At 36.3% G+C, this 72,089-nt stretch overlaps 2 protein-coding genes and 2 long non-coding RNA genes across 5 annotated transcripts; 3 read left to right on the forward strand and 1 right to left on the reverse strand.

Moving 5' to 3' along the window:
• Positions 1–3,201: 3,201 nt before the first annotated feature.
• Positions 3,202–4,040, forward strand: LOC141612607 (ribosome-inactivating protein PD-L3/PD-L4-like). Its single transcript, XM_074431419.1, has one exon. It carries the CDS (start codon positions 3,204–3,206, stop codon positions 4,038–4,040), a length of 837 nt encoding a protein of 278 aa, XP_074287520.1. The 5' UTR covers positions 3,202–3,203.
• A 9,710-nt stretch (positions 4,041–13,750) lies between these two features.
• LOC141610693 (uncharacterized) lies at positions 13,751–17,131 on the reverse strand. Of its 2 annotated transcripts, none has more exons than XR_012528382.1 (3): positions 16,796–17,131; positions 14,158–14,317; positions 13,751–14,043 (listed from the first exon to the last, which is right to left on the reverse strand). It is a non-coding gene; the product is annotated as an uncharacterized LOC141610693 (long non-coding RNA). The 2 variants fall into 2 exon arrangements; XR_012528381.1 differs by lacking the exon at positions 16,796–17,131 and adding an exon at positions 15,131–16,300 and having other exon boundaries at positions 14,158–14,534.
• A 6,666-nt stretch (positions 17,132–23,797) lies between these two features.
• LOC141610692 (protein disulfide isomerase-like 1-4) lies at positions 23,798–27,700 on the forward strand. Its single transcript, XM_074428911.1, has 12 exons — positions 23,798–24,339; positions 24,922–25,051; positions 25,296–25,461; positions 25,541–25,659; positions 26,093–26,173; positions 26,278–26,364; positions 26,444–26,518; positions 26,600–26,668; positions 26,756–26,836; positions 26,909–27,043; positions 27,251–27,307; positions 27,393–27,700. The coding sequence occupies exons 1-12, from the start codon at positions 23,960–23,962 to the stop codon at positions 27,525–27,527; spliced, it is 1,515 nt and encodes a 504-aa protein (XP_074285012.1). The 5' UTR covers positions 23,798–23,959; the 3' UTR covers positions 27,528–27,700.
• A 4,416-nt stretch (positions 27,701–32,116) lies between these two features.
• Positions 32,117–33,335, forward strand: LOC141612638 (uncharacterized). Its single transcript, XR_012529124.1, has 2 exons — positions 32,117–32,287; positions 33,039–33,335. It is a non-coding gene; the product is annotated as an uncharacterized LOC141612638 (long non-coding RNA).
• Positions 33,336–72,089: the final 38,754 nt, after the last annotated feature.

Raw genomic sequence — 72,089 nt, forward strand, 5'->3', positions numbered from 1 at the left:
ATATTCTTATCTTTATAAATACCAAAACATTTAAAGCATCCTCATGCATCCACCTCATCATACACAATTATATATTTTTTAATTTTTTTTTTCCAAAAAAAGCAATGATGGTGGACCCCACTACTTCACATCTCAATTAATTTCTTTGTGATTTATGTTGTTTATTCTTTGCTCACCTTAGGGGGTGTTTGGTTTGAGCTTTTGGAATGGATTCAGGCCATTCCAATGTTTGGTTGGAGCATTTTGGAATGGAGTTAGATACTTGATGGATTCTAACTCCATTCCAACCTCTTAAAATCCCATACCCATCTCTCTCCCCAAGTTTCCAACTCCATTCCACCAAACACATTATTATTCCCATACGCGGATTGAACCAAACAACTTTAAACATGTATGGGGTTCTAACTCCATACCTCCTTGGAGTTAGAATTCATTCCATTCCATACCTAATGTTTGAACCAAACGCCCCCTTAGTTTTTATAAACAAAAAATTTGTACCTAAATAATACGATTATGAAATTATGCAATACAAAATAATATACAGTCCAAAGTTTAATTACAACAATTGACAAAATTAAATATAATTACAACAAATTACAACAATTGGTTAAAGTAAGTAATATTACAACAATTCTTAAAAATCATATTTTTATTAATAAACATTATTAAATATGAAATACTAAATACAACTATCAATTTACTAATAAATAAAAATATTAAAGATAAAAAATTCAGATCAACTCTGATAATTATAGGTGATTCGAGTAAACAAACAAGACGGGTGATTGGTGATATAATGTAAACACGATCATTTAACAACACAGTTTAAATGATAGTATGATGTTTAAGAAGTGAGTATCCATCTAGAGTACAAGACATATTAATAATAAGAGCTACATCAGAAATTAGCGGTTTAAATTTTCTATTTTATTCTTGGAAAAAAGTAATCCAAACATCCTATAATCAATTAAATATATAAATTATAAACATGACATTTAAAATTACAAATTCTCATTATAGACGGGGAATATCCCTCTATATAAACGGGCCAAACATGACATATATAACGTACATTACATATATTTTTAACGATTTTTATAATAACAATGTTTTAAAAGCAACCCCGCGCAAAATTACGCGGGTTAAAAACTAGTATGCCCTTTATTTACACATGATTTTACAAACTATTTATACTAAAAGTAATCTACCGATTATCAAACACGACCTTAATGTAAAGAAATAAGTCGCACCCGTCTTTGATTGACCAGTTTACTAGGTCAATTAAGTTTTTGTTTGCCAAATTATTTAGATGGTTTATCTGGCCAAAGTAAATTATTTGAATCGACCAAAAGCTACCTTGTTTTTTTTTGCTAGTGTTTGACATATATCTTCTTTTGTTAGGTAAAGTAGCATTTAAAAAATAACCTATCTAATTCTATCTTATCTTCCTTTTTTGCCCTACAATTTATTATATTAAATAATTATTTCAATTTACTTCATTTTTTTAAAAATCAGCTACCTCTATTACTTTTAATTTTCAGCAACATTATCATCCACCTTTTCAGGTTTCAGTTAATTTTATCAAATAGAGCCTAAATGTAAAATAGTGATACCAAAAGTAATTATATACCTATTATGCTTAGAGCTGTTCATGGGCTAGGATAGAGCTAGGCTGGGGGCGGACTGGGTTGGAGGGTTGCAGCAGATACACGTTTGGAAGTTGTGACCGGGCTGGGTCCCCATTATTTGGCTCGGCCCCGGCTCACATAGTGTCTACTTTTTATTGCAGGCTGGGCCGAAAACCTATCATTGGCCTGGCCCAGATAGGGAGGGGGCCTGTGCTGGGCTAGGCTGGCCCCCAGACCGGAAAAAAGTGTCCAAGAGGTGCAAGGTGGGCCATGCTGAGCCGAGTTAGCCCGTACCGTTGGACAACTCTAATTATGCTTTCCACCATTAATTAATAACAATAAAAATAAAATACTACTTGGGATTTAATAAAGCTTTATTGACTTTATTCCTTAGTATTTTAAGGAGCACTAGATTAACTTTGCTTTCTCGATCCATTTTCTAAGCATATCAACTGCGCAAGTGGTAGGCGGCGAATCGAGACCTTAACAAGTTGGAATTATAGATGTATAATCCACTTACTGTATTCTCATCTACTGTTTCCTTATCATATGTCCTTAATTCCATATTATCAGTAGGTCTTGTTTAAGACGGAATATATGTTTTATGTCTAAAACGAATCTAAATACTAGGGAGTATCACATAATCTAACAAGAACATAACCTTTGGCATTTTTTAAACAACTTATCATGTGATTTAATATGAATTTGCCCCGTCTTAAGGTTTACGACGAATACCTCTATCTTAATAAAAAAATGTCTTATTTATAGCTGCTGGCCGTTTTCATACTTCTCCAATTCTCCCTCTTAAGATCTTTACTCAAGCAAGTTTCACACTCACAACAGGTAAACTTGATATATGTCGTATTTTGTTGTATGCTATATTGCTATTGGTTTTATATTTAAGGTGGACTGAGGGACGGTTTCACAATAAATTTATTGTAAAATCGTCTTTCAACAAGTACCCTTTTACGTAAATGCTATGTATTTTTTAGCTAGAAATTATATTATTTAGTTTGAGCTATTCTTCACCGGATTTTCATCATGAACCATGCGAAAATAACCCATCGACAGTTCTTACACGGTTTATCGCGAGACTTACTTACAATCGATATATACTCCGATTTGTTTTACTCACCATTTACGGTAACCTTAAAAATATCACAATAGCCCAATTCATGTGACAATTTTGGTATTATTTTGACGGTTTGTCTTGCTGACCATTTTAATTTTCACAAATATAGTAGCATTGTATAAACAATGTTATTGAGCTATTTTATAAGTTGTTGAGCTATTTTATGAAGTTATTGAGTTTAATAATTATTCTGTTAAGCTCAATAACTTTGTGTCATAACTCGATTATTTTGTTAGTAGAGCTCGATAACTTTATACGGAGTAATAAAGCTCAATTATATTAAATAAGTTATATATATAACCAGTTGTATAATACATTAACCGATTAATTTTAAAACCTCTTATACCTCTTGTTACATTTTATCCTAATATTGGTTGTGACTGCAAGTTAAGTTAAAGACAGTCTTAAACAAGAATTTGTGTTATTTTGAAGGTGGTCGAAACATGAAGGCCTTATTACGGATATCGATACGGGCTTGGACTATATGGTGGTGTCTTATGCAAGTTTCAAGCTACCCTACCTTAACCTTAGACCTTGACGATCCAACCACGGAAAATTATTTAGCGTTGGTGGTTGCCCTTCGAGCTGCCCTAAGAGGGAACCAAGTCACTTGCGGTTTACCCGTGCTAGGGGAAACCGCAAGAGCAGAGGATCGGTTCGTGTTAGTAGAACTCGAAATCACTTCTACAATCAAAGTAACACTCGCAATAGACGTTCTTAACGTCTACGTAGTTGGTTACCTTGACAAACACGGTACATCATATCGCGCTAATTTACTTAAAGGGATACCGGAAATAGCTATGACGGACTTATTCGAAGAAGCGAATATTCGGCGACATATTCCATTTTCAGGGGATTACCCTCAATTGGAAAAACAAGGTGTCGATCGAGATACGCTTCCTTTAGGACTATTTAGGCTTAAGGCCGCGGCTAAGTCCGTGTATGGGGTAGAGAAGCCGAAACCAAAAGATGAGGCGGGTTTTTTAATCATTGCGGTACAGATGATTTCTGAAGCAGCGCGATTTAAGTACATTGCTAAACAGATACGGGCTATTCAACCGTATGAGTCTGTTTTACCGAATCCTAAGGTTTCGAGGTTGGAGAATAAGTGGGGTCCACTCTCGGAGGCTATTATAGGCTCGGATCACTGTGGCGAGTTGATGAAGCCGGTGGAGTTGTTTGATGAATATAATATTAAATGGATTGTTAGACGAGTTGATGAGATTTCTGCTGATATGGGCATACTTAAACACAGTTCCCCTAGAGTGCAAGTTTCTTAAGCTTTCTTAAGAAACAACCAACAGTATTGTATCTTTGTATTTTTTTACTTGTGAAATACTCACTCGTTTCGATCATTTGTTGTTTTTTGGTTTTGACATAAATACCAAGGAAAGGCGAATGTGACAATTACTAAATGACAAGTGGAATAAATTGGGTATGAATGATCAAATTACTCATTAAACTCATTCTTAAAATAGAAAGAACAACAAATGACTGAGACACCTAAAAATGGAAAAGGACAACAAATGACCGGGACAAAGGAAGTAGTATGAATAAATGTATTTGAAAAAGTAAAAGATTTCTATTTTACGATAAGTGGGATGATTGGTAAACGGCGGATTGGTAATTTTTCAGCATATTTAAGGCGTTTACCATGTTTGATTCACCAATCTACTATTTTGATGTTTGGTAAATGACATATTGAAAGAGTAGATTGTAGCTAAATCTACTCTTTTCCAATATGCTGCACCACCGAGCATATTCACATTAGTAGATTGTGATATATGAATCTGTCAACCTTTATACATAGATACAACTATCTATTAACCAGAATCCGTTAACTACCAAACACATTTAGTAAATCCGTTAATTGAAATATACTAGCTAGTCAAATATGTCAATCTAATCTGTTATTTACAATCTACTTGACCATGTGCTGAGTACCAAATATGGTCATAGCCTATCCATATATATATGTTGAGAATTGATAAACTAACCCATCTTGTCCCAATACTCACAATTCGTTTTACACAGACTTGTTAAAATCGATTGTTTTACTTAACTACCCTTGTATGAGTGTATACCAATTAACTTTATATGGCTATATAGAAAATATAAATGCACTTTTACAATAAAGTAAAATTGCTTTATTTAAAATATTAGATTATTAAAATAAAAATATTATTTTATATTTTTATTAAGTAATTTTATTGGGTCTAATGTTATCGGGTTCAGCAACTCTCCTATAAGACCGTCTTATACCATAAGACTGGCCCAATAGGAGAATAGCCCACACTCAATATGTAATTTTGTTTACATTTGAACTTTATTTTGATAACCCGACATTTTAAGATGGATACGGACATGTTAAAATGTGTAAGTTATCAAGTTATAATATTATGTTATTAAAATAAAAAAATTTGTACAATTGTATTAACTATTTTAATTGGGTTTTGGGGTATTTAGCTGGTCTTATTGATAAATTAGTCCTATAGAACAATTTGTGTATCGGGTTAGTTTTACACAAAAATAGGTCTTATAAAACTATTTGTGCTTGATTTATATGAGTTGATCATGGGCTAGGCCCCAACTAATTACAATTGGGCTTGATGTGCTACTAAGCCCAAGGTTAATATACAGCCTTCCATGCTTCTTCAGCTCTTCGGGCCGTAGTTGGTCTTTATTATTTGAAACGCAAAATGTCTTGTGATTTGTGAAGTTATATTTGCAATAACACAAATTCCAACATGTCGTTTATCAAACAATAATTTTGCATGTCAGCTGACAAATTTGTGTTTCTTATAACATATCCGTCTCATCTCTTTTGTCTTTGTATCAAATTTCGTGTACAGTATTGTTTGATAAACGACATGTTGGAAGATTTTTGCGGTAAGTAGATTATACATTTGATGTACTACCAGTCTACCACCAGTTGTATAATTTTTGAGTATTAAAATAAAATTTATGAGTTTTGTTTTAAAAATTATGAGTTTTAATATAAAGTTTCTGAGTTCATTCATTTAAACATTAAGCTCAATTTTTTTTAATAAAACTCAAAAGCATTACATATAAGCTTAGTTAAATTTGAGTTTTAACAGGAAAAAAAAATTGAAATCTAACTTATAAATTTGAATAAGCTCAGAAAAAATACACATATGCTTAAAAACAAATAAAGTTTGAGGTAATAAGCTAAAAAAAAAACACAAATACTCAAAAACAAATAAAATCCGAGGTAATACATCTAATGTATGATCTTTTTTCCCAGATTTTCGGCATAAATGCATAATCAAGATTTTTGACATGTTTGACTGACTAATTAATACTGAGTATGTCATTTTGGTTGTTTGGTAATTTACATAATGAAAGAACATATTTTGAAGTCAATATGCTATTTACAACATGTTGCTTTATCAACATATTTGTTGATATATTCTATAAATTAAAATTTACGTAATTTTACAAATAAAGAGAATGAATCGATCAGCTGATTATCAAACACTCTAATAAATTCAACTGACTATAGTATGCTGGTCAAATATGTCGTCATCTTATATCATTTACAATAAGCTTTTATAAGCTGCTTACGTTAAAAGTAATCCGCCGATTATCAAATACTCCCTCCTATTCTATATATTCTTCCCTATTTCCTAAAACGGATTATTCAGGTTTTCTTCCCCTTTCTTATTTTGGAAATTTGTACTCTTATTTTATTCATTTCTCTCTCCTATCACCAAACCCCACCCAACTCTTTTACTCATATTTTATTACTTTCCTTAATATTTTGGCCCCACAATTTCTTATTTAACTCATAATTATTCATCCCTCTCTCCTACTACCAAACCCCACCCAACTTTTTACTCTTATTTTATTCTTCTCCTTAATTCTCGTGCCCACAAACAAAGGGAAGAATACATAGAATTGGAGGGAGTACGACCTAAATGCAAATAAATGATAAGAATGAAGGAGTAAGGTATATTATTAAGGGATGAGGTTTTTGTTTTTGTTGACAAAATTAATACTCCATTAACCCAATGCAACTCAAGATGGAAAGAACATGAATACATGATAAGTAATTGTACCCACGTCCTTGGAATAAGACTGCAATGAGGTAGGTCATCAAAATTAGTAAAGCTTAAAATTAATTCCAATCAAATTAGGTAGCAAATAATAATTAGAGATAATAATTTGGAGCACAAATTGAGCACTACTCCAACTAATTTAACAACTAATCTAATTTAAAAAAAAAAACAAACATATTTAAAGTGTATATATACACATGAACGTACAAGGTAAGTGTCTGCATAAATCATAAATACAAGCTAAAATAAAACGAAAACGAAAACAAAAACAAAAGCGAAGAAGATGACGAGAACAACAAAGGGTGCAGTATTGGCAACAATGCTAATACTTGCTTTTGCAACTGCTCCTTCCGAATGCTTTATCGGAGGTATTTTCGACGCTATTTTTGGGAGACGTGACCCAGCGCCCGTAATAGTTCAGCAGCAGCCCCAAGTTGCCTATTCTGCAGCCGTTTACCCTTACTATCCTGGAGGCGTCGTCTATCCTGGAGGCTATCCTGGAGTCGTTGACCCTTACTATCCTGGAGGCGTTGTTGTCAACCCCTAATATCCTGGAGCCGTTTGTCGTCGACCCCTACTATCAACATGGCGGTGTAGCTGTTGACCCCGCTTCTTCTAAACCCTAAACCCTAAACTAATACGTACGTACCAAAGTACGACGTACCTTACCCTAGCTACTACTGCTCTTTATAATTTGATTTCACTTTTCCAGCTATTTACTTCGTTTTCAAGATGTTTTTTTTCCAGTTGTTGCCTTAATGTGTGCGCCCAAACTAAAGGCCATAATAATTGGTGTTTATTATTATGTGAAATGTACGTAAAATGTCTACTGTGAATTTATATTGTTAATTGATGATGTTAGTTGTTGCTTGGTACATTAAAAAATATTCGAAATTTTGCATCAGCTAATATTAGAAGCTAACAAATTTGAGTTTCTTATAGCATCTCTCTCTCATCTTTTTTGCCTTGGTAAAACGAGACGTAAGGTGTTGTTTGGTAAACAACATGTTATGGAGAATGTTTTGGGTGGATTCTGCGCAACGCTGAATCAGGTCAGGGTAGAGTTTATTGCAGGGTTAACTAGCTCGGCTACCTTGTTTAAAACTGTAGGGCAGGATAAACATTAAAATGTACGTAAAATAAAGTAAATAAAATAAGCAAGTAAGACAATAGATTTTGTACGTGGAAAACCCTTTAATTGGGAAAAAACCACGGACACCAAGTCAGAAGAGGTTTCACTATGTGTATGGAGAATAGTAACGTAAGTAGATACAATATAGAGTATTTTGTCTAAGTATTGTAGTTGTGTTGCTTGTAAAGTGATAGCATGTCTGTTGGAATGATCTTGGCTCCTCCTTATATAGTAGTTTTCGTATTTGTTGAATAATCCTCCACAATTAATGCGTAATATTTCCTCTTAATAACCAAGTGGTGTTAGTCTAGTGGTAGCCGGGTTAAACCTTGAAGCTTGCAGAAATGCAGGACTTGAGAGGTCTCGGGTTCGACTACCAGCTGGGGCGATGATCACTTGGCCACTGCAGCCCCCGAAGGGGGTGGCTTACATGGTCCATGTGGTGGTGCGGGAATGCATGGGCCCGGGGGATTCAACCCCCTCGTCATCAAAAAAAAAAAAAAAAAATATTTCCTCTTAATGACGCCATTAATTTCACCTTCAATGCTCTTCATTACCCGGATTAATGTTTGGCCTTTATGACATAATCTCTATAATTGTCTCTTAATTGGTGTAATAAAGCCGGAATATTCTCCATAATTATCTTGGTCAAATAATATCTTCTTACTTGATCGTTACCCTCTCCTGCATGGTGCCAGCCTAGAGCTACCCTGACACTTTCGTCTCAATTGTCAGGTCAGGGTAGAAGTGCATCCTGAACATAGTGCAGAAATATCAGGCCCAACAAATAATTTTTGGCATACAAGATTTTCGACATGTTTGACTAATTAATACGAATTATTACATTTTGACTGATTGGTAAACTGGATAATGAAACAACATATTTCAGGTCAATATATTATTTACAGCAACCATATTATTCTTTGACATTGGCATATTATAAAAAGGAAAATTTACTTCATTTTACAAACCAAGAGAATGATCGATCAATCTTCTCTACTGATTATCAAAAACCTAAAAAAAAATCCAGCTGGCCGCTAAAATATGCTGGTTAAATTTATCGTTATAATTTTGCCCTTTACTATATATATATATATACAGGGGCGGATTCAGGAATCAAATGTATGGTGGGCTAAAAAAAATATACCGGAGAAATCGTACGGGATAAGAAAAGAGGGAAAAAAGTTATAAATTTTGCGAAAAGAGCACATAGTATGTATTGAACCATGACTATAAAATCATGAACCATTTTATTGTTTTTGGTAGATATATCATGAGGCCATGAGCCATTCTATTAGAATCTAGCAAACCAACTCCGACAAATATTTTGAATAGTACTCATCGCATAATTAAACATATACTCTCTCCGTCTTCATTAATTATATACATTTGATTAAGTAATACATTTGATTTTGTGATAAAAAAAAAAGAGGTAAATAAATGATTGATACGAAGGGAGTGCAAAATACGGAGTACTTATATAGTGATAACCGTAAACAATAAACAAGTAATTGAGACGGAGAAAGATAAGTACGTAAATAGTGGTTGTTAAACAGCAATAAAAAATTTTGGGGAAAAAATGTTAATATGGAGACTCGATCCCGCGACATCCAAGTTCTAACAAGTTTCTAACATCAACTTCACCCACTTGTGCTACTAGGAGATACAGAAGATAACTATAACTAAAACTTATTTATCAAATTTCACATTGGGCTTGAGCCCACATAGCCCTAGGCGTAAATCCGCCCCTGTATATATATATATATATATATATATATATATATATGCACTAAATATAGGTCGCGAAATGATACGGGATGGGATTTTTATCGTCAAATTTATCGTTATAAATTTATCGTTTTACAAACTGTTTATGCTAAAAATAGTCTGTCGATTAATGATCAAACGCGCGCGACCTTAATGTAAGGAAATGATAAGAATGAAGGAATGTATATTTCATCATAAAGTGCCAAGTAGGTCGCAAGATGATACGGGATGGGAATTTTGTTTTCCGTCCTTTGTTTGACAAAACTTATAGCTGTTCATGGGCTATCCCACCCATTAGGCCCGCCCGTCCGGCCCGCTTATTCCGTGGGCTTGGACAAGTATTTTTTACCCGAAAAATTAAGAGGGCGGGCCAAGCCCAGCCCACCAAGTTAATTGGGCGGGTATGGACAACAAGAAAATCCCGTGGGTCGGCCCATTAGGCCCGTTTACTATTTAAAGCCTTTACTTTACACTTATAAAAAGACATTTTCAAAGAAAATTGTATCAATTTTATATGTATGTGAAACACTAAAATAATACGTAAACTATAAAGATTAAAATATAACGAAAATATTTATATATTGGGTACCCTTATTTATTTTAATTAATAAAACATTTAAATTGGAGTTTCGTGTTACGGCCCATTAGCCCATGGGCCGTCCGACTTTTGACTAAAGGGCGGGTAAGGGCAAGGATAATTGGCCCATAAATAAAGCCCGGCCCGCCCGCTAAAGTCTTAAAGGGTAGCTTTTTCCTTCACAGCCCGACCCATGTCCGGCCCAAGCCCGCCTTTGAACAGCTCTAAGTCAAAACTACTAAAACCCAATTCAATGCAATTCAAAATGAAAAGAACATGATAAGTAGTTGTATTCACGTCCTAACAATAAGATTGCAATAATGAGGTATGTCATCAAATAATTAATAAGGCTTAAATAAAATCAATTCAGATCAAACTAGTTTTAAACCCGTGCAAAATTGCACGGGTATGTATTTGGGCCGGTATTAATGTTTTTAGATGTATTTTTTTTTTTTTTTGTATTTCTATTGTACTTATCTAGTTGGTCTAAATCAGCGATCTACATAATTAATGTTTAAACTTGTTACAAATACTTGTTCACATGTAATGGTTTAAGAGGAAATAACAAATGATATTTTTTTAAAAAATATATCGTACTATCTAGTTTTTAAAAATTATGCATGTAATTTATTCGCATTATATGTAATTCAATCCCGTAATTAAATGTAATTCCTTCTCGTAATTATGTAATTTTATTATAATTTTTTTTTTTAAAATTATGTAATTCATTTATTTGTAATTAGTTTCATTTATTCCGATTTGTAATTCATTCCGCTTGTATGCCATTAATTTTATTTATTCGGAATGTATAAAATTATTTCATAGTATTATTTCATAGTATTTGTTCTAAGAAGGAATTTGTCGCATGTTTGTATAGCCGAAATTATGAAGAAATAAATACATTGCACACTAACGAGTCCCACCCTAACATGTATTTCCAAAAAAAAAAAGCTGAATTAATGACGTGACACGCCCTGGATTGAATATTGTCTTCTGAATTAATAAAGATAAGATTGGGTGGCAAATATTAATTCGAGATAATAATAATCTATTTTTTTTTTAAAAAGGAACATAATAAAAATGTCCGTAGAGTTGGTCGAAAGGGTATATTTGTAGTATATATACACACATGAACATATAAACAATAAACACAACCTAAAACAAAACAAAAACAAAAGCGAAGAAGCAGGGCCGTCTCGGGGTTTTGGGGGCCCCTGTGCGAACTCTAGAGACCTTATGTATAGAAACTCAATTACTAACCACCAAGACACTATCATTCATTGAATATTTAGTGTACTGCATTTATTTATTCTTTCTTTTACCTTGATTTCTGACCCAAAAAATTGGAGGCCCTGTGCAGCCGCACGGCCCGCACGGGTCCAAAGACGGCCCTGCGAAGAAGAAGAAGACGATGATGATGATGATGATGGGAACAACAAAGGGTGCAGTATTGGCAACAATGCTAATTCTTGCTTTCGCAACTGCTCCTTCCGAATGCTTTATCGGAGGTATTTTAGACTCCATTGGGAAAGCTAATCTATTTGCGTCACGTGATCATCAATTAGAGTTTGAAGCAGTTAATCAAAATAACCACAACTATCCTGCAAGCGTTGCTGTCCAGCCCAACTATGCTGTCGTCATCCCCCAGCCCCGCTATCCTACCGTTGTCTATCCCTACTATCAACAAGGCGTAGTCGTTGACCCTGCTTCTTCAAAACCCTAAACCCTAAACCCTAAACTACGTACCAAAGTACTAAAAGTACCTTGCCGTAGCTACTACTGATCGTTATACTTTCACTTCACTTTTCCAGCTATTTACTTTCGTTTTCTAGTTTTTTTTTTTTTTTTTTTTTTTTTTTTGTCTTAATGTGTGCGCCTAAATTAAAGGCGATAAATCGTGTTCAGAATTGAGAATAAACATCGTTATCAGTACTCCCTCCATTCAATTTCTCAACTCTTTGACAGTATGGATTTAGAACCTCATACCATCATATTATCAAACTCCATTTCATTCCATTCCGACTTGTTGAACCAAACGATCCCTTAATAATCAACTGAATATCAAACACCCTAACAAATTCAGCTGACTAAAATATGACAGTTAAATCTGTTGTTATAAATGTGTCATTTATAGTTTACTAAATGCTTTTACAAACTGTTTATGTTAAAAGTAATTTGATGATTACCAAACACGATCTAAATGTAAAGAAATGATAAAAATGGAGGAACGTATATTTCATCAGCAAGTGCATGATTGTAATTAGGTAGGTCATCAAATAATTAATTAGGCTTAAAATTAATTCAGAACAAATTTGGTGGCAAATAATTAAAGATAATATTGTGGAGCACATATTGAGCACTACTCCAAAAGTATTTCTAATCTATTTTTTTTTTTTAAAAACGTAATTAAATTGTACTCGTATATATATACATGAATGTACGAGGTAAGTGTATCCAAACCATAAATTAAATACAACATAAAACAAAACAAAAACAAAAGCGAAGAAAAATGTGTTTCACGAATTCAGTTAGTCTTCCTTGATACCGTTCGTCTTAACTTAACGAAGAAAAATGTCCCAATTTTATAATAAAAAATTACTCCCATTATTACTTTATCCGTCTTAGTTTCATACGAATTAATTCGTTTGAAATCAATAATATATTTTTTTGGTGTAAACTCGAAATGACCTGACCTGTACTTCACTCAACCGGCCCCGTTTGTCCAATCTAGGTACCTCTATGAAAATCCTACGTAAAATAATCATGCTTTCGTTGTATGGTTGAATAACAATTTCCATTGCATAAAAGTAATTAATTTAATTGTATGGACGACACAATTACACAAAGATTAGCATGTTTTTTTTTTTTTTTTTTTGGTTAAAATGGACACAGTAACATTAAAAAAGAGAGTTCAAGTACATCAAGGCGGAGGGTCGGGGGGAAGAGGCGCACATGCCGAAATGTAATCAATGTTTCCCAAGATTAGCATGTTGATCCATTTAAAAGTCAGTGATGAGCTTCCAACACTACTACAAATAGAAGCAACAGCAACACCGCTAAAGTATTGCAAAATGTTCTAATAATGTTGCCCTAAGCTTTTGGCAACACTTTTAAGAGTGCTGCCTAAAGTCTCGTTGCAATAGCCCAATGCAACACTTTTTGAAAGTGTTGCGCCTATTTTACTTTTGCAACACTTTTTTTCAAGAGCTAATGCAACACTTTTAATATTGAAATGCAACATTTTTATTCTCAAAAGCAACACTTCTGTCATTCAGAAGCAACACTTTTTGTTATAAATACTATAAGAATTTGCAACACTTTCGATAATGTAATGCAACAATTCGCCAATTACAAATAGATGACCATGTTTTCCATACCACTTTATTTATTGCCTTGTGAAAGTTTAAATAAATAAAATATTAGGAACAATGCAGATACAAAATTAAATTTAATATAACATCTTTAATAGAAAGTTATTATACAACACACTTATGGTCATTACATCTCGTAATAGTAGTTCGAACATACATCTCGAATACGAAAAAAAAAAAAATCGAAATACAACATTTCTTTCAACTTCATGTACATGACAAGTACAAGTCTTCATTGCACTCTTGGACTTCAAACTGTCCCACAACAAATGGTCACGTTTATGTACGCAAAACCCAACCTCTGAATTTGTGATATAAGGTATTGGGAAAAATCCTCTTCTCCATTTGGAAGTGGTCCTGTACAGAACAGTTTAGTTCTTAGTGCCTAAGCAACTAAAAATATACAAGACATATTAATCCTTTTAATGAAACAAGAAAAGTAAGCAATTTCGGCAAGCAATTTTGGCTAACCTGGCTTAATGAATCCTCTTGGTGAGCCGCCAATTGATTTAAGTCTGAAAGTTCAACTTACACTCAAGTTGAAATATTTGAAATAGGTGCCTTTGAGGTTTGAATCCAGGGGATCAGCTTTGAAAGCTTTGGAAATGTTGTCTAGAGCGAGAGATGTTAACTGGATGACAAAATTTAAACATAAATCTCATACACCCAAAATATATACTCGGAGTACATGCATTATATGGCTACAAATATTTCAGATGACCAGTATTCATGCTTAGCCTCAGCAATACCCGAATACACACATTATACAATCATAGGCACATAATAACCAAGAATAAATGTGATATAACCAAGGCCCATATGAAATGAGCTGATTAGCATAAGTAGAACTGATGGGGCATATTCTGCACCCCCTGACCGAGTCAACATATTGAGCAAGGTCAAGGATCAAGAGACAACAAGTCAACATGTTAGACCGCCTAACCGACGCAGCCCGTCGGCCGGTCACTTGGGTCTCGGCTAGGCAATCAGCCAGCCGGGAGACATATCCGCATACTCATATCCAAGACCCCTCGGCACGGAGTCAGCCGGCCTGCCATGGGTCCCTCGGCCGAGGGTAGAACAGTCTTTCCACCTGCTAGCCACTTGGCCACTTGGCCACTACGTGACAAAAGGTGAAAGTCTATAAATACTCCACTTCTCTCATTGAGAAGGGGATCCACAATCTAACCTAAAACTCACTATTCATCTGGTATAAACTCCCTTATCTCTCTACAATATACTTTGTCAAGTAACATACTACTTAATCCCTTTAAGTTCACTGACTTGAGCGTCGGAGTGAAAGACGCTCGGTGCAAAAAGTTCTAGCCTTTTGTTCATCGTTTCAGGAGAGACCCAGAGGAAGAGTCAAGGCAAGGAAGAACATCCATTCACCAAGCTTGCGTGGTAAACAATACTGCTTTGGAATTACACCCGGAACAAGAACGATAATTACTAATCTGTGTCGGCTAAAAACTACAAAGGAAAGGGAGGACGAGAAATAAACAAAGAGCGAGGCATGTGATATTCTGAAAAGTCAATTAAATGAATAGGATTACCGTACAAAATAAGATAACAAAAAAGTAGATATCTTGAAACAGATCGATAGAAGTGGGCGTCTAAACAAATAATAATAAAACAGATCTTTTACTAAAGCTATCAAAGTTTTCAATATTCAGGGGGGCAACAGCTCCGGTTAGCCCCTTTAGTTTCACCAGCTGTGAAAATATCATCTAAAACCCCCCAAAAAACATAAAATCATATTGACTCAGTACCAATCATTCATTTACATTTGTTTGAAGTTAATCTCAAATGACTTGTGAAGTACGAAAACAATATCTTTACCATCTTCTCTACCATAATTTTAATCAATCAACTCATAAAGAAATTGGCCTATAAAGAACAAAAACACAAGTAATGTGTAAGGCGATCTTACATAATGCAAGTATGTTGTAAAACCAGTTGGTTTATAACTAATTTTTACTAAGACGGATCATGATTAGTAGATGTTTGATCCCTACTACCTTTAAGAGGATTAATTAGAAGAAAATTTACAACATTCATGGGACGTAAAAATAACCGAAACATTGGGGAAAAGGTAATTATCGGAATTGAATGGCAATGAAATTCATAAACCTTAGCATCAATTGATTGAGATTGACTCTTTTTATAAAACAAGATAATCATCATCTCTAACGACAGCTAATCTTGAGCCCAAAACGTCAGTCTATAAAATGAACCACCCACAAAATTACCTCTTTTTTAACAGCAATTAAACAAGTTTGTTTCTTCCCCTACCAGTCTACCACATTGTCTAATTCTTTGTGAAAGTTTCTATTCACCGTTAGAAAACTAAACATACCTATACACAAGTTAACCTATATAAAGCACAAATTCTAATGTAAGGCACCTTAGATAAGTACATGACATAAATTTTGTTTTTCCTTTTAACATAATGGTTCATGGTTTTTAGGATTTGTATTGCACAATAGTAGAGTAAAATGCTCTTACAAGAGACTAATTGATTATTGCTAGCAAAAAAGACAAATTGGCAAAACAAAAACACATGATACAGTGAAAAATAAAACAGTATGATGATAAAATAGGGATTGCTTACAAACTTTAGGTGCATCCGTGTTGTCATGAATGCACCGAATTTTTCTCTGCAACATCAACCTCCCCATTCTTCTTCAACTCCCACTATATACTAAACCAATAACCAAATTTATTCTTCCACGCATTATTGGAACCACATCGTCTCCTGACCTGGCCTCTCTACTGTTTATATCTATTGTCATTTTATATAATTGAAAATCTCAATCTATCAACAAGAAATTCAATCGGATGAGAAATGACTATGAGTTCATAACAAAAAATCGAAGATTATAACCTAGAACTCATCGAAGTTCATAACATAGCACTCATAGCATAATCGAAGTTCATAATGTGAAACTAGGATAATCGAAGTTCATAACATAAAATCGATAATCATAGCATAATATTGACACCAATTTTGATAAAAAAAGAAAGACAAGAAAGAACATCTAAATCATGTTTACCCCAAACTTATATACAAAAATCGAAATTTGAAAACCTAGATCAGAAATTGAACCTGAACATCCCAAATTAAATTGGGTAAGATATGAGAAGTGAGAAACCGGTGATGGCTTCTGGCGGGAGGCGAAAAGAAAGGGCTCAACCGCCGGTAGTCGAGTATTGATGGTGCGCATGGCGATGACGGAATGAGTGAAGAAGGGTTTCGTGGAGTCGCGCTACACGCCGTTGGTCGAGTGCTGAGATCGGCCACAACTGCTGATCAGATGGTGTGGTGGGTGTCGTGGTAACGCCAGCGGGAAGGGTAACCGGTGCGTAGAGGATAAGTGACGTCGTTTTGGTCTGAGAATCGACTAATCGTTGGTGAAGTATTTGAAGGTTTAGAACTTTAGATGATAAAAAACGGGATGCTAGCAAATTAGCCCCATAACTTTAACAACTATCTGCCAATCAGTCCTAAGTTCTAACCATGTAAGTGAATCATTTAATAATAAAGAAAAAGATATTAGATAGATAACGGCCAAGTTGTAAAAGCGTTTTTATTTTATTTTTAGAAGACCTTCTACCAACTTAAAGAGTTCTCTATTATGGAAAAATAGAGAGTCCGTACGTTGGATAGCCGTTTCAAAACACGAGCATTTCAGATCCGTCCCCTAGCCATTTTTATTTTGCGTAATTCGATTGTCTCGTACCTTCCCCTTCCCGCCTTCCATAAGAGCTCTATTAGTAGACCGTACCGAATAATATCGCCGTTTCCAACTCCCAACACCAATTGTCCCCAGGTTTCCGTTGGTTAATGCGTATACAATATGCGATCATGTTCGAAAGGAAAAAACAAAGAATGTATCTTATGTTTTAGATAAACTACATTTTGTTATTATATTAATAGTGTGTAATATTATAACTATCTTTAATAAATTAAAGCAACAACTACATAGAAATATTGCATTTATTACTATAAAATGCAACAATTACATAAAATGTTGCATTTGCGAATATAGAATGCAACATTTAGATAGAAATGTTGCATTATATTAGTATTTGCAACATTTTTGGTTAAAGTGTTGCATGCGTAAAATCTCTCTCTTAAATTGCAACACAATTACAAAGTGTTGCACACAAAATGTTGCAATAGGTCAATTTTGTAGTAGTGCAAGGTTAATATAAGGCTTCCATGCTTCTTCGAACCATAATTCACATACGTAAAATGTCTACTCTGAATTTATATTGTTAATTGATGATGTTAGTTGTTGCTTGGTACATTAAAAAATATTCCAAATTTTGCATCAGCTAATATTAGAAGCTAACAAATTTGAGTTTCTTATAACATCTCTCTCTCATCTTTTTTGACTTGGTACGAGACGAAAGGTCTTGTTTGGTAATAACATGTTTTGGAGAATTTTTGGCATACAAGATTTTCGACATGTTTGACTAATTAATACGAACTATTACATTTTAACTGATTGGTAAACTGGATAATGAAACAACATATTTCAGGTCAATATATTATGTACAGCTAGCATATTATTCTTTGACATTGACATATTATAAAAAGGAAAATTTATTTCATTTTACAAACAAGAGAATAATCATCAATCTTCTCTACTGATTATCAAAAACCTAAAAAAAAATCCAGCTGGCTAAAATCTGCTGGTTAAATTTATCGTTATAATTTTGCCCTTTACTATATATGCTAAATGTAGGTCTCAAAATGATACGGGATGGGATTTTTATCGTCGAATTTATCGTTAAATTTATCGTTTTACAAACTGCTTATATGCTAAAAAGTAGTCTGTTGATTATCAAACGCCACCTAAATGTAAGGAAATGATAGGAATGAAGGAATGTAAATTTCATCATCAAACGCGACCCAATGCAATTCAAAATGGAAAGAACATGATAAGTAATTGTATCCACGTCCTAAGAATAAAAATTGCAATAATGAGGTATGTCATCAAATAATTAATTAATAACGCTTAAAATCAATTGAGATCAAATATTGGGTGGCAAATATTAATTCGAAATAATAATAATCTAATTTGTTTTTTTTTTTTTTAAAAAAAAGGAACATAATTAAAATGTCCGTAGAGTTGGTCGAAAGGGTATATTATCTGTAGTATATATATACCCATGAACGTATAAACAATAAATACAAGCTAAAACAAAACAAAAACAAAAGCGAAAAAGAAGAAGAAGATGACGATGATGACGACGAGAACAAGAAAGGGTGCAGTATTGGCAACAATGCTAATTCTTGCATTCGCAACTGCTCCTTCCGAATGCTTTGATATTTTTGCCACCATTTTTGGGAAACGTGATTCATCAGCGACCGTAATAGTTCAGCCACCAGACATAGTCGTTGACCCCATCAACAATCCTGGAGGCGTTATCGCCGACCAGGCCTTGCCCAAAAGGACGCTGGCTGCGATTCAACAGGGCAACTCAGCCCAGGGCGGATCAGCGTCCTCATTCGAGGGATCAGCATCCGTAGGAGTTAATCAATTCCCCTCCAGCCACTCCTTTCTTTTTTCCTTTCTTAACCTTTTCGGAAACCCTGGTCCTTCGAAACCTAAACCTTAAACCTAAACTACGTACCAAAATACTAAGTACCTTGCCCTATCTACTACTGCTCTTTATACTTTGATTTCACTTTTCCAGCTTTTTACTTTCGTTTCAAGTAGTAGTTTTTTTTTTTTTTTTTTTTTTTTTTTTTTTTTTGTCTTAATCTGCGGAAATGAGAATAAAATCGTTATCAGTACTCCCTCCATTCAATTTTTAATATACGCAGTAACTTTGCTATAAGCAGTATATTTTTCGATAAATAGCATTTTTTTTTTTGATGACGAGGGGGTTCAATCTCCTCCCGGCCCATGCATTCCCGCACCACCACATGAACCATGTAAGCCACCCCTTCGAAGGCTGCAATGACCAAGTGATCATCGCCCCAGCTGGTAATAAATAGCATTTTCTATGAAGTTCACTTATGCTACCAAACAAGTATAATAATTCAAGTAGCTGATAGACTAAAAGATGAGAGGATAGTAAAATATATGGAGAAGTTTTGCTCGTAAAATATATGTGCGATAGCCCTTCTCTTAATGAATCCTCCATTCACATCCTCCGTGATTGTAGCTTTGCAGGCGATGTCTGGTCCCATTTTAACGTTAGCCATGGTTTTTTCTCCCTTGATCTCCAACCGTGGCTTCATGAAAACTGTACTTCAGCTGACGCCTCTTGGAGTACCCTCTTCTCTTTTATTATTTGGCGTCTTTGGCTGAGGCGCTGTGATCTCATCTTTTCCCCTAAACCTTTCACCCCCCTTCACTTCTTTGCAATGCAATTTCTGCCCAAGCCTCCGCCTGGATTTCTGCCAACCACCCTGACCCCTCCACACCCCCTAATTATGAGTCCCGACCTTCTGCCTCTCGCTACCCGAGTAGCTGGCCCCTCCGGCCTCCGCATGAGTGGCTTAAAGTCAATGTCGACGCGACTTTCTCCTCCTTCTCTCTGTTTGCTAGTATTGGGTGTGTTGCTAGGACAAGCGATGGTTCCTGGGTTCGTGGGTGGTCTTCTAGGTTGTTTGGCCCTAGCCCATTCATATGTGAAGTCCTCGCCATTAGGGAGGGCTTACGTTTTGCTTCTCGGTCCACGGAAATTTTTTTGATTGCTTCGGATTGTTCTAATGTCATTAATGTTATTTTGAGTCGTGATCCCCCTTGCAGACCATATACTAATATTATACTTGAGTGTAGGGAACAATTAAAAGCCTCGCCCCGGTTGAAGCTTGTTTTTGAGAAGAGATCGGCTAACAAAGTGGCGGATGCAATTGCCAAGGCTTCAAGCAAAGACACTAGTTCATGTAACAGTTTTTTTGTGTGGGATTTTGCCCCACCCTTTGTCTTAGACTGTTGTAACATTGATTACATTTCGGCATGTGCGCCTCTTCCCCCGACCCTCCGCCATGATGTACTTGAACTCTCTTTTTTAAATGTTATTATGTCCTTTTTAACCAAAAAAAAAAAACTATCCCATTTAATAACAACATAAACAAGGCCTTAAATTGGCTTAATAATCTAAGCCATGAAAGACATAGAACTAGGAAAAGGCGGGATGATACCCACGACACACACACACCATCCCATGATCTCGAATCATGGTTAGCCCTAACTAAGCTAACATATTTAGGAATCACAATAACTACTCTATCAACTAAAAATTATTTTTAGTTAATATTATGTCGTTTAACAACATGCTACTTTTACCACCATATTCGTTGACATATTCAGAAAAAAGAAAAATTTACATCATTTTACTAATAAAGAGAACGACCGATTAATCTTAATAATCTACTGATTATCAAACACCCTATCAAATTCACCTAACTAAAATATGACAGTTAAATCTGCCGTTATAATAATGTGCCATGTATAGTTTACCATATGCTTCTACAAACTTTCTATGTTAAAAGTAATCTGCTGATTACCAAATACAATCTAAATGTAAGGAAATGATAAACATGGAGGAACTTGTTTTAGGTCGCGAAATGATACGGAATGAAGTTTTGTTTTCTTTGACAAAACTAATAACCCAATGCAATTTATGGAAGGAATAACACGATAAGTAATTGTACATTTGTAGCAACGTCCTTAGAATATGCATGATTGCAATGAGGTAGATCATCAAATAATTAATAAGGCTTAAAATTAATTCAGAACAAATTTGGTGGCAAATAATTAGAGATAATAATGTGGAGCACTACTCCAAATAAAAGTCTTTCTAATCTAATTTAAAAACAAAATAAAAAAACGTAATTAAAGTGTATATAATTTGATTTTTTCCAGCTATTTACTTTCTTTTTCAAGAATTTTTTTTAATGTGTGCGCCGAAATTAAAGGCCATATAAATCGTGTTTAGAAATGAGAATGAAAGTCGTTATCAGTACTCCCTCCATTCAACTTTTAATATACGCAGTAGCTTTGCTATAACCGGTATCAAACTAGGCTATTTTGATTAAAATTTGATGTTTCGTTGTCTTTCTCAATTTCACTTGGTGATTTAAGGGAAATCATCAGATCATTTGAATGTAGTTATTTGAATTTAATTTGACCAAATTTGTTGTAAGTTCGAGTTAAAATTTATTGGACAATGATAGGGCGCCACCGCCCACCGGGTGGCACACAATCTCGATACCACCCTAGTTAAAATAATCAAATAATAACAAACTAGTTTTAAACCCGTGCAAAATTGCACGGGTATGTATTTGGGTCAGTATTAATGTTTTTGAATGTATATTTGTTTTTGCATTTCTATTGTACTTATCTAGTTGGTCTAAATCTAGGATCTACATAATTTATGTTTAAATTTGTTACAAACACGTGTTCACATACACTGGTTTATAAGGAAATAACGTAATCTACTCTTGTAAATAAAAATTGCATACATAAAAAACTTTACATCCGGATAAAAGAAATATAATCTAATATAATCAACTTTAACATATGTATGTAATTCATTTGCGTTTGATGTTCGATCCCGTATATAAATGTTATTCTTTCTTGAAATTATGTAATTTTATTATTATGTAATTTTGTTTTAAAAATTATGTAATTCAATTTCATTTACTCGCATTTGTAATTCATTCTGCGTATATGTTATTAATTTTATTTACACGGAATGTATAAAATTATTTCATAATATTAATTCATAGAAGTTTTTCATAATATTATTTCATAGAATTTGTTGTAAGACGGAATTTATCGCATGTTTGAAAAGACGGAAATCTGAAGAAATAAATACATTGCATACTCACGGGTCCCACCATAACATGAATTTCAAAAAAAAAAAAACTGCATTAATGACGTGGCGCGCCGAGGATTGAGTATTGTCTTTTGTATTAATATAGATAAGATGTTAAAATCAGTTTAGATTTAGGAGATTAATATGGAAAGGCAGAAAAGTCAACTAATTGTCTTCGATATCAATTTTGCACGCTGGTACATAGCTATGGCCTTCTGCTTCATTCTTCGAGTCCATTTTTGAAATAATGGTCAAAAATAAAATATTTGTCGTTTTGGATCGGTTTTGAAAATATTTATCAAAATGGTGTTCACGTAGGCTCGGGATTTCTAGACCTGAAACACGCCACTACTAATGGCGTGTTTTGTGAAGGAAACACGCCATTAGTAGTGGCGTGTCTTTACAACAATTTTTTTACTCAACTGACTGAATTTTTTTTTTAAAAAAAAAAAAAAAAAAAAAAAAAAAAAATTACATAAGACACGCCATTAGGGGTGGCGTGTTTCCCCTCCGAAACCCGCCATTCCCAATGGCGTGTTTGTTTTAGTCCATTTTTTAATGAAGTTTCTTTCCGTACTCATTATAAACACGCCATTGGTAGTGGCGTGTTTTAGGTCCAGAAATCCCGAGCCTACGTGGACACCATTTTGACAAATATTTTCAAAACCGACCCAAAACGACAAATATTTTATTTTTGACCATTATTTCAAAAATGGATTCTCATTCTTCCCATACAAAGATTTATTTATTTATTGCATCTAATATTAGCGACCAATATCTTGTTACTTGCTAATTAGCTACTAATATTTTGTTAGTCGCTTATCAGCAACTAATTTTCCAATAGTCACAGGAGTTGGTCGCAAAGTGACCTTTTTCTTGTAGTGAGACTGTGAGAGTGCATCATAATATAAACAGCCATGAATTTATGGGTTTTAATGCATGTGAATACGAGATAAATTTTGTGTTTTACGAATTCAATTAGTCTCCATTAATACGGTCTTAACTTAACCAGAAAAATGTCACAATTTTATAATAAAAAATTACTCCGATTTAATGATGTAAATTTATCTTATAACTAAAATTGTCACTTTCTAACAATAAACTAATAATTTTTTATTATAAATTGGTCACATTTTATCCGTGTTAATTTCATACGATTTCATCCGTCTAAAATTGTCACATTACACACCACTTAGTCCTTATAAACCAGGTATTCACCGTCGACAACAGTAATTAGTAAAATAAAATACTACTTCTAATAAGTTCTTCCATACATTCTAGTCCCTACAAAACCGTTAAACATTCAACAATCCCTTTTCTTCCTCATGACTCCCAAACAATAGGATCTTCACTTTCATCACACACATCACATCCTAAAACCCCCCTACAATTCTTGTACCTCAACTCATCAATCCCATCCCGCAAAATGCCGACTCACGAACTCGTTCTAACCGTCTTCCTCTCCTACATCCTCCTAACTTTCGCCTCCACCGACTACATCCCTAAAGCGGACGACAAGGATGTCATCGTACATCTAAAGGGAAGAAATTTCACCAATGTCGTAAACAACAACAATCACGTGGTGGTACAATTCTATGCTCCGTGGTGTAGTCATTGCAAGACGCTTGCGCCGGAGTACGCTTCCGCTGCAACGCAGTTGAAGGCAGACGGTGTCGACGTCGTGTTTGCCAAGGTCGATGCTACTGAGGACAGAGATCTTGCTCATCAGTACGGTGTTCAGGGGTTTCCCACGGTTTATTTCTTCGTTGATGGCGGTCATAAACGCTATAGTGGCTTACCCACTAGGTAAGTACATACGCGTGTTCTTTAATACGATATTAGCTAGTTTAGTTGATAAAGTTAAGTATGCCATATTGCGATCTTTGTATTGGATCACAATATCGTACATACAAGTATCATACATAACTTTATATGGTAATCTATTCGTTAATATTTCTTTGTTCCAATAAATTGTTTACATTTCCCGACGTACCTATCATATATAGGTTATTTGGTACTGAAACAGTACATAGATTGTAAATGAGAGGGATTTTGTATTTTCTGAGTTTTATGATAATTTTTTGAGTTTTATTTAAGAAAATATAAGTTTTTAGTATAAAGTTTTTGAGTTCATTCATTTAAACATTAAGCGAAAAAAATTCAACATTGCTCAAAAACTATACTTATAAAAATTCAATTAATTTTGAGTTTTACCATCAAAAAATTATTATAAAACTTCTAAATTTTAAATTCTCAAAAAAAAAAATACATATAAACTTGAAAACTAAAAGGGTATGAGATAATACATCCGATGCGTAATCCTTTTTCTCCTGAAACTGCAGTCGTTCTTATAATTTGTGTTTTAACAGTAGTTGCTGCCATTTACAGGGATGCTATAGTAACATGGATTAAGAAAAAGACGGGATCGGGTGTATACAACCTTACGACGACAGAAGAAGCACAAAACATTCTAACTTCTTATGAAAAAGTTGTTTTAGCATTTCTCAACTCTCTGACAGTAAGCTCCTGTTTAATGGAATTGGAATTTGCTGTTGTATCAGTAGTGATTTTAGATTCCGGTTTGTTAATTATATAAGAGAATATTATATTTGAGATATTATTATTAGGAAAATATATTATCATGATTATCATGATAATATATTTTCCTAATAATAATATCTTCGAAATAATATATTTTCCTAATAATAATATCTTCAATATAATATTCTCTAATAAATTACTCACTCTCTGCTGGCGTGCAGGGTCCTGAAAGTGCGGAACTAGCTTCGGCAGCTAGACTTGAGGATGATGTTAACATCTATCAGACTACAAATCCAAACATCGCGAAACTATTTAAAATTGACGCGCAAGCTAAACGTCCTGCGTTAGTATTGCTGAAAAAGGAAGTCGAGAAAGTCACTTACTTTGGTGTGTTATTACTCCGTCAAAAATTCTGTTTTAAGCCTGTTTATGATGCGCTGAACGGTTTAATATTCGACATTTGTAGATGGAGAATTTACGAAATCTGCAATTGCCGAGTTTGTCTTCGCAAATAAACATCCATTGATTACAGCATTTACTAAACACAATGCTGCTTTGATCTTTCAAAGTCAGATCAAGAAGCAGGTAACTATTTATTTACCGCTTATTCAACAGGTTCTTTACCTTTTCCTTTTTTTGGTATGTTCAACAGATTATTTATGTTTCCTTTTTTGGGTCTAATTAAAATTAAAAGTCACATGCGCGTCAAAAGCAAATGTAAAAAACCTGATGAACGGGAGGGACTACTTTCATCCCACATCTCGATTAACATTCAATTAAATTATTCGTTCAGCATTTTTTTTTTATGATGACGAGGGGGTTGAATCCCCCGGGCCCATGCATTCCCGCACCACCACATGGACCATGTAAGTCAGCCCCTTCGGAGGCCGCAGTGGTCAAGTGCTAATCGCCCCAGATGGTAGTCGAACCCGGGACCTCTCAACTCCTACATTTCTGCAAGCTTCGAGGTTTAACCCGGCTACCACTGCACTAACACTACTTGGTTTTATTCGTTCAGCTCTTGCTGTTTGCTACGTCGAAAAATTCAGCATTAGTCCTTCCCATTTTTACCCAAGCTGCCAAATTTTTCAAGGGCAAGGTATAATTTCTCGAATTCTTCTTACTTGTCGCAAAGTTTTAGGTTTAAGCTGAATTGACGCGACTGCTCAGATGATAATAACTTGTTTTTTTTATTGAATGTAGATCATGTTTGTTTATGTTAGACTCGACAGAGACGATGTAAGCAAAACCGTTGCTAGTTATCTCGGTGTCACAGAAAATGCGCCTAAAGTATGATGCCTCTTCTTTACTCAATTGAATTTTCTGATGTATCTGCAATGATTAAGCATCCTGTTTGGTCTTCGGACAGGTGATTGCGTATACAGTACATGAAGATTCGGAAAAATTCATACTTGACGGAGAACTGACATTGGAAAAACTTAAAGTAGGCGAAAATTTAACAGCTTTTTTCACATTTTCCTCATTATCGCTTACAACTTAATATTGTCATCTAATCGTAATATAGAATTTTGGAGACGATTTCCTGAAAGATAAACTGAACCCTTTCCAAAAGTCCGACCCTGTTCCTGAAAGGGTAAGTTGAACTTCCATTTCTTTTTCTAAGCTCGCTGTCTTGTACGATGATTTGTTTATTACCCATTTAACTGTTTTCAAAGAACAGAATGACGGTGATGTGAAGATAGTCGTTGGTGATAATTTCGATCAGATAGTCCTGGATGAGTCCAAAGATGTGCTTCTTCAGGTACTATTAACCCTAAATGTTGCGCGAGTTTATAGATCTCATATATCTTATTCGAGATCATTGTTTTGCTAGATTTATGCTCCTGGGTGTGACCATTGCCAATCACTTGAGCCAGTCTACAATAAACTCGCGCAACATTTGAGAAGCATAGAGTCTATTGTCATAGCTAAAATGGACGGAACGACTAATAAACATCCCAGAGCAAAGGTAATAGCTTTGCTAATTTTTTTTTATCTGTTTCAGTTCAATGGCATCAGAACAACCCAAGATACGCCATAACCCGAAACATCCCATTTATAATGACACCCAAGTATCGAGTTCAAACCATTGATCGGAAATTGACCCATTTCAAATTGACCCGACTCAAATGACCTGTTTTTAGTTGCATTAATGATTTTGTGCTATTTTTGTCAGTCCGATGAGTTCCCGACCATCTTATTCTTTCCGGCTGGGAATAAAAGTTTGGATCCTGTAAGTCTGATTATTGAATTCAGTACTAAAAAATTCAATATCGTCGTAATTTCTCATGTTATGTACATTTCTGTGATGTTTGCAGATCACTGTCGACGTAGATCACACACTGGTGGAGCTCTATAAGTTCTTAAAGAAGAATGCAGCCATTCCTTTTAAGCTCCAGAAATCGACATCATTCCCAACGACCGAAACAGAAAATCCGAAAGATGAACTATAACATTCTTAGTAAATTAGAATCATAGAGAACTAATAAAGGTGGTAGGTAGTAGGGGAAACTGTAGAAAATCATAGAATTTGATTAGACCAACCGGCGACCGGCGACCGCGCCAGTGAACTTTGTTGTACTCTGATTTGAACTTGAAACCTAAATCATTGACAGAATATTTCTTCCATTTGCCAGTCTCAGAAGAATATGGGCTATGTTTGATAATCGGCGGATTACGTATATTTCAGTATAAATAGAATGCAAAAGCATATTATAAATAACAGATTTTATCAGAAGGTTTGACTAACATATTATACTCTCTTTATTTTCCTATTTTCACCTCATTTTCTTTCTGGAGGTCAAAGTTTTCGAACTTTGACCGTCAATAAGTTGGAGAATAAAAACTACTCCCTCCTATTCTAAATAACTCTCCCTATTTCCTTTTTCGTCTATTCACAATACTCTCTCTATTTCCTTATTTAGCAAACTTTTATACTTATTTTAATCACCCCACCCCCACAACAATACCCCACAAAACTCATACTTTATCTTATTTTAATCATCTTACCCCACAACAATACTTATTTTAATCATCTTACCCCACAACAATACTTATTTTAATCACATAATATCTTTCCTCTCTCCAATCTCCTACCCCACTACAATAATTTACCATATAATACTCCCCTCCTTTAATTCTCGTGCCATCAATTAAAGGGGAGGGTTATTAAGAATAGGAGGGAGTATTTATTTTTAAAACTAAAACATTTACAATTAATATCAAGACATATTTTACGAAAAAAAAATTCAAGCAAAAAAAATAACATATAGACATCGAAAAATACGGTCAAAGTGGCATCTTGGAGACCGCAATAAAGTAAATGAGGGTGAAAATAGAAAAATGGAGGGAGTAATAAATTAGCAAAATTAGTTTGAGTGTTTGGTAATTGACAATTACAATTTGGGTTAATAGATTGTTAGTTTTCTTTGTAAAATGGGGTAAAATTTCCTATTTTAGAATATGCTAACAATATATTCCTAAAATTAGGGGTGTTCATTCGCGGTTCGGTTCATCGATCGATAATTTAATTCAGTTCGGCCAAACTCCGAACCTTAACTGCACCGTTTCTTATAAGCGGTTCGCTTAACCGCTTTGAACGGTTAGTAGCGGTTTGGTTAACGGTTAACCAATAATCATTCTTGTATACTTTTTTTCAATTTCAACGTTTACTTTTTCAAGTGCTTTAATTAAATTTTCAATATATATTACACCTAACCAACAAAATTAAGTAGATATATTTTATTAGGGTTTTTTTGTCAAAAACTACCTTACATTTAGGGGTCTTTGTAAAATAACTACCTTAATTTATTTATTTTGTCAATTGCTACCTTTTGTATTTTTTATTTGTATTTTTGGTACCTATTCTAACTTTTCGGCCAAAAAAAGTCAATACTCAGGCATTGACTTAAGTTCACACGTGAGAGCTTATGTTTATGTTTTTGTTTTCTTTATATCCCTCCTTCCCCTCCTCTTTTACCTCTTATTTCCCCTCTTTTTTTACTTTCCTTTTTCTCCCTCCTATTTTATTTTTCCTTCTTCTCTTCAAGATAGAAAAGCTTTTGAGGAGAATTTGTGAAGACTTGAATCCAAGTACAATGACACTTATAAAGACTTGGATATTGAAAAAGGAGATGAAGAACTACAAATTACTTATTGTTAAAAGTAGGGTTTTTCTTAAAAATTAGTACATGTCAAATGCTAAAAGTAAACTCGAGTAGCTGAGAACATGGATGATGATGATGATCAGGACAAATGCAAGGACTTCATGAATGATTAACAAAGGTTTATACTTGTTTTGTTGAGAGAGATGTAAGATGAGGGAAGTGTAAAAGTTAGAGGAGGCGGTAAAAGAGTGAAAGTGAAAAGGACTTGTTTAGGGTTAAAAGGTAAAAACGTAAAACAAACACATAAGCTCTCGCGTGTGGAGTAAGTCAATGCCTGAAATTTGACTTTTTTGGCCGGAAAGTTATAATAGGTACTAAAAATACAAATCAAAAATATAAAAGGTAGCATTTGACAAAAAAAATAAAGTAAGGTAGTTATTTTACAAAGACCCCTAAATGTAAGGTAGTTTTTGACAAAAAAACTCATTTTATTATTAATCAATTTATGAGTTTTTGAGTTTGAATGCACTAAGAAAATGAAACAAGGTATTTTCATTTTTTGCTTAATTTTTAATCAAACGGTTCGTTTAAGTTAACCTGCTTCTTCTACTCGAGGTTCTCTTGGTGCTCTTTGGTACCAAGGATTAGTAAATAACCACGAATATGCTCCAAAAGTGTCCTCTTCCACGGGGGTTGATTCACCGTGTTGTGGAGAACTAAACATAAACCTTCGCACTACACACACAAGTTAGAACTTCCAATTACTTCTAACAACAAGATGAGTAATAAAACAACTAAGCATAAATTCACAAACTCAAGTTCTAGCTATGTTGCCCTTCCCCGGCAACGGCGCCAAAATTTGGTAGAAAATAAAACTAGGTGTCGTAATATACTAGAATTAACTACCAAATTAACAATTTATAAGCCTAACTCAACTCTACACTATGCTATTAAGGATAGTAGTAAAGGGAAGTAAGGGTCGAACCCAAGAGAAGGGATTTAAGATCAAAAACTTGAATTTGTAAACTATTGACAACTAAGTAGGTCTCTACTACTAATCAAGATCCTAATACCAACTTAAACTTAACAAAAGGCATTAATCACAAACAATGGCTATTAACAAGGATCAACTAGTGGGAAACATAGATGGAAAATGATTGGTTTTGGGAAACAAACATGGGAAAATGAGTAAAGATTAGAGATCTTCCTATTGAGACAAATCAACAAACAACTAGTATGCAAGATTCAATATAAAGGGGAGTACTTGATGTAATTCTCTCTTAGTAACCCAACAATGGTAAAGCTTGACTCTTTTTACTCTCTTACTAATTTCTACCCAATTCTATCACTTCAAGATGTTGATACATGTAAATTAGACCATCTACATATACCCTTCAAACTTAAGCAACAATCCATTAAACCATGAAAAGAGATTAAGCATGAGCAATAAGAATTCAACCAAAAGATGAAGCTAGAATCAATTCCTCATAAGATTAAACCATACAAATGAGAAAAAGACATGAACTTTCCTATTTGTTGTAAGAATCCTTTAAACCAAATCAACAAACAACAAACTTGCTTCAACAATCCCAACTAAATTAAACCATTTATTTAGGATTTGCACTAGTCAAGTAAATAACATGCAAGGATGATCAAACCAAACATTCAATTACTCAACATAGTTTTTAGCGACCTAGTTTTATTTTCTACCTAATTTTGGCGCCATTGTCGGGGAAGGGCAATATAGCTAGAACTTGAGTTTGTGAATTTATGCTTAAAATTGGTCAATTGAAATCATTCGAGGCATAGCTAAAATGGACGGAACAAACAATAAGCATCCCAGAACAAAGGTAGTTGACTTGCTAAAAAACATTATTCAGTTAACATACAAGTTGTCATAGTGGCTTGATAGATAACGTAATTTTTTAACCTAATTTTGTTCAAGGACGTGCCATCGTGATCAGATGCACTCATGCACGTACTATATTTTTTATGGATCAAAATAATAGTAATAATAATAATAATAATAATAATAATAATAATAATAATAATAATAATAATAATAATAATAACGATAATAATAATAATAATAACTGAAGTGGTTGGTCTGGAGGAATTATGGACGGAACTGTAGTTTTTTTTTTTTTTTTGATGACGAGGAGGTTGAGTCCCTCCCGGGCCCATGTATTCCCGCACCACCACATGGACCATGTAAGCCACCCCTTCGGGGGCTGCAGTGGCCAAGTGATCATCGCCCCAGCTAGTAGTCGAACCTGGGACCTCTCAACTCCCGCATTTCTGCAAGCTTCATGGTTTAACCCAGCTACCACTAGGACTAACACCACTTGGTTAAATGGAACTGTAGTTATATAGCCAAGTCAACCAGGTGATAATTGATGAGTGATAACGAGTCGAGCCGAACCCTAATAATGTTATAGTTATATAGATTGGGCGGTGAATATATATATATATATATATATATATATATATATATATATATATATAGAGGCCGGATCCGGTGAGGCACCTCATTATGGCGAGGCGGCCGGTCTCACCAAAATGATACATGTTGAGTGGACTGTGATATATTGCGCGCTACTGGGCTTAGAACAAACACACGCCCAACCCTATACAAACAACCTTCTTTCTTCATCATCAAAACTCCTCTCAGCCATCTTTCCCAAATCAATCTCCATAACCTAATCAATTGAAGCAATTGTTCGTAGATTGCAGCGATTTTCCGATCAATTGTAGCGATTTTCCAATCAGTTTGATCTATTCCAGAGTTTTTTTCGATCAATTTGATCAATTCCGTCGTTTTTGGATCAATTTGATTAATTGAGCGATTTTCAGATCAATTGTAGCGATTTTCCAATTGCATCAATTCAACAACCACCAAATCGCCATCGCCTCTCGCCTCTCGCCTTCACGGAGACGGAGATGGAGGCGGAGACGCTGTTGAAAGCGTCGGCGTATATATTGGGAGCAAGTGGGTCAAGTATAGTGTACAAGGCAGTGTTATATGGTTGTAGGAGATTTCTGCTGGAGGAAGATGAGAATGGCAGCAGCGATGATGAGGAACTTTCACCTGAAAAACTTCAATCTTCGTAAGATACCTCTTTGCCTAAACATGTTTTACTTGTTTGAATTTTCTTAGAGTAATGCTTCAGCGAAATAGGAGCATTTTGTTGCCTAGTAGTGTATACACAGCTTATTGCATACGAATGCTTGGACCTTTCGGAGATATTTTTTTTTTTGTCCATTCCATGAATTGATCCCCCCGTTCTATTTTATTAACTCATGAGAAATGTTGCATCTTTAATCTGAGTGGATGTTATTGTCTGACATAACTAAGTTTTAATTATTTTGGCCAATTTGTTCACTTGTTATAGCGATTTCACACCCTAAGCATTGAATAGGTGTATATTCTCAGTGAGGATAAAATGATTTTGTTTGAATCTGGGTTGGTGGTAAGCTTGAAATTCACCTCAAGGTACAAAATAACAAATACTGTAGCTGCTACGCCTATTACTTGACCGATACAGGCATACAACCTGTACTTCCGAATTTCCGATACAGCTGTTCCTTGGTCCATATATCAGTAATATCACCGAAACACAACAGATACTTGACTGATAATGGTTCAATACGGCTGGTACTTGATAGAGTAACTGATACATAGATTTTAATCAAACTTCATGATATGAATAGATTTGTCGAATACGCACAAACCATTTCATAATTTGTTTGAGTTGAGCGAATTCGGCAGCTTATGGACCATAAGTCATGAAGTATAAAATAATTCTGTCATAGTCTGCTGGGTGCTAATTGTCGTATAAACTTTTGATTGCTTTGCAGAAAATTTGGGAAATTCTGTTCTTACCTGAATCAAATAGACAAGTTCCGTCGAGAGTTCTAGTTTGATTCCGATGCCTCAAAATCATGCCACTGATGGCAACCAACTCCAGAAAGTTAGTAAACTCTGTATTTTGATTCTAAATTATGTCATTTACCAAACTCTTGTCTTTTGATGATCGGGGATGTAACTAGTATACTGTATCCGATTCACACTTCCAGTTTCGTATCTGAAGTCTAAACTGTATGACGACATCTGGTCTCTTCCGTTAATGTATATGCCATGCAGGCATTGTTACATTCTAGCAAAATTGTTAAGATGCTTTCGTAGGTCGGAAAATTTGGCAGGAAACCTAGAAACAGTTTTCTGCTTCTAGAATGTCATTTCAACCTATAATGTCGTCTTGTAATGATACCCTTGCCAAACCATTTTATCCTTAGAAGCCTTGGCGCCGTGGTAGAGACAGGGGGCGGCTGCCTCTAATACGGGTTAAAAAATCGAAATTTCGCTGACTTTAAGTAATTTTTTTTCCTTACAATTTCGATCAGCAATATAATACTTTGCATTTAACATGCCCCGAATATGATATCAATAAGTCTCCCTTAAGACAGCCTTATTTTGTGAATCTCAGTTCTTGTTTTGTGAATCTCAGACCTTGTTCAGTGAATCGGGGGGCTTGTTTTGTAAAACTTGGTCATCATAAGTGGTTAAAGTCGCCTATTTTGCCCTTTTCCTTATTTGGTGAATCTCTGACCTCGTTTTGTGAATCTCAGACCTTATTCTGTTAATCTCAAACCTTATTATGTGAATGTCAGACCTTATTCTGTTAATCTTAGAGCTTAATTTGTGAACTTAGAAGCTAATATTCTTAAATTTTGTTATAAGTGATAAGAGATAACCTGTTTTGCTCTTCTCCTGATTTTGTGAATCTCGGTCCTTATGTTGTGAATCCTATAGCTTGTTTTGTGAACCTGTAAGATAATTTTCTAAAACTTGGTCATTATAGGTGTTAGGAATCACCTATTTTGTTCTTTGCCTTATTTTGTGAATCTCATTCCTTGTGTTGTGAATCCTAGAGCTTGTTTTGTGAACTTGTAAGATAATTTTCTAGAACTTGGTCACCATAAGTGTTAGGAATCTCAGTCCTTGTGTTGTGAATCACATAGAATGAGGGCATTCTATGTTTGATGTTTTACAGCTTAGTTTTTGTTTTAGGAACTTTATAGTAGAATTTTTTGCTGTTACTTTTTTGCTCTTTTCCTTATTTGGTGAATCTCAGACCTTATTTTGTGAATCTCATACTTTATTCAGTGAATCTTAGGGCTTGTTTTGTGAAACTTGATCATCATAAGTGGTTAAAATCACCTATTTTGCTCTTTTCTTTATTCGGTGAATCTCAGACTTTGTTTTGTGAATCTCAGACATTGTTCAGTGAATCTTAGAGCTTGTTTTGTGAAACTTGGTCATCATAAGTGGTTAAAATCACGTTTTTTGCTCTTTTCCTTATTTGGTGAATCTCAAACCTTATTTTGTGAAACTTGGTCATCATAAGTGGTTAAAATAAATGGGGGTATGATTTTCTTTCACATTCTTTCAAGATGGAATGAACTAAAGTAGCACATATTCAAAAAAACCGCAATTAATTTTGTTCCTCAACATGAAGGTGGAACACGATGAAAACTAGTGGAATGATTTAATTATTTTAAAACCAATTAGCTCAAATGGCAGAGCGTTGTGCAATGCACAAGGTGTGGGTTCGACTCCCATGTTGGTTATTGACTGCTAGTGTTACTTCAAAGCCTAATTAGTATTTCTGTAGTGGACTTTTGGATTTTGGCCTTTTCTGTCATGTCCAATTGCACCCAATTTAGATAATCCATTAGTTGCGACGAGTTTATAATGATCCATGGACGATCTCAATAATCCATTAATTATGAAATTTATCATTGTCGAAAATTAATAGCCGTCAAAAATTATAAATATACACTTTATCTCAAAGCTCGATATTAACATACTTGTTAAAATATTATAAATATTAACATGATATTAACATATTTGTTAAAATATTATAAATATTATAAATATTCGACTTCTCATAGTCAAAGTTAACAAAATTTGACCTTATATACTTGTTAAAATATTATAAATATTAACATGTTATTAATATTTTTAAATTCATAGTATGTAAATAAGTTTTTCACAAAAATATTTTCGGAACGAATGAAGGTATTATAAAAATGTGGTTAAAATCACATTTTTTGCTCTTTTTCTTATTTTGTGAATCTCAAACCTTATTTTGTGAATCGCATACCTTATTAAGTGAATCTTAAGGGTTGTTGTGTGAAACTTGATCATCATAAGTGGTTAAAATCACCTATTTTGCTCTTTTCTTTATTAGGTGAATCTCAAACTTTGTTTTGTGAATCTCACACCTTGTTCAGTTAATCTTAGAGCTTGTTTTGTGAAATTTGATCATAATAAGTGGTTAAAATCACCTATTTTGCTCTTTTCTTTATTAGGTGAATCTCAGACTTTGTTTTGTGAATCTCAGACCTTGTTCAGTGAATCTTAAGGCTTGTGTAGTGAATCTTGATCATCATAAGTGGTTAAAATTACCTATTTTGCTTTTTTCCTTATTTGGTGAATCTCAGACCTTATTTTGTGAATCTCAGACCTTGTTAAGTGAATCTTAGAGCTTGTTTTGTGAAACTTGGTCATCATAAGTGGTTAAAATCACGTTTTTGCTCTTTTCCTTATTTGGTGAATCTCAAACCTTATTTTGTGAATCTCATACCTTATTCAATGAATCTTAAGGCTTGTTTTGTGAAACTTGATCATCATAAGTGGTTAAAATCACCTATTTTGCTCCTTTCTTTATTAGGTGAATCTCGGTGTGTTTTGTGAATCTCAGACCTTATTCAATGAATCTTAGAGCTTGTTTTGTGAAACTTGATCATCATAAGTGGTTAAAATCACGTTTTTTGCTCTTAAATTAACTAGGCTATATGAGATTCGAACTCATACCTTTGTGCAAGATTTGCACATTGCTCTCCCATTTGAGCTAATAGCCGTTAAGATATACGAGTACATAACAAAGATTAAATAAGGGGAACCTTAAGCTAATAGCCTTTAGATATGGAGTATTTAACTAACTTTGTAACAAATCTGAATCACCTTGCCAAAATAACAGAAACACGAACCATTACTAGTATAAGGCAAAAGAAGGCGTAAAGGTTTGAAATTATGGCTCCCAATTACGGACATGAAAAAAAACAAATGTTTCTACCAAAAAAGTAAGTGTATTCGAGTGGAAGATAACAAGTAAGAGTTCCAAGAGCCATAAACGTAAATGTATACCTTGAGATTTCGGTGACATTGAACGTGATAATCTCTACTCTCTAGCTTCGAATGGCTTGTCCCCTTCTTCATACTATTGAATTTGTTTGAACAATATAAATATGAAAGTAGTAAAAAAAAACAGAACTATTTAAGTAGCATAAAGAAAATCAAAAGATCATTTGGCAATTTGACATACTTATATTCGGTCTATTCAACTAATAGAAAAGGAAAGTCTCTTATGAGGAGATCTCACTGTGAATCTTAACAAAATGTTATATCCAATCACACCATCATTCATGACAAACAACAAATTTGAAAAGTGATCTGATGCTAGTATGAACCCAGTCCATGTGTGTCGCATTCCCAGGCATTCTAATTACAGTGATCTTCAAAGACTGGATTACATAACTTGTACTCTGTAGTAATTGTAAAAAATTGACGCAGGATTATGATAATGTGAAGTCTTTACGCAACAGGGGGCTGTATCCACTTTAGCTGGAATGAAAATTGTATAGAATTGCAAATAATAACCGCTAATCAACAATAGAAAGGCTGTTAAAATGGGAGATGGGTGAAACTCACATGATAGGGGCAGACAAAACATGTCTTTTTACCAGTTCCAGAGCAAGAAGAAAAGCTCATCAAGCCACATCTAAATGAGGCTTCCGTGGCGAAAAATCAGTAGTACTGTCTAACTGAAACACTAGCATTTACAAACAGATTTGAAGGTACTGAGTCTACTGACCGCGAGTAAGCAAAGCCAAAAAGTTTATGTTTCAACAAACTTTTTATGCACTCCTACGTTTCAACAAAAGTTTACGTTTCAACAAGCAAAGCCAAAAAGTTTAAGTTTACATTTAATCAAAATATTCGTCACAAAAAAATAACCAAAACGTAAAGAATCAGTTGAGACGGAGGGAGTATAACTACCTGAATACTAAAATCGCCGCCAAGCGAAACATTATGAGAAACCTCAGCATTAAAATCACCAACAGTAGTACCTTGAATCATCATCTGCCTTTCTTTACGATCAAGATCCGCGGCGAGAGCGGCCAAATCGAATTCGCTGAAAAAATGACCTTGTAATACATTCCTCCATTATTGTTGTTCTATTATTTCCATCTGCTACACAAAAGGGCTTTGCCATAATATGCTATATTATCGTAGAATTTTTTACAGTACATAATTAGAATATATACCCTTATAAAGAGGGATTGAATTCTATCCTCATATTACCATTGAGCATATCTTACTATGATTCTATCACTTCATGAGCGTATATTTTATGCTCGTCTTATTCTTGATCTGTAAAACGACGATTACTAGTTCTATGACCGTAACAAATTATTACTAACCATAAGTAGTTTTATAAAATAAAAGATGCACATCTTATCTTACTAAGGCGGTAAGCCGCAAGTACTTACCGAACTCCTCCAGTTTTCTTGATCTGAATTAACTTCTGAACAATAGTCCTCAAACAAGTTGGTTTGTGGTTGGAAGGAAGTGGTAAATCTAATAATAGAACAACAATAAAGACCATTACAATGTGTTACAAGGGGGAATTGAATTATTAGCTAGGTTAATTGAAGTGGAATTTGGGGATTTGTTCGATTGATTTTGTCGGAGATTGAGAAGAATTGGATGAAACCCTAGATTTTGGGGATTTGTTCGATTGATTTGTGAAGGGGGAATTGAATTATTAGCTAAGTATATTAGTGATTAATTGAAATGAATACTATTAATCGAAAGTACCTAAGCTGAGGACGATAACGGAGGTCGGAAGCTAGATGAAACGCAGTAGAATGGCGGTTGGAAGCTCGATGAAAGCTCGGTATTAATGGCGGAAAAAAGAGTGAGCTGAAATCCACATTGGAGAGAGAGAGAGGAACATGCAAAAAAAATGAACGAGTAATGACGATGATGAGTTAGTTGGGGAGTATATAGATGGACACGTGTCATAATCCGGTGACTCTATAATTCTTAGATCGATGGTTTAAAATGAGTCGGTGGCCTCACCCTAAGAAGAAGGTCTCACATGATTCAATCTCTCTCTCTATATATATATATATATATATATATATATATATATATATATATATTGTCGGGAATGTATATCCTAATAATTGAACAATTCCTTTGTACTACTTCGTATATGCTAACTTGCTACGGTTGTTAATTCGTTGGGCAACGGAATAATCATAGAAAATGAATAATGTAAGCTCATAATTCATAATTCATATATATTTAATAAGCAACCAAACAGTTGTAACTATTATTGTATATAGTTTTATAAAACTATAAATAGTGGCAAAATGGGGATGAAGGACATACTTAACTAAATTCATACACTCTTTTACAAAACAAATTGTAATTTTGTTACTCCTTAATTATATTACTAAATCGAAAATGGCGAGCAAACTCATTTCTTACAAAAATACTATCTTGGCAATTTTTATCATTGCAGCATTAGGTAATTATTATTATTCTCTTTGTTACGCGCACTTTATTGTATAAGTAAATAAACTCGGGCTTTTTAAAGACGATTATATACTCCGTATAGTTTATTTATTTGCTCTTAATGATTTGAGTAGGCGGAAAAGCGTTTGGATGTTTGGATCTTGGAGAAAACTGTGGCATCAAAGCTTTTAATCGTTGCTGTACGGGGTATATTTGTAACAATTCTGATGATCTTTTGGGAGGAGAATGCGTACGCGGTAAGCAACCAAACATTCGTATCATAATTCATTTAAATGCAAACATGTATATATATAAATCGTCTAGTATTTTTTTTTTTTTTTTTTTTTTTTTAATTATGATGTCTAATTGAATTACTTTATGTGGATATCTCGACATATCTCCACCAAAATGACAGATCCCCGTGGAAGCAATTGCCGTACAAAAGGAGAAGGATGTTCAGCATTTAATGGGCATTGTTGTGGAAAACTAAAATGCTCGAGTTTATTCAGTGGCACATGTGGTTAATCAAAGTAGAAGAATTGAGGGCATTTTGTGAAGAAATTACATACTTACATTAACATGGAAGACCGATGTCCCTCATATTATATATGCTCGATCAACTCCGTCCTTAAAAGCTTGTTACGTTCATTTATTTACTTTTTTTATATCTCTTCAGTTTATTGTTATTGGGACTACTCTTTTCCTTTGTTGTTGTGTTGTAGAGGCATGATTTCTTTGCCTCATTTTTATCATATTTTCGATCTGTTTTTCTTTATTTAAAGCGGTCACTCCATTAATTAAATTTTCTTGTTTCAGTTTTCAATCAAATCACTTATGTGGTAAAAGGGACTCGAACTTGGATCCCATTTAAATAAATTTAAAGTCCACACAACTACCGCTACAACAATTTCAGATCCACCAATCGTTGGTTGGCGTAGTGGTAGCATGGGGCTGCGCTTGGTAGGGAGGTCTGCGGATCGATCCCCCACAACTGCGATTGGGAGGGGTTTAAATACTGTAATCCTTGGACACGTACGCCCCGAAATTCGGATTTGTTGGCCAAATGTGGTTCGGATTACCGGATGGTTTAGACAAAAAAAAAACAACAATTTTAGATCCACGTACAAATTCTCATTATAGACGGATAGTATCTGTCTATAGCTATAGACGGATAGTGTCCCTCTCACAAATGACCGTCTATAATGAGACGGACTGTTTCAGATCAATGGTCACTACAACAACTTTTAATTAATACTCTCTCCTAATTTGAGTGTTGGTTCTCCTTTCTTTTTTTTTGGTAAGTTTTGTGTGGTCCAAGTTTAATTTCATGTGGGGTAGAGTGTTTTGTGTAGTCCAAATTCATTTCCTTAATTTTGCTATCTAAAAGAAAAGGAACCAACCAGAATTGGCATAAAGGGTCGCGGGCTGGTGGGCGGCACGGCCAGGCACGGCCGACCCGGTGAGAAAATCGAGGAAGCACGGGCACGACACGACTGGGCTTGAGACGGGCTCTGACGCGATTTTCTTCAAAAATTCGTGCCCAGGCACGACACGCCCAAACACAAAGTGGAGCCCGGTACGCACGCACGGCACGGCTCAAGAATATCCCGTTGATAATCATTTATTAAACAAAAAGTACACTAATGTTTAACAAAATATATATTTAAACCATTAATCATTATTTATTAAACAAAAAGTAATAAAATATATATTTAAACCATTAATCATCTTTTATTAAACAAAAAGTGCTAAAAATATATCAATTATATAACATTTTTTTTAAAATAAAAAAATATTATAGCACATGGGCCGGCCCACGGACAAGGCACGAAAAGCCCATGTGTGGACAAGGCCCTTGGGAACTGTGTCCGCGGGATCCACACTAGGCATAATCGACTCGAGGTTCTTTCGAATCGAATTAAGACAAATTAGAGTCGCCACCAAGTTTTTTGGGAACTTGGAACCGTTCAAGTCAACTTTACACCTTTCATCGAAAACCATAAAGCCAATCGACTACGAGTGATTAAAGATAAAGACTTGTACCCTATATCACTCGATTTGAATGACTCTCGTAATCCAATGGTATTTAGACGGATCCACAAACCATAGATCTTGAGTAAGGGGTGAGGGTACGTGTTGGGAAGCCCATAAGGACACCCAACCCCGCCCGTCAATAACGGCCTCTACTAAGTCAAGTGTCGAATTTCAAACAAGGTCATAGCTACTACGATATATGATATGCAAACATCGTTTTAAAACCCTAACATGTGACAACAATTTCTATGTCGTTTTAGATGCAACTAAACTAACTTTGTCAAAGTTGTAATTTAACATGCGGGTTGATTGATCTAACAACATACAAACGAAACAAACAAGGCTTGATGGGAATGAGGGAGCCGTTGGGATCTATCCTATTACAACCCAGGCATTTCATGCCGACACAACGAGAAATTAAAGATACAACTCGATCTAAAATACAACGCTATACACAAAACCGTACATGACGCATTACACGACCATTTAGCCTAGGAAAACGTGCACAAAGGGGTGGCCCACGGCTTACATGACTCACGGCCTTGGGTCACTCCTCGTAGTGTGTGCTTTCACTTAATCTCATCGAATTAGACATAAGGCCACGCACCAAAGCATGCATTAGCATAAATCGGGCCATGTTGCTTTAAACAACATGCGATTTACTACGCTCTTACATGCTTGGGGCACAACCATCTAACCAAACAAGACTAAGGTTTTTGGAAGAAGTTTTGACTCGATAAAAGAAAGCTAACTTGAAAATTACAACTCGATAACAAACGATAAATTACAAGCGACAAAACAAATAAAGAACGAACGATGTAAAACAAACGAAACAAGAAAGACCAAAGGACACGGCCAAGCCTCACGGCCTAAAGCCACGTCCAACCCTAGGTCCTAGGTCAGGCTCATTAGTTAGATCAATTGATTGCGAAACAAGTTCGAAAGCGGGCTAGAAAACAAGTTAGAAACGACGTTGATCGATTTGAAAAGATACCTTGCAAACGCGCATTCTACACGGCCTAAAGGGGTCAAATTAGGTCAAGTTTGCTAATTAATTTAACTCATCGAGTGTTAATAAGAAGGTGCTAATCACGCACTCTTATACTAACGAGAAATTAGGTGAAAGAGAGAGATGCGTTCAATTAAGTTACAGAATCGTCAGTTGATTTTTAAAGCTATGTCGATGTACCCTACACTACTACAAATTTAGGCAACTACAACGCCCCTTTAACAACGATTATTCACGAAAATCACAATAGACGTTGTAGAATGTATGGCGCGAATTTTACTAAAATTAATTACAACGGGTATGGTTATAAAAACCGTTGTTATTAGTTTTAACAACGGGTCACACATGCGGAACCGTTGTTAATAATTTGGCGCAAAATTGGCGCAAAGTTAGTGAAAAGTAATCACAACGGTTATTTTTGAAACCCGTTGTTAAAACTTATTTAACAACGGGTGTTTTTTACAACCGTTGTTAAAACATATTTCACAACGGTTGTTGTTTAATAACCGTTGTCAATACCTTCCATACTATAAACCACACAAACAGAAGTCTTCTGCAGCCACAAAACACAACCCTTAATACACAAACACAAACACAAAGAGACAAACAAACACAAAACACATACACACTCTCTTTCTCTATTTCTCTCTTTCTCATCGTCGCTTTATCTTCTCGCCACACTTTGTGATTTCATCGTCTATTACGTTCGTATTTATCAGGTAAATCTCGCCACATCCTTTGTTAGTTTCATCGTCATTATTTTCTTTTTCTATTTATTTCTTTTGCATATATGTGTTTTTATCGACCATTATGTTATTTGTTTAAGTATTGTTCGCATAATTAGTTACTAAAACAATGAAGAAGCAAGATGAAGAAGTAAGATAAACATAATTAATATATATATATATATATATTTATAAATACATAAATTAAAAAAAAAAATTACATATGTAAAAATGCAGTTCTTATATTTTCATGGAGGATCTTATTGTGCTCTATCGTATCCATCCTCTCCTCCTTGGCTATTTGGAGGTTCCGTTCGCGATTGCTATATCGTCATATAGCTGCAATCGCTCTTTGCTCCGTCAAGCCATCTTCTTTGGCGTGCTTGATGCGGATCGAGCTTCCATGCAGGTAGCTCCTGAAACTTTCCTCAATATGGAGGAACCTATGGATGAAGTTGTTGTTGTTCTCGATCATGGTAAGAGTCTTTAGGATGAAATCATTCATTTTGTTAGAGTTTTTTGAGTTTGATTTGAAAGATTAAGTAGAGTTTGTTTTAACACTTAGAGTTTGGAGATGAATATATGAGATAATGGAAATGTTAGTTGAGATATGCAATGTATTTATACTAAGCAATGTGTGGGTTGAGTTAATTGCTTTTTAATTAATAAATATGTTAGGAAGTTGTGCCATAATCATCATCATATCTCTCAATAATGCTGCTTCAAATCCTATTACTAACCCTTCTCATTCCATATTATCCGTTCATATGTACAGTGATGTCAGTAATAATGCATGCATTGGAATTCTAACAGGCCGTAATTATGCATGCATCTAGTAATATTTAATTTAATTTTTTTTTATTTTTTAAGAACAAACAACAACGGTTATTTTATAACAACCCGTTGTCTTTAGTTATAACAACGGTTTTGTATATTAAAACCCGTTGTTATAACTTTCCCCCCAAAATTGTGTCACACTTTCCACAACGGGTTTTAATACATAAAACCGTGGTTAATAGTTTTAACAACGGTTTCCTTAAGTAAGCCAACCGTTGTTAAAACCTTCTACAACGGACGCTTTAACAACGTCCGCTTTTTTATATAACAACGGTTTTTGACCGTTGTTATAGCCTGTATCTGTAGTAGTGCTAACGTGTCTAATTAGGTTATTAAATTGATCTAATGTCATCTAAACGAGTTATATGTTAACAATCAGAGGTCAAACTAACATGTGAATGGTCCTAAGGTGGGTCGAATTACATGAAACAAAAGAGGGGTCAAAAGCGAAGAGCGAAGTCAGAATTCGTTTTATTAATGCCCTACCTTGAACACGAGGATATGTAAATGAGACGGGGGTGTACGACCGACTGATGTAGCGGTTTCTTTCCCATCTCAAGTCAACGCGGGTGTTCATGGTGGTACTTTAACTCATACTCGGACTAAACTAGTTTCGTAGTTAATGATAACAATCGATAAACAAAAAACGATAAACAAACAAAAACAAACTATAAGAAAACAAACATAAAAAACGAAATAAAAGGGAGAAAGAGGAGGATTTTCTGCACCCTCAACCTACATGTATCGTTGAAACCGTCTTGGGTCATAATCGATGGTAGATTTTATCTCGAGAGGCCGTCGTCGACGAAGAAACAAAGCAAACAACACGTTTTTTGCAAATCTGGACAGCAACTTTCAAACTGCAATTTCTCTCTCGTTTCACGGTGAAAATTCGATTTAAAAGATGTTTTGGAAACTAGAAAGAGAGGAGAACAGATATCTTAAAACAATCCCTGCTCGTTTTGAGTTATTGGGCACGAAAAACGAGCACAAACAGAACTGGACAGACAGGAAAAGCCGCGAAAACAGAGTGTATAACACTCTGTTTTTCGAGGGAATTCGTGTACTCTCAAGGGCAATTTGGCTCGTAAATCTTTGTCTAATGTGTAGATGGATGTTGTATGGTTAATTAGGAACAAGAAACTCGAATTTTAATGGAGGTTTGAAGGGAGAACGAACGGTTTTTTAGAAGACACACAAACTGATTCTCAGTTTGTATATCGGTTTTGTTTAGGGTTTTTGGGAGGCAATTAGGGTTTGTTTCTGGAGTTTAAAGCTTGTGAATGATGGTAGTATGTATGGAGAACTTAGAGGAATGAATGTATGGCATAAGGGGGGTATTTATAAGGAGTTAAGGTAGGGTTTTTAGAGAGGAGAGGCAGACGGGCTTCGGTTTGCACATAGCTGCTGTCCAGCAGCTTTTGTGAGGGTTTGAGAGGGTTTGTGAGGGGTTTTCTTGGGGGTTAAGCTAAGGTAATATGGTTAGGATACTAGGGTATGGGTTAGGGTTAATGGGCACGGGTTTTGGTAGCTGTTTGGAGCGGGTGTTGGGCTCGGGATTGAGCACGCAAAACAGGGGGGGCTGCTTGTGTTGCGGGCTGTTTGTGGAGTATTTGGGACGGGAATTCGACGGCTTTTGTGGTGTTATAGGTGCTGGGTTGTTGTGGGTAATGTGGAGCATGGGTTGGTGGTGATGGGTTGCGGGTTTGGACCAAGTTTGAGTCGGTTTAGAAAGGCCTTCGATGGGCTATGCAAACACGAGTAAGGGAGAGAGTTGGGCTGTTTTGTGTATGTTTGGGACGAGATTTGGAACTTGGGTATGGGGGTTTGAACTGGGGTTGGATGAGTAGAAGCCTAGGTCGGTTAGTGAACTCGAGATTCGTGCCAATTCGTAAAGAAAACGGGCTCAAAAACCGAGCTATAATGGAGCTCCAAAACGTGTGATCAAAACGAGTTTTCAACTTTCAAAATCGATCTTTCAAATCAATTAACACATTAAAATAAATGATTTTTCAAATCAAATACACTCATAAAATGATTTTTCAAATCAATTATTTATTTTATTTTCAATAAAATAAATTTGAGAAAATAAATTCAAAATAAAGCAAAATGAACTTACCTTAAAAAAGCTTTAATTTAAATATCATTTAAATTAATAAAATACTCCGTCGACAACGCTCATTCTACATCGTAAAACGAGCCCAAATAATGACAATGACAACTAAAGAATACATGTGTCCTATCATCATCCGGTGTTTGTCGGGTTCTCTATAAATTCCAATATCGACGGATACGGGTATATACAGAGCCCCCACTTTGACTGAGGCTTGGACAAGGCGAAAGTCAAAGTATACCCCACGTCCCTCTCGACCTGAGGATTCTGCGGGTCGTTTATAGTCCATTAGACTTGCGTATGTAAGCTCGCCAGCCATAAGAAGAGATCATACCTGAAACTTCGTTGGGGATTAACTCTTGCTTCATGTTGCGTCGAATTATCATCGTTGGTCATCGACCCATAAATTGCATATATGGTGGATTGAGCCTTATCCTTAGGCGCATACGTGTCCGTTTCTGACGGAATCAAACCCGCGTCGTAGTTCGGCCGCTGCTGACACTTGCCCAAACTTTATCATCTGCTGGCGTTTGTCCAAAATTCATCATCTGTTGATACTTGCCCAAAGCTTATCATCTGCTGGCAGGTGCCCAAATGGGACGGGACTTTCCGAGGAGGTTGCCGCCGCTTTCATCATTTGCTTTCAGCTGTGGAATTCTTCCATTTCATACTCTTGTATTGAATTGAATTCTTGGTGGATGTCATCCTTTACATCTTGATAATGGTCTCTGAAGCCAACGGCTTCAGAGCCCCCAGTTTGTGATGGCTCTAAAGTCGAAGACTTTAGAGCCCCCTGAAAGCATATCCTGCTACATATGAAACACAAAAACGTACTAGCAATAATCATCACATAAGCATATTTGGATCATCGATCTTAAAATTGGATTATTTGAAGGATTGGGTCATCGACCCGAAAATTGAATTTGAAAACATTGAATAATTGGGCCATCGACCCGAATTTTGAATTTGAAATGAATCATTTGGATGTTGGGCCGTCGACCCAAATTTTGATTTTGAACTTTGAGATTTGAACCTTAACTTGAAATGTACCACTACTTGGATCATTTATCCATAATTTGCAAAAAGTTTTTGAAATTTCAGAATTATGAAATATTTGGCATTTTGAAATCGAACCTTGATGGGTGAGCACGAAATACGACTCAGACACTTTGTATGACCCGTAAATAATGTGGGCGTAGCCTGCCACCGAAAAACAAAAGGAAAATAAAACCGTAAGTGTGCACGGGTTTTAATTCAATTATTGACTTGTTGGGGGTAGAAATGTAAATTGGCCATTCTGGCGCCAAAAGATGGCAAATAGGAATCACAAGGTTGTCGGACTTGGGACGGAGATATCGTATGTCGTGGGCGTGCTCCCGAGGGCACATGGGAATCAAGATTACTTGGCATTGACAAGGTGGATTAAACTCACAGAGCAACAACGTTGGCTTCGCCCAGACAGTAAACACAGACTGATTTTATGAAAGCACTTAGACATCACACATCACTCTTGTTGGGAACATTCCGTCACTCTTCTCCTCGCCTCCTTTCTTTTCAGCGAGTTTTCATCATTTCTTGCCACCGCCTTCTTTCTTTTCAGCGGGCTTTTACTAATTTTCTTCCACGCCTTCTTTCTTTTCAGCGGGTTTTTCATATTTTCTGTTCCCAACACAAACCCACATCTATGTGACTCAGCATCTTTGCCTAAACCATTAGAAAAAGCTCATTTCGAGACTTGACACTACTCATATGAACTTATATCCTTATCCTAGCCTACATCGAGTGCTAAGACCGACTCAAACAAAGGTGGCTTCATTTGGACTTGGTTAAGACCCGTAAGAAACCGACAAGATGACAACTTGGTTGATGAGTGGATTGAATCCCTTATTCTGAAGGACTACCTACGTATTCGCGTGGAGCGAAATCAAATCCGACGTAGTTCGATCATGGTGCATAAACATGGCATTTTGATTGTGTGTACACACTCGAAGGTTTCACCTAAGATATCATGTCGTATCCCATTCTAGCCTGTAAGGTACCGTTAAATCCCGTGTCTAGGGTTGGTACAAAAGGTTGTGGTTCTTTGGGATGTGGAGCTTGGTAAAAATAGGCTTGAATAGTGGACCGTCATTCTGAAGGTTCATTTTATGGTGCTAAGGCCAATGGGTTATGGCTTACATCGTGGTTGGAAATGGTGTCTCGGGTTTGATGAAACCCGAGTGCAAATGGGTTGAAAATTGATGTGGGTTCAAATTTCCATGTCTGGATCCTAAAGGCTTGGGTGTACTAACACAAGCTGATTGATTCTCAGAATCCCTAACTATTCCCTCATAACTGTCTCAGGAAGGACTTAGAGGGTAAAGAAGTTACTACTTACGCTTTTGGGCTTCGCCCATTGAACTTCAACTATGGGTACTTGACTTGACTTCTGGCCTCTGTAACTTCGACATTCAACCAAAAGCATTCTGCAATAACTTCAACATCTTTTTTTTTCTTTTTTTCTTTTTTTCCTTTTTCTTTCATCACTTTTCTTTTTTTTTCATTTTTCTTTTCTTTCATCCTTTTTTTCATCTTTTCATTCTTTTTCATCTTTTTCTCTCTTTGAAAATGATCTTCTATTCATTCTCTTAGTCACAAATGGATACACCTTGAAAACTGGGCTTCGCCAACTAAATTGGGTTAGAACTAACAATTCCTTGTTAAAATGGGTTGATCTCTTCTCTCTTCGAGAGGGGATGATTTATGGGGAAAAGGCTTGCCTTCCATCATCGATAGGGGAAACAAGGAGCTAGTCCGGGTTCGTCATAGAATCATCTAAAAGCTTGTCATAAACATTGGTTCAGATGGAGGTTTTCTACCACCAGACATGGAATAGGTAAAGGAATCAAACACGAGATCCTAGTGTACCTTACATTTTGAAACGGGACATATTTCTACCCCAGGGATGCCTTTGAGTGTGTTGTGCATTTTATCATGCTTTCGGAATGATTGAGGATTGGAAACAAGACATATTTGGAAACGAAACTGAAAATTTTTATTGGAATGACAAATGCTTAACAGACTCGATGGAACGACTCCTAGGACACACCCTAGGTCATCGCGGAAAAAACGACTCAAATTCAAGAAGAGAAAGTCCTATACTCGACTCGACTAAGATAAGAAAACAGATCCCGACTCATAATTTTCAAATCTGGTCTTGAGCTTTCTCTTGTTCAGCTGTCAGCTTAGATGTTCGGCTCTTGTCCTTGATCCCTATGATGGTCTGGCTCCATCCCGAGGTAGTCCTCTGAGGATCTATGCCAGTGATGAAGGTTGGTGAACCGAATTGTCTTTTATTAACTTCGTTAATGAGAGGAGTACATTCTAGAGCAAGACTCCCGACTTGAATTTCATTCGTCGGGTTTGGCAAGAATTCAGAGCAATCCACAAATATTTTCCCGATAAACACTCCTTTCCAGTGACATGGGCGGATAAGATGGGAATAGTCGACACTGTCTTCGACAGAAACAAAGTTAGTGTGATCGCCAAATGGATTGGTGATGTTATTGGGTTTAACAATTGGGATCGGGAGTGTTCCACTCTCAATCATGTCTTGAATTTCGTGCTTCAGTCGATAACACCTTTCAGTATCATGGCCTTTCCCTTGATGAAAGGCACAGTAGGCATTTGGTTTATACCATTTACCTTGTTGATCAGCGGGAGGGTCCGGAGTTGGACCAATAGGCTTCAGCTTTCCTTGGGCTATGAGCCTTTGGAGAGCATATGTATAAGTGCATCCGATATCGGTGAATGCCCTAGGTGTTTGGCGCTGCGACTTCTTCGATTGCCCTTCTAAGAGATTGATGGCTTCATCAATATGGGCCGTGGCTGGGGCCTTGGCCTTAGACGATGAGGCCCCTTGGTACCCTTTCGGCTTTTCAGCCTCTGCTCTTATGACATCATCTTCTACCTTTATCCCGATTCTTATCAATTCTTTGAAAGAGCCAAAATTCTGGTATTTCAGAGCATTAGGGTAGCCAGGTCGTAGATTCTTTACGAACTTATCTACCATTTCAACTTCATCAGGCTTCTTGGCTAATTTCACGCTTTCAGCGCGCCATCTTGCAAGGAATTCAGTAAAGCCTTCTTTTTCTTTTTGTGTCATTACTTCCAAAGTCCTTATGTTGGTTTGAATCTCAACATTGTCAGCATAGTGCTTACAGAACTCCACCGTAATATCTTCGAAAGTGGGGAAGTTATTAAGGTCAAGATTATAGAACCACGCCTTCGGGTGTTCATCCAGAGATTGGGCAAAAATTTCAGAGAGCATGTCAGCAGGTACTCCCTTCAGTGCTAAGTACCCTTTATAGGCCTTAACATGGTGGACTGGATCTTCGGTGCCCTTGAACTTTGGGATGTCAGTGAGTACCATGTTCGTGGGCAACTTATCCTGAATTGGGGCATAGGCCCTAGCATTCTCATAGTGGATGTTCTTCCCCTGGGAGAGTTTCAGACGGTCTTCGATAAACTTGAACCGTTTCTCCAGATCAGTCAGAGGTGGGGTAAATGGAGGGGAATCTTCACCCAGCTTAGATTCGATTGCATCCATTCGGGTCATCATGAGGTTCACGGTCTCAGTGAGTTTGTTAACAGCATCTTCCATTGCTTGAAGTCGGGTTTTTGGCGGCCTTTCTACAAGAAAACCCCGAACTGAGTCAATATTCGAAAGTGAGAGCCCCTGCACACTTAAGGACACGACACCAACTTGACTTAAGCAAAGACTCGACTCATGACCGACTAACCAAAAGGTTCGACTCACGGTTGGATTTAGACCTCGATTCATTTTGGACTCGACAAAACGACACGACCCAAACCATTATAAATCGGTTATAAACCGGACTCGGTGTGACTAAACCCGTGATTGGACTATCATAGCCCATAGGTTCGTATGAAACGTCCACAATGGCCTAGCTTGGACGTTTCTGTGGACTATCCTAGACCAAATGGTCGACCCACATGACTCGAAGCCCAAGAGGTGAGCTTGAGTGACCCAACAGGGTCGTGTTCTAGACTCTTAGAAACGAAACACGCCTGGCCAAACACGGCCAGGACCCGGACACGACTCGACGCATTTCATGCTTGGTTAAGGTTCGAGAAACATTTTGGATTGAATTTGAAAAAAAACGAGAGATCGATTTGAAAATGAGATTTAAAATGGGCAGACATGCCTATATAAAAGCTCATTTTGGGCCGAAAAATCTAGTCCTATTTGGGCAAAGATTCCGCGTTTTTAAAACCATGCTATTTTGAAACTATTGACAACTAAGTAGGTCTCTACTACTAATCAAGATCCTAATACCAACTTAAACTTAACAAAAGGCAATAATCACAAACAATGGCTATTAACAAGGATCAACTAGTGGGAAACATAGATGGAAAATGATTGGTTTTGGGAAACAAACATGGGAAAATGAGTAAAGATTAGAGATCTTCCTATTGAGACAAATCAACAAACAACTAGTATGCAAGATTCAATATAAAGGGGAGTACTTGATGTAATTCTCTCTTAGTAACCCAACAATGGTAAAATTTGACTCTTTTTACTCTCTTACTAATTTCTACCCAATTCTATCACCTCAAGATGTTGATACATGTAAATTAGACCATCTACATATACCCTTCAAACTTAAGCAACAATCCATTAAACCATGAAAAGAGATTAAGCATGAGCAATAAGAATTCAACCAAAAGATGAAGCTAGAATCAATTCCTCATAAGATTAAACCATACAAATGAGAAAAAGACATGAACTTTCCTATTTGTTGTAAGAATCCTTTAAACCAAATCAACAAACAACAAACTTGCTTCAACAATCCCAACTAAATTAAACCATTTATTTAGGATTTGCACTAGTCAAGTAAATAACATGCAAGGATGATCAAACCAAACATTCAATTACTCAACATAGTTTTTAGCGACCTAGTTTTATTTTCTACCTAATTTTGGCGCCGTTGTCGGGGAAGGGCAATATAGCTAGAACTTGAGTTTGTGAATTTATGCTTAAAATTGGTCAATTGAAATCATTCGAGGCATAGCTAAAATGGACGGAACAAACAATAAGCATCCCAGAACAAAGGTAGTTGACTTGCTAAAAAACATTATTCAGTTAACATACAAGTTGTCATAGTGGCTTGATAGATAACGTAATTTTTTAACCTAATTTTGTTCAAGGACGTGCCATCGTGATCAGATGCACTCATGCACGTACTATATTTTTTATGGATCAAAATAATAATAATAATAATAATAATAATAATAATAATAATAATAATAATAATAACGATAATAATAATAATAATAACTAAAGTGGTTGGTCTGGAGGAATTATGGACGGAACTGTAGTTTTTTTTTTTTTTTTGATGACGAGGAGGTTGAGTCCCTCCCGGGCCCATGTATTCCCGCACCACCACATGGACCATGTAAGCCACCCCTTCGGGGCTGCGGTGGCCAAGTGATCATCGCCCAGCTAGTAGTCGAACCTGGACCTCTCAACTCCCGCATTTACGCAAGCTTCATGGTTTAACCCAGCTACCACTAGGACTAACACCACTTGGTTAAATGGAACTGTAGTTATATAGCCAAGTCAACCAGGTGATAATTGATGAGTGATAACGAGTCGAGCCGAACCCTAATAATGTTATAGTTATATAGATTGGGCGGTGAATATATATATATATTGTCGGGAATGTATATCCTAATAATTGAACAATTCCTTTGTACTACTTCGTATATGCTAACTTGCTACGGTTGTTAATTCGTTGGGCAACGGAATAATCATAGAAAATGAATAATGTAAGCTCATAATTCATAATTCATATATATTTAATAAGCAACCAAACAGTTGTAACTATTATTGTATATAGTTTTATAAAACTATAAATAGTGGCAAAATGGGGATGAATGACATACTTAACTAAATTCATACACTCTTTTACAAAACAAATTGTAATTTTGTTACTCCTTAATTATATTACTAAATCGAAAATGGCGAGCAAACTCATTTCTTACAAAAATACTATCTTGGCAATTTTTATCATTGCAGCATTAGGTAATTATTATTATTCTCTTTGTTACGCGCACTTTATTGTATAAGTAAATAAACTCGGGCTTTTTAAAGACGATTATATACTCCGTATAGTTTATTTATTTGCTCTTAATGATTTGAGTAGGCGGAAAAGCGTTTGGATGTTTGGATCTTGGAGAAAAGTGTGGCATCAAAGCTTTTAATCGTTGCTGTACGGGGTATATTTGTAACAATTCTGATGATCTTTTGGGAGGAGAATGCGTACGCGGTAAGCAACCAAACATTCGTATCATAATTCATTTAAATGCAAACATGTATATATATAAATCGTCTAGTATTTTATTTTATTTTTTTTTTTTTTTAATTATGATGTCTAATTGAATTACTTTATGTGGATATCTCGACATATCTCCACCAAAATGACAGATCCCCGTGGAAGCAATTGCCGTACAAAAGGAGAAGGATGTTCAGCATTTAATGGGCATTGTTGTGGAAAACTAAAATGCTCGAGTTTTTTCAGTGGCACATGTGGTTAATCAAAGTAGAAGAATTGAGGGCATTTTGTGAAGAAATTACATACTTACATTAACATGGAAGACCGATGTCCCTCATATTATATATGCTCGATCAACTCCGTCCTTAAAAGCTTGTTACGTTCATTTATTTACTTTTTTATATCTCTTCGATTTATTGTTATTGGGACTACTCTTTTCCTTTGTTGTTGTGTTGTAGAGGCATGATTTCTTTGCCTCATTTTTATCATATTTTCGATCTGTTTTTCTTTATTTAAAGCGGCCACTCCATTAATTAAATTTTCTTGTTTCAGTTTTCAATCAAATCACTTATGTGGTAAAAGGGACTCGAACTTGGATCCCATGCAAATAAATTTAAAGTCCACACAACTACCGCTACAACAATTTCAGATCCACCAATCGTTGGTTGGCGCAGTGGTTGCATGGGGCTGCGCTTGGTAGGGAGGTCTGCGGATCGATCCCCCACAACTGCGATTGGGAGGGGTTTAAATACTGTAATCCTTGGACACGTACGCCCCGAAATTCGGATTTGTTGGCCAAATGTGGTTCGGATTACCGGATGGTTTAGACCAAAAAAAAACAACAATTTTAGATCCACGTACAAATTCTCATTATAGACGGATAGTATCTGTCTATAGCTATAGACGGATAGTGTCCCTCTCACAAATGACCGTCTATAATGAGACGGACTGTTTCAGATCAATGGTCACTACAACAACTTTTAATTAATACTCTCTCCTAATTTGAGTGTTGGTTCTCCTTTCTTTTTTTTTGGTAAGTTTTGTGGGGTCCAAGTTTAATTTCATGTGGGGTAGAGTGTTTTGTGTAGTCCAAATTCATTTCCTTAATTTTGCTATCTAAAAGAAAAGGAACCAACCAGAATTGGCATAAAGGGTCGCGGGCTGGTGGGCGGCACGGCCAGGCACGGCCGACCCGGTGAGAAAATCGAGGAAGCACGGGCACGACACGACTGGGCTTGAGACGGGCTCTGACGCGATTTTCTTCAAAAATTCGTGCCCAGGCACGACACGGCCCAAGCACAGTGGAGCCCGGTACGCACCAGGCACGGCCTGAAGAATATCCCGTTGATAATCATTTATTAAACAAAAAGTACACTAATGTTTAACAAAATATATATTTAAACCATTAATCATTATTTATTAAACAAAAAGTAATAAAATATATATTTAAACCATTAATCATCTTTTATTAAACAAAAAGTGCTAAAAATATATCAATTATATAACATTTTTTTTTAAAATAAAAAAATATTATAGCACATGGGCCGGCCCACGGACAAGGCACGAAAAGCCCATGTGTGGACAAGGCCCTTGGGAACTGTGTCCGCGGGATCCACACTAGGCATAATCGACTCGAGGTTCTTTCGAATCGAATTAAGACAAATTAGAGTCGCCACCAAGTTTTTTGGGAACTTGGAACCGTTCAAGTCAACTTTACACCTTTCATCGAAAACCATAAAGCCAATCGACTACGAGTGATTAAAGATAAAGACTTGTACCCTATATCACTCGATTTGAATGACTCTCGTAATCCAATGGTATTTAGACGGATCCACAAACCATAGATCTTGAGTAAGGGGTGAGGGTACGTGTTGGGAAGCCCATAAGGACACCCAACCCCGCCCGTCAATAACGGCCTCTACTAAGTCAAGTGTCGAATTTTAAACAAGGTCATAGCTACTACGATATATGATATGCAAACATCGTTTTAAAACCCTAACATGTGACAACAATTTCTATGTCGTTTTAGATGCAACTAAACTAACTTTGTCAAAGTTGTAATTTAACATGCGGGTTGATTGATCTAACAACATACAAACGAAACAAACAAGGCTTGATGGGAATGGGGGAGCCGTTGGGATCTATCCTATTACAACCCAGGCATTTCATGCCGACACAACGAGAAATTAAAGATACAACTCGATCTAAAATACAACGCTATACACAAAACCGTACATGACGCATTACACGGCCATTCAGCCTAGGAAAACGTGCACAAAGGGGTGGCCCACGGCTTACATGACTCACGGCCTTGGGTCACTCCTCGTAGTGTGTGCTTTCACTTAATCTCATCGAATTAGACATAAGGCCACGCACCAAAGCATGCATTAGCATAAATCGGGCCATGTTGCTTTAAACAACATGCGATTTACTACGCTCTTACATGCATTGGGGCACAACCATCTAACCAAACAAGACTAAGGTTTTTGGAAGAAGTTTTGACTCGATAAAAGAAAGCTAACTTGAAAATTACAACTCGATAACAAACGATAAATTACAAGCGACAAAACAAATAAAGAACGAACGATGTAAAACAAACGAAACAAGAAAGACCAAAGGACACGGCCAAGCCTCACGGCCTAAAGCCACGTCCAACCCTAGGTCCTAGGTCAGGCTCATTAGTTAGATCAATTGATTGCGAAACAAGTTCGAAAGCGGGCTAGAAAACAAGTTAGAAACGACGTTGATCGATTTGAAAAGATACCTTGCAAACGCGCATTCTACACGGCCTAAAGGAGTCAAATTAGGTCAAGTTTGCTAATTAATTTAACTCATCGAGTGTTAATAAGAAGGTGCTAATCACGCACTCTTATACTAACGAGAAATTAGGTGAAAAGAGAGATGCGTTCAATTAAGTTCTGAGAATCGTCGATTGATTTTTAAAGCTATGTCGATGTACCCTAACGTGTCTAATTAGGTTATTAAATTGATCTAATGTCATCTAAACGAGTTATATGTTAACAATCAGAGGTCAAACTAACATGTGAATGGTCCTAAGGTGGGTCGAATTACATGAAACAAAATAGGGGTCAAAAGCGAAGAGCGAAGTCAGAATTCGTTTTATTAATGCCCTACCTTGAACACGAGGATATGTAAATGAGACGGGGGTGTACGACCGACTGATGTAGCGGTTTCTTTCCCATCTCAAGTCAACGCGGGTATTCATGGTGGTACTTTAACTCATACTCGGACTAAACTAGTTTCGTAGTTAATGATAACAATCGATAAACAAAAAACGATAAACAAACAAAAACAAACTATAAGAAAACAAACATAAAAAACGAAATAAAAGGGAGAAAGAGGAGGATTTTCTGCACCATCAACCTACATATATCGTTGACACCGTCTTGGGTCGTAATCGATGGTAGATTTTATCTCGAGAGGCCGTCGTCGACGAAGAAACAAAGCAAACAACACGTTTTTTGCAAATCTGGACAGCAACTTTCAAACTGCAATTTCTCTCTCGTTTCACGGTGAAAATTCGATTTAAAAGATGTTTTGGAAACTAGAAAGAGAGGAGAACAGATATCTTAAAACAATCCCTGCTCGTTTTGAGTTATTGGGCACGAAAAACGAGCACAAACAGAATCGACAGACAGAAAAAAGCCGCGAAAAACAGAGTGTATAACACTGCTTTTTCGAGGGAATTCGTGTACTCTCAAGGGCAATTTGGCTCGTAAATCTTTGTCTAATGTGTAGATGGATGTTGTATGGTTAATTAGGAACAAGAAACTCGAATTTTAATGGAGGTTTGAAGGGAGAACGAGCGGTTTTTTAGAAGACACACAAACTGATTCTCAGTTTGTATATCGGTTTTGTTTAGGGTTTTTGGGAGGCAATTAGGGTTTGTTTCTGGAGTTTAAAGCTTGTGAATGATGGTAGTATGTATGGAGAACTTAGAGGAATGAATGTATGGCATAAGGGGGGTATTTATAAGGAGTTAAGGTAGGGTTTTTAGAGAGGAGAGGCAGACGGGCTTCGGTTTGCACATAGCTGCTGTCCAGCAGCTTTTGTGAGGGTTTGAGAGGGTTTGTGAGGGGTTTTCTTGGGGGTTAAGCTAAGGTAATATGGTTAGGATACTAGGGTATGGGTTAGGGTTAATGGGCACGGGTTTTGGTAGCTGTTTGGAGCGGGTGTTGGGCTCGGGATTGAGCACGCAAAACAGGGGGGGCTGCTTGTGTTGCGGGCTGTTTGTGGAGTATTTGGGACGGGAATTCGACGGCTTTTGTGGTGTTATAGGTGCTGGGTTGTTGTGGGTAATGTGGAGCATGGGTTGGTGGTGATGGGTTGCGGGTTTGGACCAAGTTTGAGTCGGTTTAGAAAGGCCTTCGATGGGCTATGCAAACACGGGTAAGGGAGAGAGTTGGGCTGTTTTGTGTATGTTTGGGACGAGATTTGGAACTTGGGTATGGGGGTTTGAACTGGGGTTGGATGAGTAGAAGCCTAGGTCGGTTAGTGAACTCGAGATTCGTGCCAATTACCAGTAAGAAAACGGGCTCAAAAACCGAGCTATAATGGAGCTCCAAAACGTGTGATCAAAACGAGTTTTCAACTTTCAAAATCGATCTTTCAAATCAATTAACACATTAAAATAAATGATTTTTCAAATCAAATACACTCATAAAATGATTTTTCAAATCAATTATTTATTTTATTTTCAATAAAATAAATTTGAGAAAATAAATTCAAAATAAAGCAAAATGAACTTACCTTAAAAAGCTTTAATTTAAATATCATTTAAATTAATAAAATACTCCGTCGACAACGCTCATTCTACATCGTAAAACGAGCCCAAATAATGACAATGACAACTAAAGAATACATGTGTCCTATCATCATCCGGTGTTTGTCGGGTTCTCTATAAATTCCAATATCGACGGATACGGGTATCTACAGAGCCCCACTTTGACTGAGGCTTGGACAAGGCGAAAGTCAAAGTATACCCCACGTCCCTCTCGACACGAGGATTCTCGGGTCGTTTATAGTCCATTAGACTTGCGTATGTAAGCTCGCCAGCCATAAGAAGAGATCATACCTGAAACTTCGTTGGGGATTAACTCTTGCTTCATGTTGCGTCGAATTATCATCGTTGGTCATCGACCCATAAATTGCATATATGGTGGATTGAGCCTTATCCTTAGGCGCATACGTATCCGTTTCGACGGAATCAAACCCGCGTCGTAGTTCGGCCGCTGCGACACTTGCCCAAACTTTATCATCTGCGGCGTTTGTCCAAAATTCATCATCTTGATACTTGCCCAAAGCTTATCATCTCTTTGGCGCAGTGCCCAAATGGGACGGGACTTTCCGAGGAGGTTGCCGCCGCTTTCATCATTTGCTTTCAGCTGTGGAATTCTTCCATTTCATACTCTTGTATTGAATTGAATTCTTGGTGGATGTCATCCTTTACATCTTGATAATGGTCTCTCAAGCCAACGGCCAGAGCCCCGATTTGTGATGGCTCTAAAGTCGAAGACTTTAGAGCCCCTGATTGAAGCATATCCTGCTACATATGAAACACAAAAACGTACTAGCAATAATCATCACATAAGCATATTTGGATCATCGATCTTAAAATTGGATTATTTGAAGGATTGGGTCATCGACCAAAAATTGAATTTGAAAACATTGAATAATTGGGCCATCGACCCGAATTTTGAATTTGAAATGAATCATTTGGATGTTGGGCCGTCGACCCAAATTTTGATTTTGAACTTTGAGATTTGAACCTTAACTTGAAATGTACCACTACTTGGATCATTTATCCATAATTTGCAAAAAGTTTTTGAAATTTCAGAATTATGAAATATTTGGCATTTTGAAATCGAACCTTGATGGGTGAGCACGAAATACGACTCAGACACTTTGTATGACCCGTAAATAATGTGGGCGTAGCCCGCTACCGAAAAACAAAAAGGAAAATAAAACCGTAAGTGTGCACGGGTTTTAATTCAATTATTGACTTGTTGGGGGTAGAAATGTAAATTGGCCATTCTGCGCGCAAAAGATGGCAAATAGGAATCACAAGGTTGTCGGACTTGGGACGGAGATATCGTATGTCGTGGGCGTGCTCCCGAGGGCACATGGGAATCAAGATTACTTGGCATTGACAAGGTGGATTAAACTCACAGAGCAACAACGTTGGCTTCGCCCAGACAGTAAACACAGACTGATTTTATGAAAGCACTTAGACATCACACATCACTTTTGTTGGGAACATTCCGTCACTCTTCTCCTTGCCTCCTTTCTTTTCAGCGAGTTTTCATCATTTCTTGCCACCGCCTTCTTTCTTTTCAGCGGGCTTTTACTAATTTTCTTCCACGCCTTCTTTCTTTTCAAATGGGTTTTTCATATTTTTCTGTTCCCAACACAAACCCACATCTATGTGACTCAAAGATCTTTGCCTAAACCATTAGAAAAAGCTCATTCCGAGACTTGACACTACTCATATGAACTTATATCCTTATCCTAGCCTACATCGAGTGCTAAGACCGACTCAAACAAAGGTGGCTTCATTTGGACTTGGTTAAGACCCGTAAGAAACCGACAAGATGACAACTTGGTTGATGAGTGGATTGAATCCCTTATTCTGAAGGACTACCTACGTATTCGCGTGGAGCGAAATCAAATCCGACGTAGTTCGATCATGGTGCATAAACATGGCATTTTGATTGTGTGTACACACTCGAAGGTTTCACCTAAGATATCATGTCGTATCCCATTCTAGCCTGTAAGGTACCGTTAAATCCCGTGTCTAGGGTTGGTACAAAAGGTTGTGGTTCTTTGGGATGTGGAGCTTGGTAAAAATAGGCTTGAATAGTGGACCGTCATTCTGAAGGTTCATTTTATGGTGCTAAGGCCAATGGGTTATGGCTTACATCGTGGTTGGAAATGGTGTCTCGGGTTTGATGAAACCCGAGTGCAAATGGGTTGGAAATTGATGTGGGTTCAAATTTCCATGTCTGGATCCTAAAGGCTTGGGTGTACTAACACAAGCTGATTGATTCTCAGAATCCCTAACTATTCCCTCATAACTGTCTCAGGAAGGACTTAGAGGGTAAAGAAGTTACTACTTACGCTTTTGGGCTTCGCCCATTGAACTTCAACTATGGGTACTTGACTTGACTTCTGGCCTCTGTAACTTCGACATTCAACCAAAAGCATTCTGCAATAACTTCAACATCTTTTTTTTCTTTTTTTCTTTTTTTCCTTTTTCTTTCATCACTTTTCTTTTTTTTCATTTTTCTTTTCTTTCATCCTTTTTTTCATCTTTTCATTCTTTTTCATCTTTTTCTCTCTTTGAAAATGATCTTCTATTCATTCTCTTAGTCATAAATGGATACACCTTGAAAACCTGGCTTCGCCAACTAAATTGGGTTAGAACTAACAATTCCTTGTTAAAATGGGTTGATCTCTTCTCTCTTCGAGAGGGGATGATTTATGGGGAAAAGGCTTGCCTTCCATCATCGATAGGGGAAACAAGGAGCTAGTCCGGGTTCGTCATAGAATCATCTAAAAGCTTGTCATAAACATTGGTTCAGATGGAGGTTTTCTACCACCAGACATGGAATAGGTAAAGGAATCAAACACGAGATCCTAGTGTACCTTACATTTTGAAACGGGACATATTTATACCCCAGGGATGCCTTTGAGTGTGTTGTGCATTTTATCATGCTTTCGGAATGATTGAGGATTGGAAACAAGACATATTTGGAAACGAAACTGAAAATTTTTATTGGAATGACAAATGCTTAACAGACTCGATGGAACGACTCCTAGGACACACCCTAGGTCATCGCGGAAAAAACGACTCAAATTCAAGAAGAGAAAGTCCTATACTCGACTCGACTAAGATAAGAAAACAGATCCCGACTCATAATTTTCAAATCTGGTCTTGAGCTTTCTCTTGTTCAGCTGTCAGCTTAGATGTTCGGCTCTTGTCCTTGATCCCTATGATGGTCTGGCTCCATCCCGAGGTAGTCCTCTGAGGATCTATGCCAGTGATGAAGGTTGGTGAACCGAATTGTCTTTTATTAACTTCGTTAATGAGAGGAGTACATTCTAGAGCAAGACTCCCGACTTGAATTTCATTCGTCGGGTTTGGCAAGAATTCAGAGCAATCCACAAATATTTTCCCGATAAACACTCCTTTCCAAAGACATGGGCGGATAAGATGGGAATAGTCGACACTGTCTTCGACAGAAACAAAGTTAGTGTGATCGCCAAATGGATTGGTGATGTTATTGGGTTTAACAATTGGGATCGGGAGTGTTCCACTCTCAATCATGTCTTGAATTTCGTGCTTCAGTCGATAACACCTTTCAGTATCATGGCCTTTCCCTTGATGAAAGGCACAGTGGGCATTTGGTTTATACCATTTACCTTGTTGATCAGCGGGAGGGTCCGGAGTTGGACCAATAGGCTTCACTTTCCTTGGGCTATGAGCCTTTGGAGAGCATATGTATAAGTGCATCCGATATCGGTGAATGCCCTAGGTGTTTGGCGCTGCGACTTCTTCGATTGCCCTTCTAAGAGATTGATGGCTTCATCAATATGGGCCGTGGTCGGGGCCTTGGCCTTAGACGATGAGGCCCCTTGGTACCCTTTCGCTTTTCACCTCTGCTCTTATGACATCATCTTCTACCTTTATCCCGATTCTTATCAATTCTTTGAAAGAGCCAAAATTCTGGTATTTCAGAGCATTAGGGTAGCCAGTGTCGTAGATTCTTTACGAACTTATCTACCATTTCAACTTCATCAGGCTTCTTGGCTAATTTCACGCTTTCAGTACGCCATCTTGCAAGGAATTCAAGAAAGCCTTCTTTTTCTTTTTGTGTCATTACTTCCAAAGTCCTTATGTTGGTTTGAATCTCAACATTGTCAGCATAGTGCTTACAAAACTCCACCGTAATATCTTCGAAAGTGGGGAAGTTATTAAGGTCAAGATTATAGAACCACGCCTTCGGGTGTTCATCCAGAGATTGGGCAAAAATTTCGAGAGCATGTCGGCGGTACTCCTTCAAGTGCTAAGTACCCTTTATAGGCCTTAACATGGTGGATCGGATCTTGATGCCCTTGAACTTTGGGATGTCAGTGAGTACCATGTTCGTGGGCAACTTATCCTGAATTGGGGCATAGGCCCTAGCATTCTCATAGTGGATGTTCTTCCCCGGGAGAGTTTCGGACGGTCTTCGATAAACTTGAACCGTTTCTCCGGATCGATCGGAGGTGGGGTAAATGGAGGGAAATCTTCACCCAACTTAGATTCGATTGCATCCATTCGGGTCATCATGAGGTTCACGGTCTCAGTGAGTTTGTTAACAGCATCTTCCATTGCTTGAAGTCGGGTTTTTGGCGGCCTTTCTACAAGAAAACCCCGAACTGAGTCAATATTCGAAAGTGAGAGCCCCTGCACACTTAAGGACACGACACCAACTTGACTTAAGCAAAGACTCGACTCATGACCGACTAACCAAAAGGTTCGACTCACGGTTGGATTTAGACCTCGATTCATTTTGGACTCGACAAAACGACACGACCCAAACCATTATAAATCGGTTATAAACCGGACTCGGTGTGACTAAACCCGTGATTGGACTATCATAGCCCATAGGTTCGTATGAAACGTCCACAATGGCCTAGCTTGGACGTTTCTGTGGACTATCCTAGACCAAATGGTCGACCCACATGACTCGAAGCCCAAGAGGTGAGCTTGAGTGACCCAACAGGGTCGTGTTCTAGACTCTTATAAACGAAACACGCCTGGCCAAACACGGCCAGGACCCGGACACGACTCGACGCATTTCATGCTTGGTTAAGGTTCGAGAAACATTTTGGATTGAATTTGAAAAAAAACGAGAGATCGATTTGAAAATGAGATTTAAAATGGGCAGCATGCCGGCTATAAAAGCTCATTTTGGGCCGAAAAATCTAGTCCTATTTGGGCAGCATTCCGCGTTTTTTAAAACCATGCTATTTTGAAACTATTGACAACTAAGTAGGTCTCTACTACTAATCAAGATCCTAATACCAACTTAAACTTAACAAAAGGCAATAATCACAAACAATGGCTATTAACAAGGATCAACTAGTGGGAAACATAGATGGAAAATGATTGGTTTTGGGAAACAAACATGGGAAAATGAGTAAAGATTAGAGATCTTCCTATTGAGACAAATAAACAAACAACTAGTATGCAAGATTCAATATAAAGGGGAGTACTTGATGTAATTCTCTCTTAGTAACCCAACAATGGTAAAGTTTGACTCTTTTTACTCTCTTACTAATTTCTACCCAATTCTATCACCTCAAGATGTTGATACATGTAAATTAGACCATCTACATATACCCTTCAAACTTAAGCAACAATCCATTAAACCATGAAAAGAGATTAAGCATGAGCAATAAGAATTCAACCAAAAGATGAAGCTAGAATCAATTCCTCATAAGATTAAACCATACAAATGAGAAAAAGACATGAACTTTCCTATTTGTTGTAAGAATCCTTTAAACCAAATCAACAAACAACAAACTTGCTTCAACAATCCCAACTAAATTAAACCATTTATTTAGGATTTGCACTAGTCAAGTAAATAACATGCAAGGATGATCAAACCAAACATTCAATTACTCAACATAGTTTTTAGCGACCTAGTTTTATTTTCTACCTAATTTTGGCGCCGTTGTCGGGGAAGGGCAATATAGCTAGAACTTGAGTTTGTGAATTTATGCTTAAAATTGGTCAATTGAAATCATTCGAGGCATAGCTAAAATGGACGGAACAAACAATAAGCATCCCAGAACAAAGGTAGTTGACTTGCTAAAAAACATTATTCAGTTAACATACAAGTTGTCATAGTGGCTTGATAGATAACGTAATTTTTTAACCTAATTTTGTTCAAGGACGTGCCATCGTGATCAGATGCACTCATGCACGTACTATATTTTTTATGGATCAAAATAATAATAATAATAATAATAATAATAATAATAATAATAATAATAATAACGATAATAATAATAATAATAATCAAGTGGTTGGTCCGGAGGAATTATGGACGGAACCGTAGTTTTTTTTTTTTTGATGACGAGGAGGTTGAGTCCCTCCCGGGCCCATGTATTCCCGCACCACCACATGGACCATGTAAGCCACCCCCTTCCGGGCCGCAGTACAAGTGATCATCGCCCACTAGTAGTCGAACCTCGGGACCTCTCAACTCCCGCATTTCGCAAGCTTCATGGTTTAACCCAAATCTACCACTGTGACTAACACCACTTGGTTAAATGGAACTGTAGTTATATAGCCAAGTCAACCAGGTGATAATTGATGAGTGATAACGAGTCGAGCCGAACCCTAATAATGTTATAGTTATATAGATTGGGCGGTGAATATATATATATATATTGTCGGGAATGTATATCCTAATAATTGAACAATTCCTTTGTACTACTTCGTATATGCTAACTTGCTACGGTTGTTAATTCGTTGGGCAACGGAATAATCATAGAAAATGAATAATGTAAGCTCATAATTCATAATTCATATATATTTAATAAGCAACCAAACAGTTGTAACTATTATTGTATATAGTTTTATAAAACTATAAATAGTGGCAAAATGGGGATGAATGACATACTTAACTAAATTCATACCCTCTTTTACAAAACAAATTGTAATTTTGTTACTCCTTAATTATATTACTAAATCGAAAATGGCGAGCAAACTCATTTCTTACAAAAATACTATCTTGGCAATTTTTCTCATTGCAGCATTAGGTAATTATTATTATTCTCTTTGTTACGCGCACTTTATTGTATAAGTAAATAAACTCGGGCTTTTTAAAGACGATTATATACTCCGTATAGTTTATTTATTTGCTCTTAATGATTTGAGTAGGCGGAAAAGCGTTTGGATGTTTGGATCTTGGAGAAAAGTGTGGCATCAAAGCTTTTAATCGTTGCTGTACGGGGTATATTTGTAACAATTCTGATGATCTTTTGGGAGGAGAATGCGTACGCGGTAAGCAACCAAACATTCGTATCATAATTCATTTAAATGCAAACATGTATATATATAAATCGTCTAGTATATTTTTTTTTTTTTTTTTTTTAATTATGATGTCTAATTGAATTACTTTATGTGGATATCTCGACATATCTCCACCAAAATGACAGATCCCCGTGGAAGCAATTGCCGTACAAAAGGAGAAGGATGTTCAGCATTTAATGGGCATTGTTGTGGAAAACTAAAATGCTCGAGTTTTTTCAGTGGCACATGTGGTTAATCAAAGTAGAAGAATTGAGGGCATTTTGTGAAGAAATTACATACTTACATTAACATGGAAGACCGATGTCCCTCATATTATATATGCTCGATCAACTCCGTCCTTAAAAGCTTGTTACGTTCATTTATTTACTTTTTTATATCTCTTCAGTTTATTGTTATTGGGACTACTCTTTTCCTTTGTTGTTGTGTTGTAGAGGCATGATTTCTTTGCCTCATTTTTATCATATTTTCGATCTGTTTTTCTTTATTTAAAGCGACCACTCCATTAATAAAATTTTCTTGTTTCAGTTTTCAATCAAATCATTATATACTCCATTGTATGTGGTAAAAGGAGCTCGAACCTGGGTCTCACAGGAATAAATTCCACACAATTACCGCTACAACAATTTCAGATCAATGGTCTCTACAACAACTTTTAATTAATATACGTATTATTAAATTTTGAGAAGTCAAACCATATAAAATATACCGTTTAGGGCGTTTCACCCTTGGACTCGACTCATTGACCGAGCAATGAGACACCCATCATAGTTGTTCGAAGCAGCGACTAATAGGTTCAAGTCAAGGCACAAATCCCACAAGTTAAATGGGTAAAGTAATGCATCCAACCCAAACCATCGCCACTGACAAAAATTCAAACCCGGGTTCGGGTCATTTTAGGTCGCTATTAATTAAGTTATTTGAGGATAATAGTCAGTATATACGATAATAAACAAGCGGGTCGAGTTGAATGGGATTGGGTCAATTCAGATTTTCGGGTCATATTCGGGTTCAGATCGGTTTATTTAAACCGGGTCAATTTTGCCAGGTTGACCGCCAACACAACTATCTCTTCTAAACTATGTCGCCTAGCTATGCGAATGAGAGTGGATTCTCTTCATTTTATAAAATTGTCTATACTCTACCTTTATGGATTGTATTTTTTTTGATAAGGTAACTAGGTAAGAAAACTAGGTTGATTCTCTAGGGTAGGACCAACTTATCTCATCCTTTCGAATGAGAGAGGTTAGTTGAAGCCACCGGCTTTCAAACCACCTCGAAAGAGTTGGACATGAATGTCTAATAGAAGCCATGAAGTCAGCAACCTTGTTGGCTTCACGAAAGTAATGTTTAAATATCACTTCATCGAAGAAATGAAGGTCTAAATTCACATCCTTGATAATACTAGAGATTTCTCAAGTACTACGAAGTGAGTTAATAATGAGACTAATTGTAATTCTTATTAGATTTCCCAAGAATTATAATTCTAATAAGAATTATCACATGCATCCCACCAAAAGCAAAGTCCATTTCAGTCCGGAAAAGAGCAGAATTCAAGGTAATACGAAAAGAGCACTTTCAGTCCGAGTAAGATAAACCACTTATATTTCGTGTGGAGATGGCGACAACATCAATGGGAGATTTGTGCAAACAAAACAACGACATCAAGGGAGTGTCGTGTTGACCACACGAGGAGACCGCTGATATTTCGTGCATCTTACACGACAAACCCAGCCCCATGTCATGCGACTAACACGACCGCTCCGCTGCTATGTCGTATAGCCAACACGGCCACACCACGTGTTGAGAGAATAGTAACTGAAAGTTTGATCCTCTCATTAGAATAAGCCAAGTATATATAGTACAAGGGTTTCCTTAATATTCCCGTATTAATATAAGGCATATTCCTAATATGAGTACGATACTATTGTTAAATACAATATTACGTCTAATACCCTCCCCCCCTCCCCTTTATAACAAGCTGGAGCATGGAGATCAAGAATGTCCAGCTTGTAAAGAAGGCAATTTAAGTACATAATTACACATCTTATAATACGTGTTAACAAAGTTAGAAAATAAAATCAATAATATTTCAATTTTAAAGATTCTTTTCTTATATAAGTTCGCTCCATGGTCCGGTCCGCGGTCCATTCGGTTTGGTCCAGGACCAGACCGAAGACCAAAGTAGAGTAAACGGTCCGGTCCGGACCAAATGGTCCGGGACCAAAGTAGAGTAAACGGTCCGGTCCGGACCAAATGGTCCGGTCCGGTCTGGTCTTTGGTCCGGACCCCTGAGTGAACAGCCCTAATTTTCATTATCCAATAGTTTACCAATCAGTCAAAATGTAATACTTCGTATTAATTAGTCAAACATGTCGAAAATTTTGTATGCCAAAAATTCTCCAAAACATGTTGTTTACCAAACAAGACCTTTCGTATCGTACCAAGGCAAAAAAGATAAAAAGATGAGAGAGAGATGCTATAAGAAACTCAAATCTGTTAGCTTCTAATATTAGCTGATGCAAAATTTGGAATATTTTTTAATGTACCAAGCAACAACTAACATCATCAATTAACAATATAAATTCAGAGTAGACATTTTACGTATGTGAATTATGGTTCGAAGAAGCATGGAAGCCTTATATTAACCTTGGAAGCTCATCACTGACTTTTAAATGGATCAACATGCTAATCTTTGTGTAATTGTGTCGTCCATACAATTAAATTAATTTGTTTTATGCAATGGAAATTGTTATTCAACCATACAACGAAAGCATGATTATTTTAGGTAGGATTTTCATAGAGGTACCTAGATTGGACAAACGGGCCGGTTGAGTGAAGTGCAGGTCAGGTCATTTCGAGTTTACAAGAAATGGGACAGATAGGGGGTGTTGTTAATGCCTCTAGTGGATCGGATGTGCGACCATAAAAGAAAAGATAGGTGGAAGAATGAGATGAAGTTGTGCTCGATGTGTGCTCCACGTTATTATTATCTCTCAAAATTTGCCGCCCAATTTATATGATACGGAGTATGATTTTAATTTTTAAGTCTTAATTATTAATTCGATGACGACCTACATTATTGTTGGGTTGTTGCCATCTAATTAAAACGACGTGAGTCCAATTACTTATCCTGCATTCCTGCTCCTTCCATTTTGAATTGTGTTGTCAGTTTTGTTAATGAAAAATAGTATTGTATCATCCTGTTCCTTACAAAATTACATAACGTACCGAAATGCAACCAAACTTTCACTTTCTTTTCAGAGTATTTCGAACTTACATTTACATCGGATTTCACTAAATTTCTCACATGATAGCGAGTTAACGACCTCCCTCCCTCTTATTCTAGGCAAAGCGAATAAGAGACTACTAACTATTTATTTTTTTTTTTTATTTAGGTGTTGATCGGGAGTCCCCTACCGAGCGGCAATCTCCATCGAAGTATTGAAGGCAGTTTAATGGGTTGACCCCTCCCAAATAGCAAAATAATGGGTTAACTCCTCCCAAGTTTAGTTTTTTCATTCGCAAGAGTCAGGAATCGAACCCCTGACCACTTGTATAAGGGATGAGAGCCCTTACCACTCACACTAGCCAACTTTGGTTAAACTATTTATTAGGACAAGGGAGTAGAATCAAAGCTCATGACTGATTTTAAATCAACATGCTGATCTTTGTGATGTTACGTAGTATTTTTCATAGAGGTATCTAGTCCGAGCCAACTAGTATAAGTAAAGTTCAGGTCAGATAATTTACCTATATATATATAATATATCTTAGAGATATATTTAACGTAATATGGAAAACTATAACTAATATAATATCTAAATCTTAAATCTTAAATCTATAATTTATTCCGTGACTAATCACAATATTTTTCATTTTGTGATTCCTAATCAAGTAATCATGCCTTTGCAATAAGGACCTCCCAAAACAAAATCGTCTCTACTTGCATCAAGTGCGAGTGCGAGTGCGAGTGCGAGTGCGAGTGCGCTTCCCTTAATAGCATCATCCACGTACATATGTTAAGAATTGTAAAACCATCATTTCATTTTCTACTCCCTCCAAATTCCTATTTTTGCCCCCATTTCCTCTTAATGGCAACATATTTATATTTGCCCCATTTCTTAATTTTCCATTTTAAGACACCTTTTTGACCATATTGTCCTTATGGCCTTTTTGTATTTACAACTTTTGCCACTCAATTATGGACAAATACTAGTATTAGTTTTTCATTGTTTATTAGTTTCTTCCATTTTAATAATTAATTCGTTGGGCGACGGAATAATCATAGAAAATGAATAATGTAAGCTCATAATTCATAATTCATATATATTTAATAAGCAACCAAACAGTTGTAACTATTATTGTATATAGTTTTATAAAACTATAAATAGTGGCAAAATGGGGATGAATGACATACTTAACTAAATTCATACACTCTTTTACAAAACAAATTGTAATTTTGTTACTCCTTAATTATATTACTAAATCGAAAATGGCGAGCAAACTCATTTCTTACAAAAATACTATCTTGGCAATTTTTATCATTGCAGCATTAGGTAATTATTATTATTCTCTTTGTTACGCGCACTTTATTGTATAAGTAAATAAACTCGGGCTTTTTAAAGACGATTATATATATACTCCGTATAGTTTATTTATTTGCTCTTAATGATTTGAGTAGGCGGAAAAGCGTTTGGATGTTTGGATCTTGGAGAAAAGTGTGGCATCAAAGCTTTTAATCGTTGCTGTACGGGGTATATTTGTAACAATTCTGATGATCTTTTGGGAGGAGAATGCGTACGCGGTAAGCAACCAAACATTCGTATCATAATTCATTTAAATGCAAACATGTATATATATAAATCGTCTAGTATTTTTTTTTTTTTTTTTTTTTTTTTTTTTTTAATTATGATGTCTAATTGAATTACTTTATGTGGATATCTCGACATATCTCCACCAAAATGACAGATCCCCGTGGAAGCAATTGCCGTACAAAAGGAGAAGGATGTTCAGCATTTAATGGGCATTGTTGTGGAAAACTAAAATGCTCGAGTTTTTTCAGTGGCACATGTGGTTAATCAAAGTAGAAGAATTGAGGGCATTTTGTGAAGAAATTACATACTTACATAAACATGGAAGACTGATGTCCCTCATATTATATATGCTCGATCAACTCCGTCCTTAAAAGCTTGTTACGTTCATTTATTTACTTTTTTATATCTCTTCAGTTTATTGTTATTGGGACTACTCTTTTCCTTTGTTGTTGTGTTGTAGAGGCATGATTTCTTTGCCTCATTTTTATCATATTTTCGATCTGTTTTTCTTTATTTAAAGCGGCCACTCCATTAATAAAATTTTCTTGTTTCAGTTGTCAATCAAATCATTATATACTCCATTGTATGTGGTAAAAGGAACTCGAACCAGGGTCTCACAGGAATAAAGTCCACACAATTACCGCTACAACAATTTCATATCAATAGTCTCTACAACATATTTTAATTAATATACGTATTATTAAATTTTGAGAAGTCAAAACATATAACATATACCGTTTAGGGCGTTTCACCCCTGGACTCGACTCATTGACCGAGCAATGAGACACCCATCATAGTTGTTCGAAGCAACGACTAATAGGTTCAATTCAAGGCACAAATCCCACAAGTTAAATGGGTAAAGTAATGCATCCAACCCAAACCATCGCCACTGACAAAAATTCAAACCCGGGTTCGGGTCATTTTCAGGTCGCTATTAATTAAGTTATTTGAGGATAATAGTCAGTATATACGATAATAAACAAGCGGGTCGAGTTGAATGGGATTGGGTCAATTCAGATTTTCGGGTCATATTCGGGTTCAGGTCAATTTTGCCAGGTTGACCGCCAACACAACTATCTCTTCTAAACTATGTCGCCTAGCTATGCGAATGAGAGTGGATTCTCTTCATTTTATAAAATTGTCTATACTCTACCTTTATGGATTGTATTTTTTTGATAAGGTAAATAGGTAAGAAAACTAGGTTGATTCTCTAGGATAGGACCAACTTATCTCATCCTTTCGAATGAGAGAGGTTAGTTGAAGCCACCGGCTTTCAAACCACCTCGAAAGAGTTGGACATGAATGTCTAATAGAAGCCATGAAGTCAGCAACCTTGTTGGCTTCACGAAAGTAACGTTTAATTATCACTTCATCGAAGAAATGAAGGTCTAATTTCACATCCTTGATAATACTAGAGATTTCTCAAGTACTACGAAGTGAGTTAATAATGAGACTAATTGTAATTCTTATTAGATTTCCCAAGAATTATAATTCAAATAAGAATTATCGCATGCATCCCACCAAAAGCAAAGTCCATTTCAGTCCGGAAAAGAGCAGAATTCAAGGTAATACGAAAAGAGCACTTTCAGTCCGAGTAAGATAAACCACTTATATTTCGTGTGGAGATGGCGACAACATCAATGGGAGATTTGTGCAAACAAAACGACGACATCAAGGGAGTGTCGTGTTGACCACACGAGGAGACCACTGATATTTCATGCATCTTACACGACAAACCCAGCCCCATGTCATGCGACTAACACGACCGCTCCGCTGCTATGTCGTATAGCCAACACGGCCACACCACGTGTTGAGAGAATAGTAACTGAAAGTTTGATCCTCTCATTAGAATAAGCCAAGAATATATAGTACAAGGGTTTCCTTAATATTCCCGTATTAATATAAGGCATATTCCTAATATGAGTACGATACTATTGCTAAATACAATATTACGTCTAATACCCTCCCCCCCTCTCCTCTCTATCAAGCTGGAGCATGGAGATCAAGGATGCCCAGCTTGCAAAGAAGGCAATTTAAGTACATAATTACACATCTTATAATACGTGTTAACAAAGTTAGAAAATAAAATCAATAATATTTCAATTTTAAAGATTCTTTTCTTATATAAGTTCGGTCCATGGTCCGGTCCGCGGTCCATTCGGTTTGGTCCAGGACCAGACCGAAGACCAAAGTAGAGTAAACGGTCCGGTCCGGTCTGGTCTTTGGTCCGGACCCCCTGAGTGAACAGCCCTAATTTTCATTATCCAATAGTTTACCAA

The sequence above is a fragment of the Silene latifolia genome, chromosome 11, assembly GCF_048544455.1.
Source record: "Silene latifolia isolate original U9 population chromosome 11, ASM4854445v1, whole genome shotgun sequence".
Lineage (NCBI taxonomy): Eukaryota > Viridiplantae > Streptophyta > Magnoliopsida > Caryophyllales > Caryophyllaceae > Silene > Silene latifolia.

Excerpts from the sequence above, each read along its gene's own strand:
- LOC141612607 (XM_074431419.1), top strand. The coding sequence starts at position 3,204 with ATGAAGGCCTTATTACGGATATCGATACGGGCTTGGACTATATGGTGG.
- LOC141610692 (XM_074428911.1), top strand. The coding sequence starts at position 23,960 with ATGCCGACTCACGAACTCGTTCTAACCGTCTTCCTCTCCTACATCCTC. Across the intron at positions 26,519-26,599 it reads TGACATTGGAAAAACTTAAA|AATTTTGGAGACGATTTCCT; the intron begins GTAGGCGAAAAT and ends ATCGTAATATAG. Across the intron at positions 26,837-26,908 it reads CCAAAGATGTGCTTCTTCAG|ATTTATGCTCCTGGGTGTGA; the intron begins GTACTATTAACC and ends TTGTTTTGCTAG.